Consider the following 72,089-nt stretch of genomic DNA (forward strand, 5'->3'; position numbering starts at 1 on the left):
TATTTTTGAATATAAAATACTATTTCAAAACCTATATTATTTTTATCTCTCATTTAAAATCATATTAATTAAGAAGTTAGTAAATCCACATTTAGGTTAGCTATGCTCCGACATTTTATTCTCTCTCAAATAAAAATTCCAACATTTTATCATAGAGTTTGTAGTATGACTGGAAAATTGTACCTTAAAAAAGTAAAATCTATGAGCATGATGCCAGCAAGGTTACCAATGGATAAACCAAAGTAGGTAATTATCAAATGGGAAAGATGAAGTTATATGAGATTTTGTATTTTTCTATTTTAGGGCAATGAGTCTTTCAGTATCTTAGTTATAAAGTGATTAGCCTCCTAGAGTCTTGGGCTATCACTACCATTGTTCAAGTTGAAAGTATGCTTTACAATATAATAGTGGAAGCTATAGTATATCTATCTTCCTCAATAAAATTTTCAGGAGAGAAATCACTTTCATTTATCTAGTTGATCTGTATCGTGTTTATATATTTGCTATTTTATGTCAAAACTATTGTGAATATAAATTCAGAAGCCTCGACGATTTGACCTTGATTCTGGCAAGGCATAACAATACCTCAAAATTTTATTTTTTTTTCAATATTTTTCGTTTCGCTCATCGTATCATATCTAATAATTGCCCTTTTTTTTTTTTACAATATGTTTATTTTTTTTTATTTGCCTCCACCACCACCACCAATTCATCTTCCCCAAACACATCTCCCACCAACGTAGCACCACTCACCACTTAATATAGCAAATTTAAACACACAAGTAAAGAACATCCGGTCTTATATCAAATCCAAATTGGTAACAGTTTTGGTTTCTCTGTGAAACATATTGGGTCAACCCATCTCTTTACCTGTACATCCAAATTGTTTAACTCGTTTGTCGCATTATCAATGATTTAATTTTAGTTCATCATATACATAATTACACAAGGATACTAATACATCTATGAAACATATGGACTGTACATCTTCCCTCTTACTTTGAACCATCATTATCCTCCTGGTCGCACTTTGGCGAACACACCACTATCACTCTATCACACTCTCAATTGGGTGTCATCCAGTTTTTTAGAATTATTTCTCAAGTGGTTTCAAAATTTGGTCATGTTCTATAATAAACAATTTCCTTTTTCCTTGTCATCTACTAAAATAATATTTCTGCTAAAGTTGATTTACACATACGTACAGGGACCATTTACTATTTGTTCTCAAAAATTTTATAAATATTATCATTTCATTTTTTGGATGCTTACAATAGATAAACTTGAGTCTTTCACATGACTTGCAAAAATGATGTTCTTTTCCATTTTATTCAATTTCAAAAATATGTTGAGCATTAATTCAATTTAATCATAAAGTGGTATTTCTAATCATATCTCATGTCTACACACTGTCCAACAAAGTGGTGTTGTTTAGCATAAATATCACCATTTAGTATAAATAAGTTTTGTTTTACTTACCCACGCCAATATTCCTCTTTATTTTTGGAATGATGCTTTTTAAAATTGCTTGTTATTTAATAAATTTCATTCTCATTCCCACACTTCAAAATACATATTCTTGTGAATTACTCTTTCACACTTTTCCTAATTATTCATTTTTCTGAGTTTTCAGTTATGCTTGTTTTTCATCCAAATTTATGTGAGTTTTCAATGTGTACATAAAAGTAACAAATGTATCCACATTAAAAAATGACCATGTTTATATCTCATGTGTTGTCCTATTTCAAGATTTTTTACCCTTTTCAACAAAAATCTCCATCATCCATATCAAATATTCAAACTTACTCCAACAATTCTCTCATTTTTGTACAGCCTATGGTATCTCATTTGGGTTCCAATATAACACTGTTCTATATTTTCTACTTTATGTATGTAAAGTAATTCAAAAGGGAACACGTCAAGAATGCACATAAAAGAATATTTAATTTATCTCTTATGGATAAAATACATTTTTATGTTTCTGTTTAGAATTAAGTTTAAAATACATGTTTATGTTTCTTTTCTTTTAAATAATTATATCAAAGAGTAAAAAATAACTTGCAAGTTGATGCTTTATTAGTCTGATGTTACTAAAAAAGTGTTTAAATTAAACAAAAAAAAAAAAAAAAAACCCAAAATGAGAGAGAAGGAGATGAATAGGTAAAACAAACCATATAAGGTGTACAAAATATGACTTGCCATGTGAAATTATAAATTCACACAGTTTAGAACAATTTGACAAACTTGCCTCATGGCAGGCACTAAAATCCCCAAAATGTCAAATGACAGATTCTTGAGTTAGTCTTACTTATATATTTTCTATAGATTCCTATCATAAATCTTATTTTCAAGCTAGACTTTAACTCTGTGACAAAATGTCTTTTTCTTAATGTACTTTCTTAGAGTGTATAAGATTATTTTGATATATATTTTATGGGAAACTAGTATATGAATATATATATATATATATATATATATATATATATCTAATTTTATGGTTTTATGGGAAACTAGTATATGAATATAGATATGAATATATCATTATATTGCAATTTCTTGATTAGATAACCAAAACGGTGACTTTGATATTATTAAAAAGAAGATCAATTGCTATAGACTAGTTCTACTACAACTAGTGACTTATTGCAATGTATTTATTTTCTCCAGCAATCTCTCTCTCCCTCTTTCTCTCTCTTTCTCTCTCTCATATTGTAATTCTTTTCTCATTATTTTATTTTTTTCAATTTTTTTCCAGGTTCCTCATTCTTGAAGAATCATATTTGCCATAAGATGGATTCCTCGCATTCTTCAATTCAACTTGATGGTGATGATTGTCAAATCTCAATTTTTTTTTCGGTTTGCATGGATTTAGAAAAATATTTATGATATTATCATCTTTTATTTTATTTTTCATCTTTGTAGAATTTTTTTCTTTACATATTAGATATCAAAAAATATTTTGTATTACTCAAATTTTGGTTCTAGCATAAACTTATCAATTCTTTTTCTATTAGTTACATATATTAAAACAAAAATGTGCACAAATATGGAATGAACAAAAAAAATTATTCAATTTATTTCATGTAACATACAAGTTTATGTTTATGTGTAACTGCATCCTCATGTTTATGTTGTTGACATAAAAATAAGGGTAAAATACTATTTTAGTTCCTAAACTTTACTAAGAATTTGTTTTTTTGTTCTTGATTTTAAAAAATTCATTTTTTATCCTTAAATATTGTAAAGAGTTTTTAATAGTTTAACTTTTCAATAGTTTAGGAACGAAAAATGATTTTAGGGTTTAGAAATAAAAATAAACTTTTGGTAAGATTTAGGGATCAAAATAGTATTTAACACTAAAATTAATTATTAACGATTAACCAAAATTTTTGGCTTCTTAATTATAGTTCAAAGGTAAAATGCAAATATTATTTTTTATTCTCCCTCCCATTAAAATAATATTTATTTCTTTTTTTTTGCTCTGTTCCTCTCATTCTCTTCACAATCTCACCTCTCTTTCTCCACTCTCACTGACACAAGCCTAGCTCCTATTCCTCCTTCTTCCTCACCCAAGCTCTCTCTTCAATCAGTCATCTTCATTCCTTCTCGTCGACCCAAGCCCCATCGTAGACTAAAACCCCTAGCCCCAATGTTGACCCCAGTCCCATCGCCAACCCATCTCTCTCCCAGTCGCCATCTTGCCCAAAACGCACAAGATGAATAGTCCAAAATAAGACAGAAAAAAGAAGTCAAAGTTGGTGTTCTATGGCCATAGTTGTTGTTGTTGTTTTTTTTTTTTTTTTTTTTTTTACAAGATAAAATTCTACTCTAATCTAATCTAAGTGTATATGTATGTGAAGTTCCGTCCTGGAGACTTGAACCCTGGCCTTTGCTTCCCATACCCCACAAGCACTTATACTTGTAGACTTGTGGAGTAACCATCGCAGCAAGGATGTGCGGTGATGGCCATAGTTTTAACTTGTAGTAAGTGGTGAGAAAAGACAGCGTCACTCACTTCAACACAACGATTCAAAGAAGAAAAGGTTTTCGTCTTTTCCGGAACTCTGCATGTTGATCTTTTTTATCAAGTTGCATTTGGATAGCTTATTTTTTGCCAACTTACTTTACCATTCAATTTATTTTTGCTACTATTCATGAGCTCTATTGCACATTTTGGTACTATTTATGGGTCTTGCTGTACTATTTCAACCATCTTTTACCTTTATCTACAGTGCTTTTAGTAAAAAAATTTCAGTTTCAGCAAAATAAACAGATCCCAAATAAACTCTCAGTGTGTGTTTTTCCTTTTCTTTTTAAATCACTAAAACAAATTTCAACTATTTTTATTTTCCTTTCGACCTTAAAAAGAAAAACTAAATTAATGTTTGACACATTATTTACACTTTTGTGGTTTGGGGTTCTAGGCAGTTGTTCTTGGCTTTCTAGTTGTTGTTGGGTGGTTGAGGGTGGTTGTTCTGGTTGGCAGTGGTTGTGGTTTGTGTCATTGATTGGTTTGTGTGGTGTTTTTTGGCAGTGGGTTTTCCATGGTGGCAATCGGTGGTTGTTGGGTGTGATTGGGTTTGGGGTGCGGTGGTTGTTGGTAGTTTGTTTATTGTAGTGGTTGTTGTTTATTGCAATGAATATATTATTTTATTGTGTTAAAAGCTAAAGTAAAACTACTGATGTTGGGTATTTTATAAAGTGAAAAGGTAAAATAGATAAAATATCTTTTGGTGGAGCCAAATAGTTAAAATTATGGCTCCACTAATGTAGATGTTCTAATACATGCCCACTGCATCATAATACAACAGCATAGTAATGTCCACAGAAGGATTATCAAAAAAGCAAAATCTTGGTTTGTCTCCAAGTTCCTGGTGGCTAAGGCATCAGCATATTTATTGGCCTCCAATAGCAATGGTTTATCTTCACCTGAGAAATATGATTGATGCCTTACCCACCAAAAGAGAATTAATTAATATTTATCAATCTTATTTAACTTTGGTTTCGTTTCTCCCCCCACCCCCCCCCCCCCCAAAAAAAAAAAAAAAAAAAAAAAAAACCTCTGGTTTAGTAAAAATTCTAACTCATGAACATGTCATTCAAGGTGCTATACACTCAAAAAGCTAGAAACCAATAGGAGAAATTGCTATTAGGAATTATTTTGAAATTGAGCTAAATTTGGTGTATTATATTAAAAATAACAATCATGATTCATGAGTTAAAAGCCAATTACATACTAAATTAAACTAATAAATACATTATTTTAGTTTAAACTTTATGCAATAGTCTTAAAAATTATTTGTCAAAATACCTAGACACCAAATTGATGGAAAGCTACGCAAGAGTCCTAGAAAGCCTCAACCTAATCCTAAATACCTGGCTATTCTTGGAGATAAGAATAACAAGAGTCCTACTGCTGTGTAGGAGGAGCTGATGCAGAAATCTTAGGAGTCTGAATTCAAATTGCTTCTTATCTTTATCTTTAATTTATCTTATCCTTAGTTTGAATGTTGAAGTAGTTGATTATTTAAATAAACGATGTAGGCAGTAGGCTGATCATTGATGAATTTAGAATTGTCTTATGGTTTGTCTTCCACCCAAAGGAAGTCATTTATCAATTTCATCTTTGTTTCCATCAACTTGGTATCAGAGCATGGCCACCAACAAGGATCGAATTGAAAAACTGGAGTCAAACATGCAAGAGCTGGAGAGTGTGCAGAAGATGACGACTGAGTCTCAAGATCTGGGCTCATCTATACGTGAACTCAAGGAGCTATTGTCTTAATCTTGAGACAAATCAGCTTCTCATTCATCTTCGAAGCCAGAGGAACCAGAGTCGTCAACACACAGTGGGGAAAGACTTTCCCAAACATCTGGGGTTAGAAGTGCAATGAATGATCAACCTTGGCCTACCAAGCTAGACTTTCCACGATACTCAGGAGATGATCCAACAGTATGGCTCGATCGCGTGATGCAATATTTTGACTACCAAGGAACACGAGAAGAACGTAAAGTGGTCTTGGCTACTTTTCATTTGGAAGGGGAAGCAAATCAATGGTGGCAGTGGCTAAAGAAAGTGTACCGTGAGGAGAATAAGGTGGTTACTTAGGAAAAATTCAAAAAAGAGTTGTTGGTCCGATTTGGGCCAACGAGGCAGATGACTTTGATGAAGCTTTGTCCCGAATATGTCAAAATGGGACACTTAGGGAGTACCAACGGAAGTTTGAAAGGCTTGCTAATCGTGTTGATGGTTGGCCACAAAAGGCATTGGTGGGGGCATTTATGGGTGGATTGAAGGAAGACATTGCTTTAGAAATTCGAATGGTGAAACCAAAAACACTCTCTGAGGCCATAGAGTTGGCTAGAATCAAGGATGGGAGCATGAACAAGCAACGACGACAAAACAAGGTTGGCAACTCACAAACAAGCTCAACAACCAAGTCAGTACAGAAGACCATTTCTTCTAACATAATTGTATCAGCAGGACGACCAACTGGGATTAGAGGTACTGGATTTGGAGGCACCAGAAAAATTTCTTGGGAAGAAATGCAAAAACGAAAAGAGAAAGGGCTATGCTTTAGTTGCAATGAGAAATACACACTGGGGCATCGCTATGTAGCCTCACAAGCTCTCCTTATTGAAGTCTGTCGACAACAAGAATTCATAGAGGAGTCCTTTAACAAGCTGGAGGAAGGAGTTATGGAGGATCATGAGGACTGTAATGAAAAAGCTATGCTCATTTCCCTACATGCAATTGCAGGTTGCTCAAGCCCTCGAACCATGCGAGTTAAGGCCAAGATCGAGAAGAGAGAGATGGTTGTCCTTATTGACAGTGGGTCAACTCTTAACTTCATGGATCAAAAGCTGACCCATTCACTTGGATTGGCTGTCACGCCCATTATAGAGTTCAATGTGAAGGCTGCAAATGGAGAAAGCCTAGTCTGCAAAGAAAGGTATGAGCAAGTTTCCATTACTATCCAAGGATTTAAATTTTCCACTACTTTGTATTCTTTACCACTCAATGGACCAGATTTGGTATTGGGTATACAATGGTTGGAGTTGTTAGGACCAGTAGAGTGTGATTGGAAGAAAATGACGATGAAATTCCTATGGGAGGGCGTGTCATATGTCATCAAATCCTCCTCTGTTAACCCCATTCAGGAGGTGGCAATGCAAAGGTTGGAAGGAGATGTGCAAGGTGGTGGGGAGTTATTTGCTATCATGCAAAAGGGTGAAGATCATGTTGGAGGTTCTACTGTTCCAACAAAGATATAGCCCTTACTTCAAGAATTTCATCAAGTGTTGTAAGAACCTAGAACACTACCTCCTTCTAGAGAATTTGACCATCGGATTCCATTAAGAGAAGGGACTGCACCAGTTAATGTGAGACCTTACCACTATGCTCATTTCCAAAAGAATGAAATTGAGCGGCAAGTGAAGGAAATGTTAGCCACAGGATTGATCCGTCCAAGCAACCGTCCATTTTCTTCACCCATCTTATTAGTAAAGAAGAAAGAGGGGTCCTGGCGGTTTTGTACTGATTATAGTGCTCTAAATATAGTGACAATCAAAGATCGATTTCCAATTCCGACAGTGGATGATATGTTGGATGAGCTTCATGGTGCAACGTATTTTACAAAGTTGGACCTTCGTGCAGGTTACCATCAGATTCGTGTTCATCCCAAAGACATTCATAATACAGCCTTCCGCACTCACAGTGGTCATTATGAATATCTGGTGATACCTTTTGGGCTTTGTAATGCCCTATCCACTTTTCAAGCTGCTATGAATTCCATATTCCAACCATACTTACGGAAGTTCTTTCTGGTTTTCTTTGATGACATATTGATTTATAGCAAAGGGTGGGAGGAGCATGTAGCACAACTTTGGAAGGTTCTTGAGGTCCTCAACAGCCATCAATTCTTTATTAAGCCATCCAAATGTGTATTTAGAGCTCGTGAAGTTGAATATTTGGGTCATGTGATCTCACAAGAGGATGTGCACGTGGACAATCAGAAAATTGAAGCCATGCAAAGCTGGCCCAGGCCACGAAATGTCACAGAGCTACGTGGGTTTCTTGGTCTTACCGAGTATTACCGCAAGTTCGTACGACATTATGGACTTACTGTAGCACCATTGGCTGACTTGTTGAAGAAAGGGGACTTTGATTGGAATTCAAAGGCAGATGAGGCATTTGAAAAACTCTAACGTGCCATGGTGACTACTCCGGTGTTGGCTTTACCAGATTTCGCTGATGTTTTTATTGTTGAAACAGATGCCTATAACTATGGGATTGGGGCTGTGTTAAGTCAAAAGGGACGACCCATTGCTTATTTGAGCAAGGTATTGGGTCCATCTAAACGGGCATGGTCAATTTATTGTAAGGAGATGCTGGCAATTATGGAAGCAGTCAAGTTGTGGTAACCTTACTTGTTGGGGAGAAAATTTCAAATATGAACTAATCAAAAAAGCTTGATGTTCCTATTGGAACAGAGAGTGGTTACACCAGAACAACAGAAATGGGTAGCAAAGTTAGTGGGATTCAACTATGAAATTAAGTATCGGCCCGGTATAACCAACGCAGCAGCAAATTCATTATCAAGGTTGACCGATGGACCGCTACTTGCTGCTATTATTGAGTGCTATGGAGCAAGCCAGCCACAGTTTGATATTTGGGAGGAAATCAAGCAAGCCAACACTAAAGAACCATACATAATAAAACAACTTCATATGTTGCAAGAAGCACCAGAGACCATGCCGCACCACAAGCAGCAAGCGGGAATCTTATTCTGCAAAAACCGAGCAGTGATTGCACCAACATCTTCACTAAAACAAGTGCTCTTAAAGGAATTTCACGATTCAAAAATGGCGGGTCATTCTAGAGTGTTAAGAACCTATAGAAGATTGTCACAAAATTTCTATTGGGAAGCCATGAAGCAGGATGTTCGGGTTTATATGGCAGCATGTGACATGTGCCAAAGAAACAAGAGTGATTCACATTCGCCCGCCGGCCTACTCCATCCCTTGCCAATTCCATCTCAGGTATGGGAAGATATCAGTATGGACTTCATTAATGGCCTACCTGTTTCTGCAAGAAAAACTTCCATTATGGTGGTAGTTGATCGCCTAACAAAGTACACTCATTTCTTTGCTCTAAGCCATCCCTATTCAGCGAGTAAGATAGCTTATGTGTTTGTCTCCGAGGTGGTGAAGTTACATGGAATTCCTCGATCTATTGTTAGTGACAGAGATCCCATTTTTCTGAGTTCTTTCTGGTGAGAGTTCTTTAAGCTGCAAGGTACAAAGTTGAAAACTAGCTCAGTTTATCACCCCCAGACCGATGGGCAAACTGAAGTGATAAACCGCTGCCTTAAGCAATACCTCCAGTGTTATGTGAGTCAAAGTCCAAAGAAGTGGGAGCAGTTTTTAACTTGGGCAGAGTATTGGTACAATACAACTTATCATCACTCTACCGGTACCACTCCCTTTCAAGCACTCTATGGTCGACCCCCACCAATATTGGTCAATTATTTAGTTGAATCATCTCCAGTGAATGAGGTTGATCGAAGTTTGATTGACCGAGACCAGCTGTTGAAGGATCAAAGGGGAATTTGCAACAAGCAAATAATAGGATGAAGCAATATGCAGATGCCAAGCGTAGGGAAGAACAATTCCTAGTTGGTGATTGGGTGTACCTTAAGCTTCAACCGTATCGGCAGCATAGTATTTTTCGAAGAGCACATCAGAAGCTGGCAAGCAAGTATTTTGGGCCATTTCAAGTCATGGCTAAGGTAGGAGTTGCAGCATATCGTTTAGCACTACCTGTGGACTCTAAGATCCATCCAGTGTTTCATGTGTCATTATTGAAGAGGAAGGTGGGTGATACCAACAATGTCACCAGCATTTTGCCTCCATACTCTAAGGAGCATGTGCCTATGTTAGAACCTCTATGCATTTTGGACTACAAGTAGGTGAAGCGAGGAACTAAGCTGTACACAGAAGCATTGGTGCAATGGAAAAATATGGCAACTGAAGATGCAACTTGGGAGGATGTTGAACAACTCCAACAGCAATTTCCAGCTATTAACCTTGGGAACAAGGTTCCACTTCAAGGGGGGGCGAGTGATGGAAAGCTACGCAAGAGTCCTAGAAAGCCTCAACCTAATCCTAAATACCTGGCTATTCTTGGAGATAAGAATAACAAGAGTCCTACTGCTGTGTAGGAGGAGCTGATGCAGAAATCTTAGGAGTTTGAATTCAAATTGCTTCTTATCTTTATCTTTAATTTATCTTATCCTTAGTTTGAATGTTGAAGTAGTTGATTATTTAAATAAACGATGTAGGCAGTAGGCTGATCATTGATGAATTTAGAATTGTCTTGTGGTTTGTCTTCCACCCAAAGGAAGTCATTTATCAATTCCATCTTTGTTTCCATCACAAATGATATTGTTTTCAATGGCCAACGGCAGTAGCAAATAACTCCAAGCATGTGAATATAAGTGGAATCAAATAAAAACTTGGAACTAATATGAGTCAAGTGGAACCACGATTCGGAGGCTTTTAGTAAATTTGTTCTATAAAGTTACACTTTGCTCTAAAAAAGTCAATTTCAGACCATACCGGCCGGAATGGCCAGTATTTACCATTCTAGCACGAACACCGGTACAGGCACACTGGTGTTTCATGCTGATTCAAATACTAGTTGTACCGAACTCGTTTTGGCTGTACCAGGTTATATACCAAATTTTAGCCAGAAAATGAAAATTGGCTAGTAACTAAAATTTAAACAAATAAAAAATATATATAAATAGAAAAGAAAATAAAAATAACCCACACATCGTCGTCGCCACTAATTTTCTAACACTGGTCCCATTTCGCCATCGTCCTTGTCTACTCTTCTTCTTCATCTTCTTCTTGCACTTCTCTCCGACTCTTGCACTTCTTTTAAATGTATTCTGAGACTTTTTTTTGCTTTTATAAAAAGCAAAGTACCTTTTTTTTTGAGTGGTGGTGTGCCCTAACACCCACTCATGTGAACTAAGTACTAACATTTTAAAGTTACAACTTCCAAAGAGCTATTTTTTTTTTTTTTTTCTTTTAAAACTCGGGTTTCAAAAAAATATAGTGGGAAATTTATTAATTTTTTTTATATACATGTGATCTGCCAGTGACTATCAAATCTACATCATCATCGTCTTTTTTCTTTTTGTTGAATTACATCATCATCATCTAAGTAGATTGCATATTATTTTAATTAACTAACATTTCAATTAGGGGTTAACATATTAAATAAGACATAGATTTATAATTTTAAATATTTTTAAGAAAGTATATATATATATATATATATATATATATATTTACAATTAAACATATAAATATTTATATTTATTAATTTTATATATAAATATATCAAATTAGTGATAATCCTGAAACGGTATACCGGTATCAATCGGTACCGAAATATTTCATTTCCCTAACCAAACTGAAACAGCTTCCGGTACGATATTGACTCCCTTGCCTAGCTCCCTTTAATAATATCGTTAATTTTTTTAAAAGTAATGCTATTGGTACAAACTTTTTTAAAACATTTTTACAAGCTATTGAGGTAGCAAATTCATATTGGTTTGCACTTGACCCACTACTTTTTTACTTACCAATAACCACTCACTGTATCAACAATTTATAAAAAAGTTTGTAACTTTAGAATTCCTCCTTATAAAGACCATTAAAAAACAATCTATAATTCTAAAATTTAAAACAAAATATACAAGCCCAAAATTTTAGCACAACAACAAAAAATACCAATAACTAATCTAAAACAAATTAAACCCAATCAACCAATTTTATCCAAAGAAAAACAACTCGGCTTCTTAAAAAAATTTAAATGAAATTATTTTGTCTTTACCCAGTAGTAGCATCAAAGTCACACACACCAAAAAAAAAAAAAATCTCTCAGGCAGCTAAGTAGTAGTAGAGCCAGAGATTCGAGCTGCTACATATAGCCAACAACAAAGCCACCCCTTAACTTCAAGTCCTGGCTCCATTGAGAGTGTTACGGCAGTTTGGGATTGATCAACTGTATTTGATTCGCCAACCTCAATCTTTCCATTCGCAGATGAGTGGAGCTGCTAGATGTATCTCACTTTAAAAAAATTATTTTGCAAAATAAATTAACACCATTCATTAAGTTCAATTCACCTTAAAATTTATTTTGCTTCGGTTAGGTCCACAAAGAGAGATTATTTGGCTGTCCAGATTATCATGCCCTTATAATTCTAATAAATTTCACTTGATCCCTTCAATTTTTTTTTTTTCTAGGTTTAGGCTAAAACATAAAAGTAACAAATGTTTCCACATTAAAAAATGACCATGTTCATATCTCATGTTTTATCATATTTCAAGATTTTTTTTTTTTTTTTTTTTTTTGCCCTTTTCAACGAAAATCTCCCTCATCCATGTTAAACCTTCAGACTTACTCCAACAATTATGTCATTTTTGTGCATCTCATTTTGGGTTCCAACATAACACAGTTCAAAATTTCTATTCTATGTGTGTAGAGTACAACAAAAAGGTGCACATCTAGAATGTACGTATTTTTTAGACAGGTTTTGCGACGATACATGACCCCAGATGTGCCACTTTGACTTAGGTCTACAGGAAATGTTCTTCACAGAGATGTCATATAACAATTGGTGAGGCACTAGAGGCAACTGCTCTTTCATTCGGTGACAAACCTATTGAACAAGGTGACGCTATTGCAATACAAGCTGCTGAGATGAGAGCCACTAGGACTAACGAAATAACACCTAGTGGAGTGACTTCCATGGCACAATCTGCTGCTAATGAGAATAAGACTACTCTCTGTGATATCCTAGCAGTAATTAATTTTTGTTCACTATTGATTTGTCTCATCATGATGACCAGCTCACATGGGTGATGCTAGTTATAAGTGTATTTTGACTAGGAAAATGTTACTATAATAGTTTTTATTTCAAAATGTTTAGGGATTGTCATGGGTGCAACTGCAACATTAATCAAATAAATAAAATTTTAACTACTTTTTCTTTTCTTTGTTTTAAAATTAAAACTAAAGGTAATTGTGGGAGGCCCAAGACATTAGACCCCCTGGGCCTTATTTGAAGAGTCTAAAAGCCCAATGTGTCTACCCATTAGGTTTTAGATGGGCCCTAGAACTACCAAAAATAAGAAAGAGGCCGAAGAGTCATTCTGTCTAAAGAAGGCGACTGGATGAGGACAACTCGTGGGAAGGAAGTAATTTTTACGAGGCCGAGGGTCATCATCTGAGGAAGGTAGCAATACACACTACACAGACTAGACCAAGAATAAGGGAAAACTTTCCAGAAAAGTATCAATCACCTCCGCATCAAATGCACTATACCAACCATGCTAGCCATATTAATGACTGAATGACACAGTGCCAAAACAGCTTGTAACATTCTCAGCATGACCTGAAAAGAAAGGATGTGACAAGTATCCTAAAGGAAAATCAACAGCCCTCCATGTGGAGGGACAGGATCAGATATGAAGTACTATAAAAGAGAGGAAAATTCCTATGAAAAGGGATCAGATCCTTAAAGAATCAGAGAGAATACTTATCCCTACATCCTACCAAGTGTAAAAGGTTCATCAGCCATTTTGAGGAAGATAAATCAAATACATATATAAGTCAAACCTTACTTTTTATCCCACTATCTCTGTTTCTTTTTTTTTTTTTCTTTTTTTTGCTTTGTTTAAGATCTGTCGTTTAAGAGCCATCATGTTGGTCCGAAGACCCATCTCTATAAATTAGTTGTAGTGGGTCTTGACCCAAGCCCAATCACCATTTTGGGCCTTGGATTTTTGCCCCATACAATAATATATAATTTATAGTATGTTAATATCATTATTTTGTACAAAATCACATGGTAATAATCGGTATTACTTCAATAATATAATAATTAAATTTTTTATATTTTTCAAAAATAGACTCTATTACTATAGTAAATCTGTAGTAAATATACTTTACTAAATTTTAAAATGGTATGATGAATATTACAAATTTTATAAATATATGTAATTAATAAATAAATAAATTAGTTAGGATATTTATTTATGATTTTATTAAAGTATTATAATCATAATTATACATACTTTCTTTGTATGTGTTTTTTTTAATTAAAATTGGTAGTAGATTTTATATTCTTCATATATATATATATATATATATATACATACATATATTATATAAATGAAATTATTAAATTCTTAGTTACTATTTCAAGCCCTATATTCTTTTTATCTCTCATTTCATATTAAAAGGTTAGAAAATCCACATTTAAGTTAATTACATTCCAACGTTTTATCTTAAAGTTTACAGTGCATGTGATTGGAAAATTGTAACTCAAAAAAATATTGTTTGAGCAGGATGTCACTGCAAGGCTGCTAGTTGATAAATCAGTGACGAGAAGATGCTGAAAGGGTGATTAATTGGTGCAAAAATAAGAAAGAGGCTTGACATGAGCACTACTCTTGGTGGAATTGCCACCTCTATTGCGGCAGTGGCTAGGCATAACCAGGCAAGTAATATCATATGGGAAAGAAGTAATTTCGTGAGGTTTTGTGTTTTGGGGCAATGACTCTTTTAGTATAAAAGTTATAAAGAGATGAGCATAGAGTCTAGGGCTATCACTAGATTCACTACTCTTTTCCGTTTTTTAATCATGCTTTTAGTTCTAAAAGTGGAGCTATAGTACTTTTATCTTCTTCTCCATATTGGATCTGTCTCTATAAAAACATAGAATTTTTTTATTAATCCAATTTTTTTTTTTTTGAGAAACTAATCCAAAATTTTAATGTTTTCAATATATCAAATGATCTTTTTAATAAAAAAAAATACAATGATAACAATAAAACTAACCTAAATAGCGACAATTAAAGATAACGTTTTCCAATTCTAGACTTATTGGAAAACCTTATTTAATGAAGAGCATCCTTCCTATTGGCTGGCCTTGGTACAAAATATGTCTCCTTCGTTACTTCTATTAAAACACGTACAGGTGGATCATCTCTCATTTGAAGACTTAAAAAATGGCTACCACCTTTTTTATAATTCATATCAAAGAGAATAATGAATATGCTCCCTCATATATAAATTGGTATCCAGACTCTATTGCTACTCTGCACCTCACTTCTGATATAGCAAACCTAGTGCTGCTACTCTTCACCTCACTACTTATAAGCATGTGTAAGTTGCTTAATTTTCTAAGCAACTTCCACCTTGGTCCATAATGTGCAAAAACCATGTCTTGGGCAACATAGGCTAAATGAGTTGCACCAGCATTTGGGGGCCTGTTAGAGAAATTCATGTGTAGGGCTTGAGAAATGCTCATGCTAGCTGCAATATCTGGTGTAGATGCCACGTATGATATGTCACAAGTGCCCATTTTTATATAGGTACATGACAGGTCCATATTGCTTTGCCATTTTAGTAAGGGCTAGCATATGAGGCATTGTCCCTAGAAGTGGAGTTTACTAGAATGGTTTTTGAGTAGCGACGAATGGAATAGCGTGTGATGAAAAAGAGGATAATGCAGCAACAAGTTCTCTAAGAAGGAACTACGTAGTACGTACAATAGTACTAGGATTAGGTTATATATCATATATGTGATATAAAGTGATACCTTGTTGGATTAAACATGTAGGTGGTGTTATTAATGGATTTGGATCAGGTGCAACGCAGTACCCCCTGAATCCTTTACAAAAAATTTCAAATTTTTCATCTTTTTCCTCTTCTAATTTTTAACTATTTTTTTACTTTTTAAACTTTCTTTGATTCAATGGCTGATATTTTAAAAGTAATATTCCTAATTTTTGTCACAGCCATTTAAAAGGAATTTTTTATCTCAATCCGGTTTTAATGATGTTATAGCAGCCAATTAATGCATGTGGTTAGGTGATGAATTACATGTGACCAACATCGTGAATTCTCAACTAATACTACTCTCTCTAAAGAATCTAGGTTGGGACAAAGACCCACGTGCTACTTTTAATACTTGACTCATTTTCAAAATAAAACTAAATAAACAAATTTGAATTTTTAATACTCGGCTTAGCTTGTTTATAGCCTACGTTTGATGGAGTAAAAGTTGAAAAATACTACTTTTAATACTTGGCTCATTTTCAAAATAAAACTAAATAAACAAATTTGAATTTTTAATACTCGGCTTGACTTGTTTATAGCCTACGTTTGATGGAGTAAAAGTTGAAAAATTGTTAATTGTGAGAGAGAGAGAGAGAGAGAGAGAGAGAGAGAGAGAGAGAGAGAGAGAGAGAGAGAGAGAGAGAGAGAGAGAGAGAGAGAGAGAGAGAGAGAGAGAGAGAGAGAGAGAGAGAGAGAGAGAGAGAGAGAGAGAGAGAGAGAATTAAAAAAAAAAAAAAGGATCCAACATATGGCATCATAGGAGACTGGGTGGATTAATTGTAGATACTTCCATTTTTATATATAGTACTGATAATTTCAATTATTTACTGTTGTAATATTTGTTATCAATTGTGTTGTGACCATCTTCTCAAAAAAAAAAAAAAATTGTTGTGACCATCTAGGCTTATTCTTAAAAATAAAAAATATAAACTTACACGTGTTTTTGGTTCAAAATTTTCACATTGTTTGTGACTTAAAAGCTCTTTGAACATACACAATCAGAGTGAAAAAATAAACAAATCTACACATGCTCAAATTTTAAAACAACAAAACAAAAAAACAAAAACAAAAAAAAAAAAAAAACAAAAACAAAAACAAAAACAAAACAAAGACATACACAATTTACTAGATCCAATCTTATTATTAAAAATAAAATAAGTAGGTTGGGCGGGTCTGAGTTTGGATATCCACGGGTAAAAATTCCAAAAGGGATCAAGTATGGCGTATTTACTATTTATTGGGTTTTAGAGATGGATATCCAATAATAAAATTTTGAGTCGGGTTAGGATTACCCTACCTAAACCCAAACCCGATCCATGGCTATTCCTGTCCAAGAAAACCTAAAAATTTATTATTTTTAGAAACATTTTATTGGGAGAATGATAAAACAATAAATGTTATCAGTTTTTTATATATTCCAATAAAATAGTGTCAAAATTATTCTATTATAAGGACATCCGTTAACATGACCAAAAAAAAATGCCATTACTTTATATCCAATAGTTAAAAATTGAAACAACAAGAACACTAGGCTAGAATCTCAACTGAAGCATGTGAAGTGAATGGGTATTACATTCAAAATAATACTAGGCTTAGTGTATGAATATATGGGCAATAAGGCGTGACCCTAATGTGTGGAAAAACCCATTGGATTTCACATCTGAAAGGTTTCAGAGTGGGAAAATGCAAAAATTGATCCAAGAGGAAATGATTTTGAATTAATTCCATTTTTGATAGGACTAGGATGGGAATCATGCTAGTTGAGTACATTCTTCGCACATCCGTGCATTCATTTGATTGGAAATTGCCAAATAGGGTTGTTGAGCTAAATATGGACGAGTCCTTTGGACTTACATTGCAAAATGCAATGCCCCTCTCGACTATAGTTTGTTTAGGTTAGGTTAAAATTTGTAGAATTATAGGGTTTCTTCCTCAGGATGTGCATACATGTTCATCCTTGTGTACATAGCTTTAGTCATGCATACGTGGTCTCTCCAAGAAACCTAGATTTTTTCTTTTTTTTATTGTTCTTTACTTTACATGCTGTTTATTTTATTCCTTACCTTCTATAACATGCTAGTAACATTTTTAGGATGTGAATAACATGCTAGAAACAAGAATATGTAAATTTTAAAGCATGATAAGAATTTATTTAGCTAACTAGTTTCGTAAAATTGCCTTGATTAGTCCAATTTCCTACTCAATATCATGTTGTCACTATGCCTTGTTGTATCTGAATTTGTTTCTTTTTTTTCTTTTTTCTTTTTTTTTTGCTCTATGTTATATATGAATTTGTTACAATGTAATTTATATATCTTAGTTGGAGAAACAATTCTTCTTGATTAGGTAGCAAAAGTTCTCTTGAGCTTGAATTGGTCAACGTTCGTTGACCAAAGGGATCTTGACCAATACAATCTCAAGATTGTATACAATTTTGTTTTTTTTTTTTTTTTAAGTGCATATGGATCATTACATTTGTAGAGTGTATTGTATGCTTACCTACTCTTAATATATATATATATATATATATATATATAGCAGTAGTAGTTACAAGATTTCAACAGTACAAGACTTGAAACTAGTTCTAGTTATAGGCTTTGTAGGAAACATGTAGTAGTGGGAATTCTAGAGAGGAATTCTAAAGGAGAGAAGTATGCCTAAAGAAAATTCTGGCTCTAGAGAATTATGAGTTTAACATAAGGAACATCCCCTTTAAATAGGCCTAAAAAGCGTAGTGAACAGTAACCATGAACGATAAAAAGTGAACAATAATGGTAAAAAGTAAAAATATATATATAAACAACATATAAGTCTCCAACTCAATAAACTGTTTTGGAAAGAGGGGGATGGTACTAATTCAATCCTCACATTCTTCTTTATTACCATTATATTTGTATTGCCATGCAGAGGAAAAGGAAGATTCTGACTTACATCAATTGCTGTATTAGGCCTTAATTTTTTAAGAGCGTAGACCATTCATTTTCAATCTTGTACCATCCTGCTAAATTTTGAGTTCTGGCCTGTAAATTTACAGATGACACATGCTCATCAATTAATGAAGCATACATAGCTTCAGTCTCTCTTTAATTTAATTTATTTTTCTAAAAATTCTGTAATCTAAGTGTGCTACATATGCTATTTACTATTTGATTTAAGTGTGCTACATAAGCAAGAGAAGTTCTTCAGATGCAGCAAAATAAAGAAATGAAATCTTAAAATAACAAAATTAGAAACAGTAATATTAGAGTTCCATTTAATGTACATTCAAAGATATATTCACATACATTTCACCCAGTGCGGTGATGCTAGTGGCATGTTCTCATTTATTTTTCTTTTATACAAACTCAAGGCCATATAGTAATATTAGAGTTCCATTCAATGTACATTCAAAGATATATTCACATACATTTCACCCAGTGTGGTGATGCTAGTGGCATGTTCTCATTTATTTTTCTTTTATACAAACTCAAGGCCATATATACTTGAGTATCATGTATTCTTTACCCTCTAGGTGATAAGAAAGTAAAAGGACTATAAAAATGATAGAAAGAGCAATTTAATCTGTGGATTTAAATCGCTTTACTGGAGCTCGGTGTGAAGACAGGTACTCAGCATCTGCCTTGTCAATTCCATTAAATAGATAAGCGAAAGGTGGCATTTCTACATACTTTCCAGAACCAGGAACAACCTTCAGCTCATCATTTTCCCAAACAATTCTTCCTCCAGCGATTGTCACTTCAACCTTTCCCTAAGAGAACATAAATGAACTTATAAAAACCTTACATAAAATGACAAAGTTTAGGAGAGTGCATGCTCTCACAGGGAGAGAGAGAGGTCTCAAAAAATTACAAATTCAAGCAAATACAGACAAGTTAATCATGACCAGAGCGAGGTTCATGATGGGGAAGCAAAATATAGAATTATGAGAGGAAAAGATGGTCTATAAGAATTAATAACAAAGTTTAAGAGTAGTTAAAGATTATGGATGACAAGTCTAAAAACTAGATTGAGTTTCTTAAACTTTAATTTCATTTATGATAGTTTTTTGTTGAACATTGCAATGGCATGGCTTTGCGGTCATGTTTCTGCAATATGAAGTAAAAACAAAAGACGAATGGATATGCTTATAAACCACCAAAAAGCAAAGATTACATCAGTATCAATGAAAAATACTAAAATATGAATCTAGAAACATCAATCAACTAAGCTTAACTAAAATTACATTCATCTATTCTTTCTAGAAGCCATTTTTCTTATCCAATGGGACATTTTTGGGCAAAGAATCAGATGGTAAGATTACTTGCAAAGGTTTCAGAAACACGATCTGTACATTAATACAGCCATCTAATGAAAGCGTCGCAAGAACAAGCAACATCTTAAAAATAGCAGAGGATGCTATATGGACTATATCTACAGATAGTTATAAATATAGAGTTAGATATCACTAGCTATGCTTTATACTATATGAAAATTGGCAAGTTATGCACCTGAGGAATGAAACCCATGTCCATTCTCTGTCAGATATTCCATTTGACACTTAAACAGAAGATTTCACCTTCATTTCCGCAATGTACAAGTGCAGATATAAAAGGGTGTTCCTCATTTGTTTTCTAAGAAAGCTATAGAGCTTTTATTTTCTCAAGTATTTTAGGAAGAAAGCTAAAGAGCTTTTTTTCTCAAGTGTTTTAGGACATGGCATTTTTTTTTTGCATACAAACAAACACTTAAACATGCATTAAACTATAAGCCTACTATTATTAAGTCATCAAGACATATATATAGCCCTATCCCTCTATCTATATTGTTGAAAGTTACCATGCCATGACAAAAAAATTGTGTCCTTGTGTCACGCCCCAAACCCCAAAGGGTCCAAAGCATGAGAGAGACGTCTCAAGTACCTGTAAATTTTTCCTTTTTGACAATTCAATCCACCAAATTTTTATCAAGTGCCAACAACAAGAATTATCATAATAATCCCATAGAATATACTTTCAGAGTAAGTCAGAGCTCTAAGCATTAATTACAAAGACCATAGGCCACAAAAAAATAGAGGCCTGAATAAAACTATTACATAACAACAGCTTGTCCCATCAGTGGAAATACAGTCATAACCACTATAATATACAAAAGAATGAGTCAAGCCTAGTCTAAGATGTACACCATCTAATATATCCATTACAAAAATTCAGCCTCCATCAGTAGTTAGTCTAACTACTATTAGCCACCAAAAAAGCTATCTCAAAAGATTGTTGCCTACTCTGAAAAGTTTATAAAAATAATGGAATGAGACAAAACCCAGTAAGTAGCACAATAATGGGGGTGGGGGAAATGTAAGTTTCATCTTCAATTATAATAATATGACAAAAATGATTACATAATGAAGCACAAAGTTTTTCAAAGTAAATACCTTGAAACTATATACCATAATCTATGAGTATCAACAATATAATTTCTAAAACCATAATATCTAACAAAAGATAAATTATCACAAATCTACCACACTACCACGTAGACCGGTCAGGGGATCCACCCATTCACAACTGACATGATATTATCCTCTCTGGTATGCAGACTCTTGGCCCCATGGACAGCAGCCTCACCCATACCCTCAAGGTTTTTCTCTCCCCCCATGGGCAGCAGAGAGAGCGCATCAAATAGGACCTCTCTTGCATGTGGTCTCTTGGCCCCATGGACAGCAGCCTCACCCACACACAATCAAGGAACCTCTTCCCCCCATGGACAGCAGAGAAGAACGCGTCATCCAAAGTGAAAAGACACTGACCTAAATTTGATTCCATTGTCACAAAGACTACGGAAATCAAATCGGGTGATCACCGGGAAATCACACATGGCATAGGGCTAAAATCACATAAACTCACAGGTTACCTTACTTTGAAACACATAGTTCATATCCAAATAGTTTCAGAAAACCTTAAATAATCTAACTTCTACAAAGTTTGTAAGGTTTTCAAACTTCATTCTTGTCAAAAGATTTTCTAACAATTTCTCAAATAATACAAGACAAGATAAGCATCTTTAACTTTTCAATACACCATAAAATCAATGATTTTCTTATCAAAGATTAATTAAAAGATGCTCATATTTCCATATAACAATTCATGCATTTCCCCAAATGTAATATCAAATATGATGCATTTTTCATATATAGTAAGGGTCACAACACAATACTTTTAAGAAAGCATATATCCATATATATCATTTTCCAAATGTGTTTGACTCAAAAACAATATTTATAAGATATGGTTATTTTCCAAAAATACCCATTAAAAAGCTACTTACCTCGCAACCGCAAAATCCTAATTCTCCAAGCTCCAAGGGGAGATTAGCTAGAACCTAAACAATGTCAAGCAAATCTATCACAATGAGCACAAAGCTTGAAATTGTATCTAACTACAAATTAGGAATTGCCAAGTAAGAACTCAATTAGGCAAGTCTAGTATTCAACCTCACATGTAATGTATTCTACTTCCAAAATTTCTCAAAACACTTTAATTTGCAAGGCATAGACTCCCATTTATACTCATAAATCTTTCAAGGTGTCATATCTAACATCAAAACCTCCACACTTTACAAGTGCTTCCCACAAGATTTTTATAACATCATCAAGTGACCCATGACACCAAAATCATAATTTTCTCCAAGACAAACAATTTAAATCTTTAACTAGCTCCAAATTATCAATACAAATTATATTCATCATCTATCACATATTATAACTCAAAACCTCTAAATTTTCACCACAACAAGCCTTAGATAACCATCATTTTAAAAGTCATGAACTCACTCATCAAATACATCCACCAAGACCAAAATCCATACATATAAACACATGAATATCATTTCCAAAGCTCTTAAATCACATGAATAACATTATTAAAGCTTGAGTAAAATAACCTCAAACAAGAACATAATACTCATCAAAAAAAAAAAAAAAAGATTTGAACTTTTACCTCAAATAAAATAATGAAGATGCTTTGGAGTTCCTAAGTATTTTTCCGGTGATCTTGCCGGAAAAATGATGGTGAGATAGTGTATTTTGGAGTGGAGGTTGGCGGGTGAGTGTGTATGTGTTTCAGCAAAATGAAAAGAAAAGAGAGAAAATGAAAGAAAGAAAGAAAGGAGAGAGCCGGCCAAAAGAGAGTGGCGATGTGGGTGAAATTGAGTGGATGAGAATGATGGGTAGTGGGGTTAGGTGGGGGCACTTGTGGTCCACAAAATTCTGACTTACTTTCTTCTTCTTTTTTTTTTTTTTTTTTTAAAAAAAAAAAAAAAACTCACGGGATGTTACACCTTGTCCACAAATTATAGCTCACAGGCCTTGCCTTGTAAGCGCACACCTATTATTGAAGGATGATTCTAAAATTGAAACTTTGATGTGACATTCGTGTCCAAAGGTTCCTAGCACTCATTTATAAACTCAAGAATTTCAGAGCAACATTTGTTTCATAGTGATAAATTACCAATTGTTCCAAAAGTTTAAACTGTTAGAAAGTGGTGAATTTAATCATTTAACTAATATTCTTACACTCCCCTTCATGTGTGGGCTCAGACTCCCCCCTTATTAAGTGGGGCCTAACCCATGGGATTTTTAACTTTTTAGATGGTAGGAAGAGCAAAGTCAAAGTTCGAACGCAAGACTACCTTCTCTAATACATTGATAAATTACTGATTGTCCTAAAAGTTTAAACAATAGAAACTAGTAAATTTAATCATTTAACCAATACTCTAACACATAGTTCAACAAAATTATGAGTGTGTTATGTGTTTTGTCAAGTAACTTTACACAATTATTACTTCCATTCATAAATTTAAAAAAATATTTTTCAATTGTAATTCTTTAGGCTACTTTATGTTTTTCTTCATAAAGTAATCTCTTTTCAATAAAGTTATTCTTACCTATAAAAATAAAAACTTTACACAATTATTACTTTCATGACTGTTAATCATTTATTCTTCTTTTGCACACAAAAATATATTTCAAAATGTAATAAGACATGTTCAATATTATCAAGTTACAAAGACACGTATGGCTGCTTACTTGTGTGTGAATTTTTGTGAGTTGCTGTCTCTACAAATGATAGGTGCAAACAAAATACTTCCTCCGTCCCAAATTGTTTGGCTTGTATTCCATTTTGGGATCTCCTAAAATTATGTCATGTTTGCAAAGTCAAACACCATTAATTTATTAACATTCCCTTTATGTTCTTAATTTATTTGTGGGAGCATTTTTTTAATTAAAAAAAATTAAAAACCTAAATTTTGAAATCCACTAAAGCTATTGTTTTGCCACTAGTAGAGTTTCCAATCTATCGTATTAAAATTTGATTTAAAGATAAAGATTGAATTTGGATTAGGCTTGGTGGCTAAAGAATTCGGATTTGAAAATAGGTTTGCAAATTGTAAGAGTAGTACACTAATAGAATTTGAAATCTACAATAACTTTGAAAATTGCTTGGCAGTTGGCGCCAATACTAGAAATGTTTTTTTTTTCTTAAATAATTTTTTGATAAATTTGTTTAAGGGTAATTTAGGAAATTTTTAACTTTTTTTTAAAGAGATAAGGTAGTTAATGATGTTTCCCTAAATAATTGGGTTTTTTCTGACTAAGCCAAACAATTTGGGACGGAGGGAGTATAATCTAATTGATTTTATATCCTTCTCACATTACAATGGCTAGTCTATTTTATAATGCATTGGTAATCAACAGATCAACTACATTATTGATACAAACATTACCTTTCCTCTCCTTCCCTCATAAACGTTTGTATCTGATCTAGAGTGGTGGGACTTCGCAGTTATTTCAAAGCTTGAGTTTGGGTTGAATTGATTATATCTGCATCAGATCCAGGAAGAATCGCTCCTTTTCTTGGATATATATTGAAGATTCTAGCACTGGAAAAATTGCTGATGGTGAGATAACTTCAACATATGTCAGATAGCTTAGTGGGGATCAGATCATAAAACGCATAATCCCACACTTTCTCATTCAGTTATTATTTTATTTCTTATTTTTTATAAGATTCTCATTTAGTTTTTTACATTACCAAAATAGTCAGATTAATAGCATACCATTCTGTGCTTGTTATCCGAACATAATCAGTGACAGAAATTTGGCCAGATTCCTGCATGAATACATAAATCTGAGAAAAAGGAGCAAGTTCTAGGATAGATTCTAACTCAAGCTGATTATTTTGAAGGAATGAGCAAGAAATCCATTGCAGCTTACCACCATTATATCCCATACCAAATGCATTCTCTCCTCAATACCTAAAGATTACCAATTGCCACAGAGAAGTATTAGAAAGTGTAACACAGTATTGGCCCGAAATAATTAGTCAGAACAATGTCATTTCAGAAATAGCAGGGACTAAAACTTGTGATTACCATTAACACCATTTGGAATATTTCGGAAATCATCAATCCCTAGAGCTTTCTGTGTAGAATTAAAGGAACAATGATCGGTTCCTACAAGCTGCAAAATGCAAAAGTTTCCTGAGAAACAAGTTCAAGGATCTCCATAAAACCAATATATTAAAGGTCACGTTGTAGGCAATCAGTCAAAAGAAAATATTCTGAATTTAAGGTTATATGGTTTGCTAGCACATGGTTATAAGCTAAAATTTTGGAGAGTACTTGTATAGACAATTGTTTATTAAATTCATGTCATGGATAATGAGAACACGAATGTTTTTTTCTTTACTTATCAATAAAAATAAATTTTTTTCTTGTGTCTTTAAGGTCCCAGCTGTTATGATTGCACTATCTTCTCTAATGATGAGGTAGGAACCTGCAGAATTCCTGTTGAAAGGGCAGCTTGAAGGGCCTTATCATGTCCAGATGCCCTAATAGGGGGACTCATGACAAACCTAAAACATGAAGATGATACTGTTTGTAAAAGTTGACAGAATATATCTAAATATAAAGATACAAATAAATAAAAATGAAAAATGAAAAGTAATGCAGGATCTTACTTTGCTGCAGTGACGAAGTCAGGATCCCAAACCCCAGATTCATCAAGGGCTAACCCAGAAACTACTGGTTCTCCAATAACCCTCTGCCCTGCAATTTAAAGACGAGTTCTTTATCTTCCTGAAACAATAAATCATCTAAAAAAAAAAGAAATCCGGAGATCAGCATACATGAGTTCTAGAACTGAAGGCCAACGACTTGAAGATGACACTTAAACCAAATCAATCAGCTAGGATGGGGGAAAATAAAATTCTTGGGATCTTAATAACCCGCGTACATATTTATTGGGTGTTTGAGTGCGTGTCTATATCACTGTCTGTGTGTCGAGTTCATAACCTTTAAAGCCATGTGAAAAGCATTTTAAACTTATGGCCACATCCTATGAAAATCATTTTCATGTCTTAGATTAATATTTTGTTAAGGAAGTTTGCAAAGAATGTTCCCCCAAAAGAAGTGAAAGCCCAATTTCAAATGTAAAGATGCAACTTTTACTATTAATAAAATGATTCTCCATAATTGTAGATTAATGCTGCCATCAAATAAACTTTATTAAATCAAACAGAATTTGTAAGATTAGAGAATTGAAGACCTTTTCTCCGAGCTGTAGCTATTTCTTCCATAGCATCAATGCTCATTACATGAACTACATAGAGAGGAGTATTCACAAAACCTGCCAAACGAATTGCTCGAGCAGTTGCCTCTGCTTCCAGCTGTACAGGTATTATTATATTAAAAGGTTAGAAAATCTACATTTAAGTTAATTACATTCCAACGTTTTATCTTAAAGTTTACAGTGTGATTGGAAAATTGTAACTCAAAAAAATATTGTTTGAGCAGGATGTCACTGCAAGGCTGCTAGTTGATAAATCAGTGACGAGAAGATGCTGAAAGGGTGATTAATTGGTGCAAAAATAAGAAAGAGGCTTGACATGAGCACTACTCTTTGGTGGAATTGCCACCTCTATTGCGGCAGTGGCTAGGCATAACCAGGCAAGTAATATCATATGGGAAAGAAGTAGTTTCATGAGGTTTTGTGTTTTGGGGCAATGACTCTTTTAGTATAAAAGTTATAAAGAGATAAGCATAGAGTCTAGGGCTAGCTATCACTAGATTCACTACTCTTTTCCGTTTTTTAATCATGCTTTTAATTCTAATAGTAGTGGAGCTATAGTACTTTTATCTTCTTCTCCATATTGGATCTGTCTCTATAAAAACATAGAATTTTTTTTTATTAATCCAAAATTTTAATTTTTTCAATATATTAAATGATCTTTTTAATAAAAAAAAAAAATACAATGATAAACAATAAAACTAACCTAAATAGCGACAATTAAAGATAAGGTTTTCCAATTCTAGAATTGGAAAACCTTATTTAATGAAGAGCATCATAAGCATTCCTTCCTATTGGCTGGCCTTGGTACAAAATATGACTCCTTCTTCACTTCTATTACAACACGTACAGGTGGATCATCTCTCATTTGAAGACTTAAAAATGGCTACAACCTTTTTTATAATTCCTATCAAAGAGAATATGCTCCCTCATATATAAATTGGTATCCAGACTCTATTGCTATTCTGCACCTCACTGCTGATATAGCAAACCTAGTGCTGCTCTTCACCTCACTGCTTATAGGCATGTGTAAGTTGCTTAATTTTCTAAGCAGCTTCCACCTTGGTCCATAATGTGCAAAAACCATGTCTTGGGCAACATAGGCTAAGTGCATCTGGTGTAGATGCCACGTACGGGCATGTCACAAGTGCCCATTTTTATATAGGTACATGACAGGTCCATATTGCTTTGCCATTTTAGTAAGGGCTATATGTGGCATTGTCCTTAGAATTGGAGTTTAATAGAATGGTTTTTGAGGAGTGACGAATGGAATAGCGTGTGATGAAAAAGAGGATAATGCAGCAACAAGTTCTCCAAGAAGGAACTACGTACAATCGTACTAGGATAAGGTTATATATGTGATATAAAGTGATACCTTGTCGCATTAAACATATAGGTGGTGTTATTAATGGATCTGGATCTGGTGCAATGCAGTACCTCCTAAATCCTTTACAAAAAATTTCAACTTTTTCATCTTTTACCTCTTCTAATTTTTAACTATTTTTTTACTTTTTAAACTTTCTTTGATTCAATGGCTGATATTAAAACTAATATTCCTAATTTTTTATCACAGCCATTTGAAAGGAATTTTTGATCTCAATCCGTTTTTAATGATCTTATAGCAGCCAATGCATGTGGTTAGGGGATGAATTACATGTGACCAAACAGTGTGAATTCTCAACTAATACTACTCTCTCTATCTTCTCAAAAAAAAAAAAAATACCACTCTCTCTAAAGAATCTAGGTTGGAACAAAGATCCATGTGCTATTTTAATACTTGGCTCATGTTCGAAATAAAACTAAATAAATAAATTTGAATTTTTAATACTGCTTATTTATAGCCTAGGTTTGGAGTAAAAGTTGAGAGAGAGAGAGAGAGAGAGAGAGAGAGAGAGAAGAAGAAGAAGAAGAAGAAGAAGAAGAAGAAGAAGAAATTAAAAAAAAAAAAAAAAAAGGATCCAACGTGGCATCATAGGAGACTAGGTGGATTAATTGCAGATACTTCCATTTTTATATATAGTACTGATAATATTTGTTATCAATTGTTGTAATATTTGTTATCAATTGTGTTGTGACCATCTTCTCAAAAACAAAAAAAAAACAAAAAAATTGTTGTGACCATTTAGGCTTATTCTTAAAAATAAAAAATATAAACTTACACGTGTGGAAAGCCCAGCCCATATTTGTTATTCATTCCTTATATATGCTTTGTTTGAGCATGGATCTCGTGCTTTTGGTTCAAAATTTTCAAATTGTTTGTGATTGAAAAGCTCTTTGAACACACACAATCAGAGTGAAAAAATAAACAAATCTACACATGCTCAAATATTTAAAAAAAAAAACAAAACAAAGACATACACAGTTTACTAGATCCAATTTTATTTTTGAAAATAAAATAAGTGGGTTAGGGCGGATCTTAGTTTGGATATCCACGGGTAAAAATTCCAAAAAGAATCAAGTATGGGTATTTACTATTTATTGGGTTTTAGAGATGGATATCCATGGATAAAATTTTGAGTCGGGTTAGGATATACCCTACCTAAACCCAAATCCTATCCATGGCTATCCTTGTCCAATAAAACCTAAAAATTTATTATTTTTAGAAATATTTTATTGAGAGAATAATAAAACAATAAATGTTATTGTCAGTTTTTTATATTTTCCATAAAAATAATATCAAAATTATTCTATTATGATTTATTAATAATTGCTCTAAGGGTATTCGTTAACAAGACCAAAAAATAAATAAATAAATAAAAGTTGAAACAACAAGAACACTAGGCTAGAATCTCAACTGAAGCATGTGAAGTAAATGGGTATTATACTTGGTTTTAAAAATCAGTATAGTGAAAGAACCGGAAAAGGAGCTCATTACCAATTTTATGGTCGGACCGGGATCCGACCGATGGTCGAACCAATGATGTCATAAATAATTTAATTATTATTTATTTAAATTATATAAATAATTAATAATTTTTTAATATACTAAAACTAACAAACCAATAGTAATTAATATGTTTCATTAAAAAAAATACAAGTATATAAGTATATAACATCTTTTTAAAGAATTTAACATAATAATATTACAAAACAATCATCCTTAACATAACAAACTTTCAACAAAACCAAATAAATAAGTTCATTAGTCGTTACATTTACATCCAAATGGCAAATAACAAATAAGTTCCTTACATCCAAAGAGCAAATAAGTTTTAAAGTTCAAACAAACAACTACTAAATTTTAAGACCCAAGCCTCATTTGTTATGAAGAAAATTGAAATCAATATCATCATGTGAACCAAATGCTCCACCACTGGCATCATTATCATCATCCTCATTCTCATCTTCTTCATCTTCAACTTGAAAAAACAGAACCGAGAAAAGAAAATGATCAAAATCAAAATCAAAAGAAAAGAACGTTACCTGATGAAGCTAAGAAGTAGAGAGCAGAGCACTTCAGAGAGCAAGAGCAAGAACAAGAAGGAAAAAAGAATAAAAAAACCCAGCACTTTAGAGGTCCATGATCACAACCATACCAAGCAAATTGCAACCTTTAGCTCTAAGGTCCAGAAATTTCTCCTGCAAATGAGAATTGAAGCATGGAAATGAGAATGAAGTGAAAAAAGAAAAGAAAAATGAAAAGAAAGGGAATGCAATAATACCTTGATCGGGCGAAGAGATGATCGTGGGCGGAGCGAGAAGACGTTGGCGCCGTTATGCTTGAGGGTGTGATCGTGGGCGTGGCGGCGTGCGTGATATTCAGGGAGGCAGAGAGAGTGAGCGGCAGAGAGGGCGAGGCAGAGAGACGTGAGAGGGCAAGGCAGAGTTACAGAGAGGTGTGACTCACGTGAGAGGGCGAGGCAGAGAGGGCGAGGCGTGCGACGGTGAGACTTGAGAGTTGAGAGGAAAGAGAGTGAACACTGAGAGTGAGACTAGGAAGTGAGAAGAACTGAGAGTTGAGAGTTGAGAGGAAAGAGAGAGAACACTGAGAGTGAGACTGGGTAGTGAGAAGAACTGAGATCAGATGAGAGTGTGAGAGTGTTAGGGTTAGTTTTTAGGGTTAAAAACTTAAATGACGTAGTTTTAGGTGGGAAAGGACAAATCGTTCAGTACCCGGTTCAACCGCGCCGATTTTCGGTTCTAAGGTTGAACTAGTCGGTTTTTACTATTTATCGGTTTTTAGGCCATTTCTGATTTTATGCCATAACTGGACCGGATTGAAGGCCGGTTCCCAATTGAACTGATCGGACCGACTGGTTCGGTCCGGTTTTTAAAACTATGGTATTATATTCAAAAGAACACTAGGCTCAGTGTGAACATATGGGCAATAAGGTGTGACCCTAATGTGTGGGAAAACCCATTGGATTTCACATCTGAAAGGTTTCAGAGTGGGAAAAATGCAAAAATTGATCCAAGAGGAAATGATTCTGAATTAATTCCATTTTTGATAAGACTAGGAAGGGAATCGTGCTAGTTGAGTACATTCTTGGCACATTAGTGCATTCATTTGATTGGAAATTGCCAAATAGGGTTGTTGAGCTAAATACGGACGAGTCCTTTGGACTTACATTGCAAAATGCAATGCCCCTTTCGACTATAGTTAGCCCACAGCTGTTTAGGTTAGGTTAAAATTTGTAATATTATAGGGTTTCTGCCTCTGGACGTGCATGCATGTTCATCCTTGTGTACATAGCTTTAGTCATGCATACGTAGTCTCTCCAAAAAACCTAGATTTTTTTTTTTTTTTTAATTTATTGTTCTTTACTTTACATGCTATTTATTTTATTCCTTACCTTCTATAACATGCTAGTAGCATTTTTAGGATGTGAATAACATGCTAGAAACAAGAATATGTAAATTATAAAGCATGATAAGAATATATTTATTAGCTAACTAGTTTTGTAAAATTGCCGTGATTAGTCCAATTTCCTACTCAATATCATGTTGTCACTATGACTTGTTGTATCTGAATTTGTTTCTTATTTTTTTGCTCAATGTTGTATATGAATTTGTTACTATGTAATTTATAAATCTTAGTTGGAGAAACAATTCTTCTTGATTAGGTTAGCAAAAGTTCTCTTGAGCTTGAATCGGTCAACGTTCGTTGACCAAAGGGATGTTGACCAATACAATCTCAAGATTGTATACAATTTTTTTTTTTAAGTGCATATGGATCATTACATCTCCACCACCAACTATGTACCAGTTTTCATCAATGGTTATACCAGCATGACCTGCTCTGGCAGTCACTAAATCACCCTGAAGAAGTGGTTGATACCATTCCATCTGCAAATACATGACAGCTTATCACACTAACATAGTGGGAATAAACAATAAGAGAAGGGAAAGAAAAAAGACTAAAAGAAATATCAAAACTGTAGGTAAGCACAAATAATATTATGATTTCAGTAAATGATTCAAACACACTTTTTTACATCCCTTTACCTTTTTGTAGGTGTGAGCTTGGCCTCAGAAGCACCAAAGACAAGCTAAGGAGACAACACCTAAGTTGGTGTGAACAACTATTGAGGTAAGAATCCTTGGAAATGAGGGATTGGATTTCAGGGATTCTACTCCAAGAATTTATCATCAATTTGAATTTTTTTAATCACCTCCGAATGCTATGATATTTGATTAATCCCAAGACTATTTGATGCCCACTCTTTAGAACGATGACATTGACGTCAAAGGCATGCACAATCTGAAAACCCTAGGCTTAGTTTCATAGCTTACAGTGTAAGAATCCGAGAGTTCCTTGTAACCAACACAATAGTAACTCACTCCTCAATTGCATCAACAGTTGGAGCCATTTGTGAAAAAGTGTATATTCCCCCTTTGACAAACATTGTATGGTGTTGACTATATCCATGATGAATAGTGACAGCAAGCGTAATTGCATCAGAGTCCACTAAGGTGGAAAAAACCCAAGAGAAAGCACTACAGACATTTGCACTATATTCTAAGGAAGGACTAATCTAGTCAGAATTGAGACTTTTTATAATTGTTTGTAAAGCCTAAATTGATCTATTATATGGTTGATCTGGGACTTAGCACACACCCATACAACATACACTTAACTAATTTGATTCAATATCCAATTATTTTAGAGGAATAGCTATCCCCTCCAGTTAAATTTTTTATGTCCTCATTAGAGCCCATTTTGTTTTGACCATTATTTGAAGTCTTTGATCCTAACAAGGAAGAACTACTATTACGATTGATAATGAACAACTCGATTCTAGACTAAGAAACCCCTAAAAAATCCTAAGAATTTTGCTTAAGTAGCAATTGGTGGGAGGCAACAGTGCCAAAGACACAAGTGGCTTTTCAACAATGGGTGGGTTTGGCCATGGCTGGTGGTTATGGCAGCATGATATTTCTATTGGGGTTCAAATTGTTTTTGTTTGGGTATCTTCATTTTTTTTTAATAAAAAAAACCCTATTATTTTTATTTTTTTTTCACCGAAAACAAAACCCTATTTGTTTGGCAAGGAAATGTGGGAAATAATTAATTAAATGGTATTATCGTTTTGAAATTGGTCCTAATGGTAGAGACTAGAGAATGGTTTTCTTTTCTTTCTTTTTTTGAGTGAAAAGTGTTAGGTTACGGGGGGTTTTGATTTTTGAGTTTGTGTGGAATATTTGCTTTGTGGTAAAATTTGTTAAAATGATAGGATTTGAATTCAGGATTAAGGTTGTAAATCACATTAATGTAAAATGGACAAAGACCGGGCATTAAAATTATTTAAGAGAAATGGGATTTTAATTGACAATTAAAGAAAAAGACAAAAAAAAACCTAATTTCAAATAAGGATATTAATCGGTTTTTTTGTTTTGTTTAATTTTTTTAAAATAAAGAAAATCCCCAAAAGAATTGTAGAGATTCGATTGGGCTTTTAAGCAGAAAGTTTGCTAAAACGTCATTTCAACAAAACGCAAATGAAGCCTATTGATGGCACTGCACTAGTTCTTATTAAGGCCCAGTAGCTTCATTACATTTTTTAGCCTTATTATGTATCCAATTTAAGCATGTATTTGTAGTTTATCAAATATCAAATTTTGTGCCTAAAGTGCCTTTGCTTAATTTGATACATGCCATATTGATATTGCCATACTTTTCCAATGAATTTAAATTAAACAACCAAGACAAAGAATAATTATAAAAACAAATCAAAGAGTACCTAAATTCCTGAAATGTATCTTTAAGAACAGCTATCTTTACATTCATATTCCATCTTTTTTATAACCATAATCAACCTATAGACCCTAAACCCCTCTTCCATTAATTGCTAACAGGTGACTGAGGAGGTGTTAAGAAACAGCATAACAGGTAGGGATGGCAATTTTCCCCCGCCCCGCTTAACCCGCCCCTTCCCGCTACGCCCCGCACGGGTTTTCCCCACCCCGCAAAGGCGGTGGGGCAGGGATGGGGCAAGATTTTAGCCCCGCACCATAGGGCGGGGCGGGGATGGGTTTAGGCTTTTTAGACCCACCCCACCCCGCCCCTCCTTGTCCCCGCCCCGCCCCGCTTTACTAAAGATTATAATTGTAAAATTTTCATACCTGAAACCCTACTATTTAAACAAACATATTAATATTAGCATATTTTATTCTATTCAATGTGATTCTATGCCTTTATTTTGTTGTGTTATACTATGAGATTTTTTTTTTTTAAATTTTTTTTTAATGATTGTCTTGATAAACACTTGGATATATTATTCAATTTTTTCTAAAAATTGATTTGATTTGATGGGATAAATTTAGTTGTAATTTCAAGTATATTTTTATTAATGAAATAGGTTTCATTAAAAAAATTGTACTAGTTGTAGGGCAAATTAACAAAAATTAGAGTTTTACGGGGTGGGGCGGGGCTTCGTGAGGCCCCATGGGGCGGGGATGGGGTGAGAAAGCATTCCCCGTCATGCGGGGCGGGGTGGGGATGGGGTAAGATAAAACCATGCGGGGCGAGGACGAAGACCCCATCCTTCGGCCCCGCCCCGCCCCATTGTCATCCCTAATAACAGGTGACTTCCTGGAATTCATCTACAATCCTCAAAAACTCATACAAAATATTCAGTATAAAGTCAAAGATAATTTTAGCTTAGGCATTTAGCTTTTTCTCAGTAAATACCTGAATGCAATTAATATTTCCTAACGCTAAACATAATAACTATTTTATTCAAAAACCTCATACAACGCACAGTTCAAGACATCCATGCATTACAGGCCACTGATACCTACAAAATGAACACATTGGAAAGCATTACCTGAGTAATACTCAAAACAGCATCTACATGAATGTCAGGACCTTCTCTTCGGAAAACAGGATCTTCGCGAACCTGCAGAGAAGCAAATGATATTTTACAGTTTAGGGGTTGGGGGGAAGGCATCCAAGCAGTGAAGTAACCACTAAAAATAAACAAATGAGGAAGTGCGCAACAGATTTGAAGCCCAATTTTGATATCTGGAGGGTGGACAAAATTGAGCTTAGCCAATTCAACACTGAGAGAGGGAGGGAAGGTATGGTTGAGAAGATAGCCTTTTTATAAAGAGTACCAGTGGGAGGCCATCCTTTAGCTTGCCGGCACAAACTGCAGTTGCATTCCACGACAGGGAGGGCAAATCCAATTAGGGTTTTGCAGGGCTTCAAGTACGTGTTCCCCATATCTGTAGAAAAGAAAAGAGATAAAGCCAAAAAAAGGGGGGGGGGGGGGGGGGGGGGTGGCGGGCATCAAATTTTACATTACACAAAAAGTGATCAGGTATCTCAAAGACTCCATTTACAGCATGCAAATAACGCCCTTCACAGTGCTGAGAAATCAGAAGACCTTAATATGAAGGATAAATTTACGAGTAGGTCTACACAAGCCAAACATGTGAGCACAAGTGGGTCTATATCTACAAAAATTGGGATATTTTTATAGTGCTCAAGTGATTGAAGGGTGGCTGGGGGTTCAAGTAAGCAGACGTAATGATCTCCAATGTATTTTTCATTATATCTCTTGGTGATTGTTTAACATGGAAAGAATAAAAGCAGAATTTGAGAGGTTCTTCTAGCAATCACTGCTCACCAATCAACCTATGTATGTATGACAACAACAAACCTAGCTATGCTTATGAGTAGAATGGAGTTGTAGATGGACTTAAAAATGAATCTGCCAGCAAATGCTGAGAGTTGCCTTGTTAACTAGCTAACTATCTTGTTAACGAGCCCAAACATGTCAACTGTCTGAGTTTCATTATCAGGTTCAAGTGAACACCCCAGCCGATGCTCAGCATGGTTTGTTTGGACACCTATAATAAGAAACCTATATTACATTCTTAAAATAATCATAGCAGAATGAGCATGTAGCAATGCATATAAAGAGTCTAAGATGGGGAAACCAAAAAAAAAAAAAAAAAAAAAAAAACAGAAGAAAAGAAGAAGAAGAAGATTTATCAATTTAAATTACAGAAAGGTGCATAATTGGTAACCTAGTAAGTAGCGCCAGGAAGTGATAAATTTAGCAGAACTGATTGACAATGCTCGAAGATATTCTAAGACAAAAATAAAGGTAACAATAAGCAGGAAGGTGCCATAGAGAGATTGTGCCAGGTTTATGCAGTAATTGCTTATTAGGCTCTAACATTGTAAACATGTACAATAAAAACGTATTTCATACTATCAGGATTTAATTATGGTACATTTAAGCACATAAAAGAATGTTGAATAGAGCATACCTCATATACAAATAATCTCCACAGAACTGCCCTTGGACCATGTTGCATTTGCAACACTGAGTCCGATAGCCAAGAGTTTTCTGCCTGTAAAACCGCATTTCATCTTAAGAATAATTGAAACTACACTCAACTATTTCAGGCCAAGGATATAAACTTGATAAAAAACCATATAAAACAAGAACATAAAATGCAAGAGGAAATCCTAAAACTCGAATAGGGATTAAAAAAAAAAAAAAAAAAACTAAACTAAACTAAACTAAACTAAAATAAGTTACAAGAAGGATGTATAATATAAAATACACTTTTCTATATATTTTTTTATTTTAGCTGCTCTTGGTGTTTCTCCTAACTAATAGATTTATCGCCAGAAAGGATACTTCAGACACTAAGTGAAACAAGTCCTCCAGCTTTAAAGCATATTTTTGCCAAGCATAAAAAGCCAAGCACCCATCAATAAAACAGATTAATCTACCTTCTATATTACTATTATTATTTTGTTTGGTAAGAAGGGAAAGAGTTTTATTATAAATAAGTACCTTCTATATTATTATAAAGCATAACTTACACTTTCGTAAGTGAAAAAGTTTGTTGACAAACTTGTAATTTTGAAACGCTATTAAAGATTGTAAACTTTTCTTTTGCAAGTAATACAAAAGGTGTAAAAGTTGCTTTAGAGAATTAATAAGAAGAAAAATGGTAACCTCATTGGTGACACTATATCTACAGTAAACTCTATTAATCCATTTCAAGAAAAATTTAAATTAAATCCAATCTTTCCCTAGCCCAACATTTAGAAAGTCATCCCCAGCACATTGCTAAACAGTCTAATGCATCAGCCACCACATATCCCTCCAAAGAGCTAAATACCACTACCATATCCAGCACCTTGTCTGCAATAATTCCACTAGGCCACACCATCCCATTACTTTAGCCACTGTCTGTACATGAGTATATAAGCATTATTATTTTATTAAACTTAGGTCATTCTCCTTCCTGATTGATCTTGTTTAAATCCTTCTTCTTATACTGTGATTTATGAAGCATGGGTGCATTTCTGGATTCGGGTGCGGGTGCGGGTGTAGATGCGGGACTCGGCAATTTTTGAAAAAGTAAGGTGCAAGTGTGGTGATTAAAAAATTATTAAAAATATTTTTATATAGTGAATTTAATATTTTTTATATAAAAAAAATTCTAATAAAGGGTAGAATTTATTATTTAAAAAAAAATATTTACAATTTTTTTTTAATAAAATCAATATTTTTTATAATTGTAAACAAAAAACCACATTTCAAGAAGATCCCTTTACTTATTTTCCAATTCCCAAGCCCACCCACATGAAATAATTGACTTTTCCACCTACTTAATTTATATTCTTTTGTTACATACCTTTATTCTTCTTCCATCCATTTTTTTGTGTCTTCTCATCTTCTTCTTCCTTCTCTTTTTTTTTTTTTTTTCCCTCTCACAAGGCCACATGAAGCAGAAGAATGGTAGCTGCTGCCCATTTTGGCTTGTTTTGGTGGCTGTTTTGGCTGGAATCGGCCGTATCGACCTATTTCGATGGCCGTTTCAGCAAGAATCAGCCGTATCAGCATGTTTTGGTGGCTATTTCGGCCGTATCAATTCTCGTTTCCGCCGGAATCAGCCCGTTTTGGCCCAAATCAGTGTGAATCAAAAAAAGAAAAATGGGAGAATCAGCGCGTCAGACGCTGGACGTCACATCAGCCACGTTGGAGTCTAGTATGGCGACCTTGGAGCCGCATCGGTGCTTTCTAGATTGTGATTGCCCAAATTTTCTAAATCATGTTTGATTTGATTGTATGAGTGTGTGTTAATAAATCACACATAGAATGTGTACTATGTAACTGGACTAGGCTACAAAATCAATTACGAGGACTCCCAATTATAACTTGACTAGTCCTATCGGGATATGGAGCATATGTGACTAATGTTTTCTCAAGTTGTGACATACATCTGCTCTCCTAATTTATTAGTTTTTTGCTCTCATAATTTATTAGTTTTCATTATATTAATAAAAGTTTTAGAACTTTCTTAGGCTAAAATTTATCAATATCAAAAAAGATAGGAGGCATTCAAAATGTGTTTGTGGTATTATCCTATTAACTATTAGCAATTTTGGTGAGCAAAGTCTTTTACTTCACATATTATAAGCTTAAATTTCAGCTACCTAAAAGCCAGACCAAAATTGTAATTTGTAAGACAAAAAAATACAGCAGCTATTGAGAGAACCACCGGACCTGCATTGATGGCAAGTCTTTCCCCTAACTTGGTCATAAATTCTCTTTCCATCCTTGCCATAACCATCCACAAATAATGTCCAGCTCTTCTCAGTGTTGCCCAACCGCTTCTCATACTCTTCAGTGTAAACCTCTGGCTTTGAACCCTCTTCCAACAATACACCATCATCTTGCAAAGCCTTACGCTTCTTCACGATTTCCGTTTCTGCAAAGCTAACTGGTGTCCCATTCTTCAACCTAAATCTCCACAATTAAAAATAAAATAAAATCAGAAAATGTCCCATCAAAAACAGAATTAAATTCATTAAAAAATCAAATCATATTCTTGTAAAAAAAAAAAAAAAAATTAGACCCATTTAGCATTCAGAATCACAAACACATAACAGCCTATCAAAATTTGGCATCCTTCTTTAAGTCCCATAGTTTAGAGGCGGTTTCAAATTAAATTTAAACCCACACTTTTAAAAGTTTCAAATTAAACAATGCACTTCAAAAAAAGTTTCAATTCAAATTTTCAAACTATAAAGCCAATACGCATGAAGCCATTAATTGAAAAATGCTTTAAAAAGACAAACATTGAAACATCATGTAACTTGAAGTGAAATAATGTTCATAACTTCATATATAATCAGCACATAGTATTTAAGTAACTACACGGCATCATTTTGTTTAAGACATCACCTTGTTTAAGCATTATCTAGTACAACAATATATATATATATATATATATATATTTATGGTTTGAATCGAAAAGTTTATAGAAGTATTGGGTTTTAATATATAATTTTTCCTACAAAAGACTTAAACTTTTCGTATTTCATTGTGTCTCAGCTTCTAAATTTAAGCCAAAAGTTAAAAAAAAAAATATATATATATATATATATATATATATTTTTTTTTATACATACATATATATATATATATATATATATATACAAATATGTTCTTAAACAATGCAAGCTAAGAGCAACCTTTAGAGTTGTCAAAAATCACTAACCCTCAACTAAAATCTCCTTGAGAAGCGATTCAGTTCCAGTATTCGGATACTTGAGCTTCCTGGCCTCCAATTCCGCCATCCCAAACTACTTTATCGCACTTGCCGACCGTCTATTCACATTGCCCCAATCCCAAACAATCACTCACCCAACAAACAAAACAAAAACTCCAACCACATAAACTAAAACACTTTGAAATTTCTCACTTACTTTGGGGTTTTCTCAGAAGAAGCCCCTTCTGGTTTCCCCAAAAAAAAAAAAAAAAAAAAAAAAAAAAAAGAACCAAACAAATCGTTTCCCCAAAACCAACACATACATTCATAGAAATTGAGAGAATCCGAAATTACCGAGTTGGGAGGCTAGAGAGGTTGGTGGCGATGGGCGGGCGATGCTTGGAGACGAGAGGTTCCCATGCTATGACAAAAAAATTGTGTCCTTTTCCACAAATTATAGCTCACAGGCCTTGCCTTGTAAGAGCATCAACAGTGGGGCTTGTATATGCCAAATGTTAGGAACATTTGGCATTTAAGCCCCAAAACTGCTCAACAATGGGAAGGCCAAATTTATTTTGAGATATAGCTACAGTACCATCTCAAATGTAAGATGATACTGTAGCTGAATTGCATAAAAAAAATATTTTTTTAATACTCTCATTTCTCTCTCCTCTCTCATTTTTTCTCTTTCTTTTCTCTCTCTTCCTTCTCTCTTTTCTCTCTTTCTTTCTGCTTTCTCTTCTTCTTGCTCTCTGATTCTTCTCAATATCTTCACTCTCTCCAGCAACTCTCTAGATCGGCATTGGATTTCTAGATCAGTGGTGGGTCTCTAGATCGATGGTGGGTGGGTCTCCGCTTTTTTCCTTCTTCGGCAACTCTCTCCCTCTTTCATTTTTCCTTTTCCGCGTGGGTCAACAAAATCAACTTCCTTCAAGCTTCCCAACGGCGAATCCGCTTCCTTCGAGCTTTGGCGGTGGTGGGTCTGGTTTTTGACTGTGGGTTGCTGTTTTTTTTTTTTTTTTTTTTTTTTTTTTTTTTGGTGGTGTTGATGGGCAGAGAGGGTGGTGGTGGTGGTGTTGACTATTTTTTGACCGTGGGTTTCAAGGTTTGGTTTTGACTGTTTGGTGTGTGAGACAAAAATATTGTGGGTTTTTTTTGTTTCTGTTTTGGTTTGGGTGTTGGGGGAAATTCTTGACATAAACGAAAATTTGTGTGAATTAATGTGAAAGTTGATTGATTTAGATTTGAGGGAATGAACCCAATTTTTGAGAATCGTTTGTGTGTGTGTGTTGGCTCAATTGATTTGGAAATGGAGTCCGATTTTTTTTGAATCAATGTGGATCGTGGTGGGTTGTGGTGGATCAGGGGGTTTGGAGTTCTGGGTTAATCTATGGGTTTGGTTTTGATTTTAATTTTGTTAATCTATGGGTTTCTAGGTTTCGATGGCCATGATTTTGTGGCTGGTGTTTCTGGGGTTTCAAGAAAACAACATTTGGGTATGTTCTTCGTGGTGGTGGTAGCAGTAGGTGGTTGCAGAGGTTATTTGGGTATTGGGTTTTTGTTTTTATTTGGGTTTTAGGATATATTATTTTATTGTGTAAAAATATTATTTTAATAAGTAGAATAGGAAAATAAAAGTTGGGATGTTGGGTGTATTGAAAAATGGTATGGTATAAGTGATAAAATAGATTTTTGGGATGGTAAAATAAGGTGAAATATGAGATCCGGATGTGGATGCTTTAAGCGCACACCTGTTATTGAAGGATAATTCTAAAATTGAAACTTTGATGTGACATTCATGTCCAAAGGTGCCTGGCACTCATTCATAAATTCAAGAATTTCAAAGCAACATTTGTTTCATAGTAATAAATTACTAATTGTTCCAAAAGCTTAAATGGTTAGAAATTGGTGAATTTAATTATTTAACTAATATTCTTACACTCCCCTTCATGTGCGGGCCCAAACTGCCCCCTTATTAAGTGGGGCCTAACCCATGGGATTTTTAACCTTTTAGATGGTAGGAAGAGCAAAGTCAGAGTTAGAATACAAGACTACCTTCTCTAATACATTGATAAATTACCGATTGTCCTAAAAGTTTAAAGAATAAGAACTAGTAAATTTAATCATTTAACCAATACTCTAATACATAGTTCAACAAAATTATGAGTGTGTTATGTGTTTTGTCAAGTAACTTTACACAATTATTACTTCCATTCATAAATTTAAAGAAATATTTTTCAATTGTAATTCTTTAGGCTACTTTATGTTTTTCTTCATAAAGTAATCTCTTTTCAATAAAGTTATTCTTATTTATATAAATAAAAAAATAAAAAATAAAAAACTTTACACAATTATTACTTTCATGACTGTTAATCATTTATTCTTCTTTTACACAAAAAATATATTTCAAAATGTAATAAGACATGTTCAATACTATCAAGTTACAAAGACACATATGGCTTTTTACTTGTGTGTGAATTTTTGTGAGTTGCTGTCTCTACAAATGATAGGTGCAAACAAAATGCTCCCTCCGTCCCAAATTGTTTGGCTTGTATTCCATTTTGAGATGTCCTAAAATTATATCTTGTTTAAAAAGTCAAACACCATTAATTTATTAACATTCTCTTTCTGCCCTTAATTTATTTGTGGGAGTTTTTTTTTTAATTAAAAAAAATTAAAAACCTAAATTTTGAAATCCACTAAAGCTATTGTTTTGCCACCAGTAGAGTTTCGAATCTACTGTATTAAAGATAAAGATTGAATTTGGATTAGGCTTGGTGGCTATAGAATTCAGATTTGAATATAGGTTTGCAAATGGTAAGAGTAGTACACTAATAGAATTTGAAATCTACAATAACTTCGAAAATTGCTTGCCAGTTGGCACCAATACTAGAAATGTTTTTTTTTTCTTAAATAATTTTTTGATAAATTTGTTTAAGGGTAATTTAGGAAATTTTTAACTTTTTTTAAAGAGATAAGGCAGTTAATGATGTTTCCCTAAATAATTGAGTTTTTCTAACTATGCCAAACAATTTGGGATGGAGGGAGTAAAATCTAATTGATATTATATCCTTCTCACATTGCAATGGCTAGCCTATTTTATAATGCATTGGTAATCAACAGATCAACTACATTATTGATACAAACATTACCTTTCCTCTCCTTCCCTCATAAACGTTTGTATCTGATCTAGACTGGTGGGACTTCGCAGTTATTTCAAAGCTTGAGTTTGGGTTGAATATGATTATATCTGCATCAGATCCAGGAAGAATCGCTCCTTTTCTTGGATATAAATTGAAGATTCTAGCACTGAAAAAATTGCTGATGGTGAGATAACTTCAACATATGTCAGACAGCTTTAGTGGGGATCAGATCATAAAACACATAATCCCACACTTTCTCATTCAGTTATTATTTTATTTCTTATTTTTTTATAAGATTCTCATTTAGTTTTTTACGTTACCAAAATAGTCAGAGTAATAGCATACCATTCTGTGCTTGTTATCCGAACATAATCAGTGACAGAAATTTGGCCAGATTCCTGCATGAATACATAAATCTGAGAAAAAGGAGCAAGTTCTAGGATAGATTCTAACTCAAGCTGATTATTTTGAAGGAATGAGCAAGAAATCCATTGCAGCTTACCACCATTATATCCCATACCAAATGCATTCTCTCCTCAATACCTAAAGATTACCAATTGCCACAGAGAAGTATTAGAAAGTGTAACACAGTATTGGCCCGAAATAATTAGTCAGAAAAATGTCATTTCAGAAATAGCAGGGACTAAAACTTGTGATTACCATTAACACCATTTTGAATATTTCGGAAATCATCAATCCCTAGAGCTTTCTGTGTAGAATTAAAGGAACAATGATCGGTTCCTACAAGCTGCAAAATGCAAAAGTTTCCTGAGAAACAAGTTCAAAGATCTCCATAAAACCAATATATTAAAGGTCACGTTGTAGGCAATCAGTCAAAAGAAAATATTCTGAATTTAAGGTTATACGGTTTGCTAGCACATAGTTATAAGCTAAAATTTTGGGAAAGTATAGACAATTGTTTATTAAATTCATGTCACGGATAATAAGAACACCAATGTTTTTTTTTTTCTTGTGTCTTTAAGGTCCCAGCTGTTATGATTGCACTATCTTCTCTAATGATGAGGTAGGAACCTGCAGAATTCCTGTTGAAAGGGCAGCTTGAAGGACTTATCATGTCCAGATGCCCTAATAGGGGGACTCATGACAAACCTGAAACATGAAGATGATACTGTTTGTAAAAGTTGACAGAATATATCTAAATATAAAGATACAAATAAATAAAAATGAAAAATGAAAAGTAATGCAAGATCTTACTTTGCTGCAGTGGCGAAGTCAGGATCCCAAACCCCAGATTCATCAAGGGCTAACCCAGAAACTACTTGTTCTCCAATAACCCTCTGCCCTGCAATTTAAAGACAAGTTCTTTATCTTCCTTAAACAATATGTCATCTAAAAAAAAAGAAATCTGGAGATCGGCATACATGAGTTCTAGAACTGAAGGCCAACGACTTGAAGATGACACTTAAACCAAATCAATCAGCTAGGATGGGGAAAATAAAATTCTTGGGATCTTAATCACCCGCGTACATATTTATTGGGTGTTTGAGTGCGTGTCTATATCAGTGTCTGTGTGTCTAGTTCATAACCTTTAGAGCCATATGAAAAGCATTTTAAACTTATGGCCACATCCTATGAAAATCATTTGCATGTCTTAGATTAATATTTTGTTAAGGAAGTTTGCAAAGAATGTTCTGTAGGGAATTACACCGAATTCCCAACTTGTGAGAAACAAAAATAGAGAAAAACACACGCTAAAGAAAAACAATCACACGCACAAGACAATATTTACGTGGTTCGGCAATTTGCCTACGTCTACGGAGTTGCAGGGATTTCACTATTTTCAGGGAAGAATACAATACAACATGCGGCTACAATATTTTCTCTATATATGAAACACGATAACCGATTCCACACTAAAAGACCCTAATTACAAAAGGCGCCTCCGCTCCATGGACTACGCCTCAGTAAATCTCCCATTAAAAACCACGTAATATTATTCAGGTCGGGTCGGGTCGTCAAACCAGATCAAACAAAACTAAGCTCCACAAAGCCCAACATATTCCCCCAAAAGAAGTGAAAGCCCAATTTCAAATGTAAAGATGCAACTTTTACTATTAATAAAATGATTCTCCATAATTGTAGATTAATGCTGCCATCAAATAAACTTTATTAAATCAAACAGAATTTGTAAGATTAGAGAATTGAAGACCTTTTCTCCGAGCTGTAGAAATAGCATCAATGCTCATTACATGAACTACATAGAGAGGAGTGATCACAAAACCTGCCAAACGAATTGCTCGAGCAGTTGCCTCTGCTTCCAGCTGTACAGGTATTATTATAGTCAAATCATACAAGGAGAATTTTTCCAAAGATATTCATGGAATAAATTTTTAAGGAAACAACCATGATAAATAAAACAGATCAACTGCTTTATTCATTAGTCTGACCACAGCATATGTAGGAATCACAGACAGAGGGAAAAGCCCAGTGTGTCCGTGTTCATGGAGTGTAGCAAGAACAATTTTTTTTCATTTTTGCCATGGTCAAGAGAAGGCTGGGACACGGTTGCAACACGGTCCCAGCTGTGTCTTGAATGAGAATACAGGAACATAGAGCAGATTCACTTCTAAGATGAATCTAGATGCATTGGTTTCATCTTGGAGTATCATTGTTACCTTACCATCAGACATCTCAGCCTTCACTGATCTCTCCTAACTAGGTCTTGAATATGAAAGCAGGAATATCAAGATCCAACTCTCAACCTGAACTTGATCACCACCTTCACCAAGAAATACTCACTAACCACTTCCAAATAGGATGCTTGCTCAATGTTTCCAAGCGAAAAAAATAAAGGTTGATCTTCCCTTAATTTAAAATCAAGGTTGTTTTCACTCACTATCCTCTATCGGATAATTTCCTTCCCACATTTTGAGTGTTGTCTACAGTATGGGGCACAACCACATGTATCGTATGCTCCTCACTAATTTATAATTAATTGTCCTCCTAATGCATTAATGTAATTGGTGAAACAGTGTAAAATCCCTACAAAGCTCGAGCGCACATAACTGAATCATTACGGTTACCAGAATGTATACTCTTTATGAAAGACGAGGCCATTCAAACAGTAATCATAGTCCATCATCATAGGACTACCAAATTTGCAGAGGGTCAAACTATGATTGATATATAGAATGGAGTAGTCTGAAGGAACAACCATATACATACATAAGTACATACATACATATTTACATAATTCTAAAAGTTACCAATGAAGGTCTCGAAAGAGCATGTCCCTCTGGACCAAAAATACCAAGTTCTATCATTCTTTTCTGTCCTTCATACACCGCATCTCCATTTTCTGCATGGACCATAGCCAAAGCACCAAGGGACTTGCACTTCTTAAACCCTTCTAATAGAAGCTCATCATTAATCATAAGTGCCCCCTTGTAGGCCAGGAAGAACTTGAAAGAGTTTATACCTATAAGATGGCATATACATGTAAAGAGGAAATCAAAGAAGCGTTCGCAAAGGTCCAAATAAGAAGAAATCTGGATAGTAAAAACAGAAAATATAAGAAAACTAACCTTTCTCCTTAACCATGATTTCCACTTCTTTTGAAACAACTTCATCCCATTTTGTAATTGCCATATGGAAACCATAATCCATGCAAGATTTCTTTGCTTTCTATTCGTAGGCTTCAAAACCTGCTGTTAAACTCCCACTAACTGGAATAACAAAGTCAATGTGCATTGTTGTTCCACCAGCTAAGGTTGCAGCCTGACCACAGAAGAAGTCAAAAACTGTCTCGGTACCCATAAACTCAAAAGCTAGGTGTGTGTGAGGATCAATTCCACCTGTTGAGGTAACAAATGTAGTCACAGTGTACATCAGGATCAGATCTACGTAATTACAAATTGGTGTTGGAAACAGAAAAGAACTAAGCTATTAAACTCAGATAAAATTAACAGACCTATCAAAAATGAAATAAAATAAACTGAAAACCCAACTGACAGCTTGTGGTTATTAATAATAAATCTTGTCTTTGAGAGGATGAGTGCAGACAGGCTGAAGAATAAAAATAGGAGATATTGCCAACATGCAAGAAAGACTGCAACTCAACTTGATGGATCCCACCATGGTGGCACGCCATGCAAGACCAGAAACTATTCATCCAACTTCATAAGATATGGCAAAAGGGACATTGTGGATCTGGAAGCCTTTTGAGTATGAAATTTTCCATCCCATTTCATATATGAGGTTCAAAATAAATACAACAAAGAAGAAATAATCTATCTCTTCCATTTAGATTGTAGAGTGTATGCTGTATTCTGAAACTGTGAATGTCATTGAAAAGTATTACATTATAGTACACTTAGGTTCCAAATGCTCCCACAATACTCAAAAGAGTGAAGTCACTTACAGACTTATAGTGATCTAACCTGTAATTATTTTTTATAATATGAAAAAATAACCTGGCATGACAAGCACGGTAACATCATCACCAACCTGCAAAAGGCCATCAGACAAGTCAGACATAAATCAAACAATAGAAAGCATAGAATAAAAGATTTTTTTAATAAAATTAAAAAAAAAAAAAAAAAAAAAAAAAAAGAGAGAGAGAGAGAGAAAGGAAACATAAAGGTAAACAACCAACTAGGCAAGAAAAGGGTATATATGCATGAAAGAAAATTTATAACAGGGTAATTATTGCCTAAAAAACACATTTGTGAATGGAAAAGGCATGTGTTGATAATGCATAGTAGCTTAAAATCTTAATCTGCCAGTAGCCTAGAGCTACAATGAGCTATAAATTGTTTCTTTTGGTATTTCAGTGCCCTATGACAGATGAGTTATTTATTTCGTTTTTTTTTTTTCATAAGAATGAACTCATTATTGTATAGTACACCAAAAGTGTGGATCTTAAAGGGCTATTTTCAAATGTCTCCGCATGGCTGGCTGAAATAGCCAATAGCATGAAATATATCATCCACCTTTTTCAACATTAGTTACTCTAAGAGAAGGGAGACGGAAAACATTCAAGGAAGCCATCCATCCCAAGACCAAACAAGAGCTGAGCATGTCCAAAGGAGCTCAACACCCTCAAACATGTTATTACTATTTTTTCTACCACCAAGATACCACAAAAGTATCAATGTATAGCTTTAAAACTTCACAAAACCTCATGCGCTTGAACCCTATTTCCAACTAGCTGGAATATAAACCATCATTAAGAATACATTAACCAGAAGCTCCTGAAAATAATGAGACCACATCTCCGAGCTACAAAACAATGTACCAGAATACAACTATCATCCCTTTGCTACACTTAAATGCAATACCAAATGATAGTGAACTGTCTTTGGTAAACAAAATTCTCCACCATAAGAATCTTTTCCAAACTAGCCAGCATCTCAACTACCACCCTCAGAGTTACCCAAGAGATCCTAGAAAATGAAATTGTAGAGAATAAATCTCCCTTACAAATAATAAAAGAACAATAGCAGAAGATGATCCATCCTCTCTCCATTGTGCTTACATATTACACACTCTTCTAGATTCTCCATAATAAGAATCCTTCAGAAAACAACTATCCATGCAAAAAGAGTCACTTATAGGGAATGTCAACACAATTATACTCTTCCATAGCCACACACACACAAAACACCCTGGAATGCCCCCTTTGGAGTCACTTGTATACTTTAGCTTGCTATCCTGTACCACTCTAGCTCAAATGTCTAGAAAAGCTGCTTTAAGTAAAGCCTCCCCATACAAAAATCATGCCAAAATTGGAATTTCCTACCATCAACTACATCTTACACAAGAATCTTATGGACTTCCTAGCCACTCTTAACACCATCATAAGGATATCCTACAAGAACTTTCCATAAAAGCAGTCCATCGATCCAGCTCTTCCCACATTACAAACCCACAACATGCCTCCAAAGTGTATGTCTCACTTTTACAAACCACTATAAGAGTTTCCCTAAGAGAGTTTGGTTGTGTAGTGTAAGGTAAGTTCTATAGTACCCAAGTTTCTTAATTGAATAAGGGAAAAAACTTTCTTCCAATTCGCCAATTGGTTTTTAACTCAATTTCACTAACCATCCAAAAGACATTTATTCTTAGACTTTTCTAGTCTGTCAGCCAACAAATATATGCATCAGGAAACAGACTAAAAGTAAGTGGGAGAGCTCAATATTATTTATTCCATACAGCCAACATCTTTGTTATCCCCTCTAATGCCAAATTACATTAGCGTAGGACATAAACATAGGGCCCTGAGGCTAAGTCCAATATAACATACAAGACCAACACCATTCAATGTTCAAGAGTCCTTTACCAATATAATATGACATGATCCAATCCCACCATTGATAACATCAGTCTCTCATCAATTAACAATACAACACACAATTTATACCAATTCAAAACAAAGCACTTAGTAGATTTACATAACTACAACATTTTAAAAGAAAAGATAGTACCTTGATATTAGGCTTCACAGCAACAATGATCCCATCCTTCACATAAACATCAGCAACCACCTCTCTATGAGCATTCACAACAGTTCACCCTTTAATTAATATCTTCAACGATGAAGCCGAAACTCCACATGACGATTCACCATACTCAATCCCAGCATCACAAAACTGAAACATTTTTTTTTTTCAAAAATAATAAAAATTACATAACATAATACTCCAGTTTGGTTAAAAGAGAAAAACCCATAAAGTAAAAATGGAACATAGTCATAGTTTTGTTTCTGTTTTCTAATTGTTGATTGAATTATGAATATAAGTGAGTTACATGTTCAGCCTTATTTCTTTATGACATAAAGAATAGTTGACTCTAGCAGAACTTCACTTTGAAGAAACTAAAACAAGTAAACCACAACCCAAAAAAAAAAAAAAAAAAGCCCCCATAAATATCAAAAGGGGCCGAGTTTTGTCTTTTCTTCTATGTTCCATGGTTTTCTCAACAACCCAGAAGTTTTTTTTTTTGCCGAAGAAAAAGAAAAGTTGAAATGAGACTGAGTATGGAGATGAGAGTTGAAGAAAAAGTACCTGGTTTGATTCAGTAAAAAAAGAGAAGGTGAAGAGAAGAAGGAGAAGGGGGAGGAGTGGTTGGGTTTTGAAACTGGACTCCATTTCTAATTGAGTGTGAGATTGAGACTCAGCTCTCTACAAGAGCAACCGGATGACTTTTGGATCACACGAGTATATATAGAGGAAGATGATCATATGATCATATCCATATAAAAGATTCTTTATTTGACTTTAAGGGCCTGGCCAAAATGACCAAATACCATCAATTTCAGAAATTTTTTGTAAAAAAACACTGGGAAATACCACTTTTTATGATATTCAAGTTTCTTAAACTTGAGTTCCTAGAAGTTTTGCCACCGTGGCACTAGTGAGGTGGAAATTGGGCAATTAAAAAAAAATTATGTGGTACTCAAGCATGGTAAACTCAAGTACCATGCAACACAATACTCAAGTATAATAGGCTCGACTACCATTTTATAATAAAATGCTGTTTTTTTTTTTTTTTTTTTGTAAGGTACTCGAGCTCATCATGCTCGAGTACCTTCTAAATTATTATTATTATTTATTTTTTGGATTATTGGCAAATTAACATAAACATAAAATGGGGTTTATTTTATTTATAGAGTACTTGAGCTCGCCAATCTCGAGTACCTAGTAAATTTTTTTTTTTTTTTTGGGATTATCGACAAATAAACATAAACAAAAAAATAAGTAGCTTTTTTACGTTTTTATTTATTTAGATAGAAGCATTGTAAATATAGATATTTTAATTTCAAAATATGAATTTAATTTCTACATTAAGTAAAACTGTTCACTGTTTTCTCACAAAAATTGTTCACTGTTTTCTGCATAAACTATTTCTAGCATTTTGCATAAAATTATTTTCTGTTCAGCATTATTTAAAAAATTGTTCACTCTCTTTTCTGCGTAAATTATTTTCTGTTCACTATTTAAAAAATCATTCACTGTTTTCTCATAAAACACCTAGTGAAATCATTTTTTCTAAATCTAAACGTCAAATTTGAATGTTTTTTCATGTTTGAATTTCACAATAATTGAATCTATTTTTCTACATTGATAAAATCTGTTTCTATATTAATAAAATTTGCACTCTGCCCATCATGTTTACTGTATATTCGAATCTGCTTACTGCATTCATAAAATCTGTTTTTTCCATTAAGTAAAACTGTTCACTGTTTTCTCATAAAAATTGTTCACTGTTTTCTGCATAAACTATTTCTAGCATTCTACATAAAATTATTTTCTGTTCAGCATTATTTAAAAAATTGTTCACTCTCTTTTCTAAGTAAATTATTTTCTGTTCACTATTTAAAAAATTATTCCTTGTTTTCTCATAAAACACCTAGTGAAATCTTGTTCTCTAATTTTAAAAGCCAAATCCGAATGCTTTTTCATGTTTAAATTTCAAAATGAACGAATTTGTTTTTCTGCATTGATAAAATCTATTTCTACATTAATAAAATTTGCTCTCTGTACATCATGTTTACTGTATATTCGAATCTGCTTACTACATTTAGAAAATCTGTTTTTTTGCATTAAGTAAAATTGTTCACTGTTTTCTCATAAAAATTGTTCATTGTTTTCTACATAAACTATTTCTAGCATTTTGCATAAAATTATTTTCTATTCAGCATTGTTTAAAAAATTGCTCTCTCTTTTTTGTGTAAATTATTTTCTGTTCACTATTTTCTCATAAAACACCTAGTGAAATCGTTTTTTTTAAATCTAAATGCCAAATATGAATGCTTTTTCATGTTTTAATTTCACAATAATCAAATCTATTTTTCTGCATTGATAAAATCTGTTTCTACATTAATAAAATTTGCTCTCTACACATCATGTTTACTGTATATTCAAATCTGCTTACTGCATTCATAAAATCTGTTTTTTGCATTAATTAAAACTGTTCACTGTTTTCTCATAAAAAATTTTCATTGTTTTCTGCATAAACTGTTTTTAGCATTGGCGCAGTTATTGCACTTAAATGGTTTTTGTGTTTTTTTAAATATGTAACCATATGAATAATGGACAAACTCCATGAAAGAAAAATGAATGATTCAAATAAATCACCTAATGGTAAATGCCTCGAATAATTCGAATTTGTAAAAAAGTTCGAATTAGTTGAATGTAGAAATTTGGAAAAAATCGATGAAAAATCAATGAACGTACCAAATCGTGAAGGTGTACATAAGATGTACAGATAGTCTAGACTTGTTGAGAAATTTGACTTCGTTGAAAGTACAAAATAATGAAAATTCAATGGAAAAGTATGTACGTTAGATGTAGAAATCGTATGAATTTGTTTAAAAAATTGAATTCATTAAATGTACAGAACCGTGAAAACTCAAGGAAAAATAGTGTACATTAGATGTACAGAAAGTATGAATTTGTTGAAATATTCAAATTCGTTGAGTGTGTAAAATCGTGAAAATTCAAATGAAAATTGAAGAACATACCAAATTGAGTAAACTCAATGGAAAATTTATTACATTAGATGTACAAATTGTCCAAATTTGTTTCCAAATTTGAAGTCGTCAAATGTACAAAATTGTGAAAATTCAATTTAAAACTGTGTACTAATGTACTAATCATTCTGATTTGATGAAAATTTCAAAATTGTTGAATGAACAAAATCGTGTAAACTCAATGGAAAATCAAAGAACGTACCAAATCGTTGAGTAGCACATGCAGCACTGCGAACATCAGTGTAGCAATGGTGAAAAACTCACCCCCAAAATTGATGCATAAACTTTCCAAAGATGCTCTACATCCTTGAAAATGGTGCATTACAAAGGGTTCCATATTTGTGTATTCACGTGAGTGTGGATGGGTACTTCTGGTCAGGGCTCAACAGTGTCGAGCTGTTGAGCAGCACATGTAGAACTGTTTACTATCTTTGGTCATTTTCAAGGATGCTAGTCGAAACGCTCTTCCCTATAATCTGTGACTACTAGTTTGAAGTAATAGCACATGGGTACTTCTGGTCAGGGCTCAACAAGTAATGTACAATAAACCTAATTTGGGTAATAAGTGTTATGTGTGTAACATTTCAAATTACACAAACAAAATATTGGAAACATCAACATATCTAACTGGAGGCATTTCACTTCCTAAGGTGTTTCCTACATTACAAAGCAGAGGACATTGTCCAACCAAATCACAAGAATCATATGTAGCAACAAAGAACAGCAGGGAAAAAATGAGCAAGTGATTTCATATAAACTTAGCCAAAACTAATGAACAGTTGTTGAGGGCTATTTGTGGAAGCCCAGGCAGACAGAAAGAAAGCCCAATAATAAGGGCAACAAAGAATTGACAAAATAGATAGCAAAAAACCATTAGGCCCAAGCGGTAAGAATAATGGATCACAGGCCCAACAAATAAACAAATGGGTCTTGAAGAGGCAAGCGGGCTCAAAGAAGCCAGGAAAGAAAGAAATAGCATCCCATGGGCAGTGTATGAGGTAGAAAAGCGAGAAAGGGCCGCCGCAGGCCCAAGGCAATGCAAACAAAGAGAGTAAGGGGTTTATGGCAGGCCCATGAACCCTAAGGATAAGAATAAGGTTATTAGGCCGGGGAAGCCCAATGAAGTTAGTAAAAAGCCCATGGGAGTGTGGAATTAAGCAAACGGGCCGAGGAAGCCCAAAGAAAGCGATCGAGCTGTGGATGCCCAAAGGAAAGCCCAAAGGGACATAGGAGCCCATAAGTAAAAGGAAAACAATGCCCATGACAAGCCACTAAGAAAAAGAATAAACGGCTGGCCCAAAAGAGGTCTAGCAGGATTAAGTTATTACGGCAAGAATAACAGTTCAACGTTATAAGAAATAAAGAAAATCAAAGAGTGGACCAAAGAAATGTAAGGCCCATCATCAAACAAAGCCCAGCTCTTGAATGGAGCGGGAAACCAAAGAAAAGCTCATATAAAAGGTCAGAAAACATAGATGAAGAGTCTCCAGATCATGGCAGACCCATGAGCAGCAGGCAGACTCTTGGACATATCTGAAAGGAAAGCACGCGCAAGGCCCAAGCACCACCAGCCTGTACCCAGCCAATATAGGACGTGGTGGAGCCATAGGCCAGAGGTAAGAGGTAAAGGGGGTATGGTTTGGTGGTGGGGAGAGGGGAAAAGATCTATTTCGCGGCTCCTGCCCAAGCCCTTTTGGGAGGTACGTCCTGCTGGGATGACAAACCACCCAAAAGAGGCGAGGTTGAGGGGGGAACCGTTGGGTGCATGCCTTGAGGGAAAGAGAGAGAAAGCATTTATGCCGTGGTAGGTAAGAGTGCTACGGTGGACTGCGGAACGAAACAAACCTGCCTTTGTCTAGCAAGGGTGAATGTCGCACAAACTTGGTGGTCGGCAAGTACGCCCAGACCAGACAAAGGCGATTAAGGGGCAAAGTGGTAAAACATTGGTCACAACAGGCACTATAAAAGGGCCCTTGCCGTGCCCTGAAGGAGGGACCAAAAAACAGAGTATTCACGGAGTAAAAAATAAAAACAGAGTAAAAAGAAAGAAAAAAAGATAAGAAAGAAAAACAGAGAAGAAAAAGAGGAAATTGAGGAAAAAAGAGAGATAGCTCAATGGGCATGTACCAGTAGGTCGGTTTCCCTCTCTCCCCCTTTAAATCCTGCTCTCTCCCAAAACGTAACAAGGACTCCTTTTGGGCAATAGCCATTCAGGTCCGACTCCCTCAAAGCCATTAATCCCCATGGCAGGATCTTTTCCTGGGAGATTATTTGCATTGAGAAGAGGCGTTCTCCCCTCTTTGGCTTTGCTTCAGCAGACCAAACTTAAAACTTGATTTATACCCATTCTTGATTAGTTTATATTATTTTATTTCTCCTTTGCTTTCTCTGTGAATGATATTATCACGACTGTAATCATGTTCAATAAGTAGGGATTACTTAGCCATTTATTTAAATAGTTAGAATACTCTGTTTTGGTTATTACTATTATATGTGCCTGTCGTAACTCATCTAAAACAGTTCTGCTTGCCGTAAGCCTACTCCTGGCAGACAAGGCATAAGTTTGTGCACAAATCGGCCCAAGTTGAGTTCCAATTGGACCGGCCCCAACTCCCTTACTCAAAAACATTCGAGCCCATTACAGCAGGAGGCAGCCCAGCCCAACGCACAATACGTACAAAAGGCCCCTACATTAAATTGGCAACTTCTCTGGGGAGTTGGGAAGCAGACAGGGGTAAAGGAAAAGAAAAGAAAACAGAGCCCCTCGTAAACAATGCCACCAAAGTCCAGGACGACACGGAATATGAGTGTCGTACCCTCACAAGCAAAATCCAGGCCAACAACGACTCACCAACAGCAACTTAACCAAATAGAAGGTGCCAACAAAACAGGGGCTGATCCTCAGCCTCAGACAAGAGTCCCCGCAGACAATTCAACACCTTCATCGAAGTATTGCAATCATTACAGCACTCGCAGCAACAAATAATGGAAGAGATCCGTCAACTGAAGGCAGACAAAACAAAAGAAAAAGGTAGCTAGCATGACCCAGATCATGCGGCAGACAGAGAAGAGACACTGGCAGGAGGTGTCCCACGGAACGCAGAACAACGTTTCACCATGGCTGAAGTAGCGGCTCTCTTGGAGCAAGAGAGAGCCAGAACACCAAAGGAGAGGTTTTACGCACGAAGACCTCCTTATCCTCTAAAAGTACTCAGCAAACCATACCCCGAGAGGTATGAACCAAAGGCCTTTGCCCAGTACGATGGCGGAAAGGGAAGTGCAGTAGAGCACGTGAGCAAATTTATTGACACCCTTGATCCTTACGCAGTAGACGAGGACTTATGTTTGTGGGAGTTTTCAAAGTCACTGTGCGACCGGGCATACACCTGGTACATTGGCTTAAAACCAAGATCAATCCCAACTTGGGATGACATGGTGGATGTATTTTGTACTAAATACTTTCACGGGGAAGAAACGGTAACGCTTGCAACTCTGCAAGCGACCAAGCAAAGGAATGGAGAGGATCTGATGGAATACATCAAACGGTTCAGGGACATAGCACTTGATTGTTACGACCACTGTGAAGAAGGGACGTTAGTAGAAATGTGCATGACCAATATGATTCGGGAATTCAAAGCTGTCCTGGAAAATCTGGAGATTTCCCAATTTGCACAGCTATTGCAGAAAGCTAGAAAGACGGCTCAGTCTGTAAAACCTAGTTCAGACAAGAGAAACGCCCCGCAGGCTATGGCGGTGTCCACTGGAAATCAGAGAAGGAAAACAGAGGGGAGGAAGTATGATACGCCCCCACCCTTACCATGGACTCCTAAGGAGCTGGATGTGCTACTTGAAAAATGGATAGTGGATGGGATCTTTAAACCTAACCAGGTTTCTAGAGAGCCTACGGAGGAAGAAAGGAGGGATTCTCGCTTTTGCCGCTTGCACAACTATGTACAACATCCCACCGCAGAATGCTAGGCGCTTCGCAGGCTGGTGCACCGCAGGATTAAAGAAGGCACATTAGAGCTAACCCAACAGGAAGTCCAAAAAAACCCACTCCCAAACCACAAGGGAAAGGGTGTAGCAGCAGTGGTGATATGTGCAAACCCGGGAGAAGACGAGGAAGAAAACTTGGCCCTGCCTGCCGCGGCGATTACCACTCTTCAGCAGAGTGCCAAGTTCAAAAGCCTATTTGACCAATTGGGACTTACAGCAAAAGAAAGAAAAATAGCCACGGAGGCTTTGGTAAGCATCGCCTCCGGGGCAGAGGTGGAGTGCCTGTCGGCAGAAATACCAGAAGACAGGGCCCTCCTGTAGGAATCAACATAAATCACGTTTAGCAGTGAGGATATGGAGGTGGGGCACCCATATCATAGGAGGCCTCTCTATTTAGCAGCATCTATAAATCAAATCCCCATCAAGAGGGCCCTGGTGGATACGAGTGCTTCCGTAAACCTCATTCCGTTGAGCACCTTACAAGCCGCAGGAATTTAAGAGAAAAAGATCCAAGGATGCCCGATGGAAGTAACGAGGTTCGGTGGAAGAGGTGAGTACACCGCAGGCCACATTCAATTATGGTTGAAAGTAGGCCCTATAGCCTCTTTAACTCGTTTCCATGTGGTCAGAACGGAAGTATCTTACCATGTGCTTTTGGGAAGACCTTGGTTACACAAACACCGACTAGTCCCATCCACCTACCACCAATGTGTGAAAGGAAGATTGAATGGCAGGATGATACGCATAGCTACAAACCCCTCGCTATTCGAGCAGGCAGAAGCCCACTTGGTGGAAACCATGTTTTATGACCAATGGGCTCCATCTGGGGAAAATTCGGTTTCAAAGCCACGAGGCACCTTTGTGCCTAGGTAGGAAGATGTTCAAGATTACCCAGAACTCGATTTAAGAGAGCTACTAGCGCGAAAGAAGAAAAGAAAATAAGCGCCTGCCGCAGAGCCAGACGAAATACCTCAGTGCATCAGGGTCCGAGGCCTTGATGGCAGGATCGTGTATAAATTATGAAGGTGCGTGGGGCCCACGGGTGAGATGCAAGTGGGTCCCACCTAAAAAGAGCAACACAAGAGTTTGGTGTGTTACGTTGCTGAAGGAAGTTTACGAAAAGAAGAAGAGAAGGATGAGGCAATTGCGGCAGAAAAGGACATCCAGGTTATGGCAGAGGAAGAGTTGGAAGAAGTTGACTTAGGGTCTGATTCGCGAGAACCAAGGCCTATCTCAATTAGTGCAAGCCTGACAGGAAAGGAGAAGTCAGAACTCATACTGTTGTTGAAAGAATTCAAAGACGTTTTTGCTTTGGATTACAATGAAATGCCAGGGCTCGATCCCGGGCTTGTTGCGCATACATTGAATGTGGACCCAGAGGCCAAGCCGGTGGCCCAGCCTGCTAGGATATTTCACATAGAAATAGAAGGGCAAATAGTCAAAGAAGTGCAGAAGTTGCTAGCCACAGGATTCATCAAACCTATCCAGCATCCTCGCTGGCTATCCAACATAGTACCAGTAAAGAAGAACGGCCAGATAAGATGCTGTGTAGATTTCAAAAATCTCAATAAAGCTTGTCCAAAGGACGAATTCCCATTGTCGAACATGGATTTACTAATAGATTCCACTGCAGGAAGCACCATGTTCTCATTCATGGACGGTTTCAACGGGTACAGTCAGATCAAGATGGCACCATAAGATGCAGAGAAAACTGCTTTCAGAACACCCATGGGCAATTTCTACTATACTGTGATGCCCTTCGGATTAAAAAATGTGGGTGCAACTTATCAACGAGCAATGTCGGCCATATTTCACGACATGATGCACCAGGAGCTAGAAGACTATGTGGATGACATAGTGGTTAAGTCAAAAAGGAAAGGGGAACCATGCCATCATCAATGGAGTCCGGAAATGAGACTCTGATCTCCAAAACGACTAGGCCCACTAACGCCGGAAAGAAGGCGCTCACGACGACCCTCCAAATCCGCCACTTCTTTCTTCAAAAGCTCAATACGGGCATCTATGACATCAACGGCTGGCTGAACTCTCCTCATAAAAAGGGCTCGGGCAACCTCACGAAGATGATCAAGAACAAACTCCACGGCAAAACCCACACTGATGAGTTCTTGAATCACAGCCCTCCACTGTAGGATTCTCTCGGCAGAAACAGAGTCGATGAAGTTATGCTCAATATCGTTCAGCACGCACCCCAACATCTTCAAAAAATGCTCCCTAGCAGAACGGCCAAGATGAAACTCCTACATAAAGTTGCCATGATTGATATAGATCATCACCAAGTGAGAAACGCAATCCTCAGGGACTCGGAAGCCATAAAAGTCTACATAAGGAGGACCGGAAGCCCAGAAGTCTGCCGGACCAAGGTCGTTAACCTCCGACTGGTCAAAGCGGGCAAGAAGGTCACAGCATCATCTGAGACGGCAGTAGAACTACTACCCGCCTCGAACTGAGAAGGGATAGTAGGAAGTGGACCTATAAAAAAGAGGAAACGCAAGGCAAAATGAGAAGCCATGGCATGGGAAGAAAAGACTTACAGAAAAAGAGGATGAAATAAAAAGAAAAGGAAACTTGCCAAAGTTACCAGGAATGGGGGCTGCGGGTGTAGCAGAAACAAGTACTGTAGGCATAGCAGAAGCAGGAGTAGTAGGTACAGCCGAAACAGGTGCTGAAGGTGTGGCAAGAATAGGCGCTACGGGTGTGGCAGGAGCAGTCATTCCTACACCTGCTGCAAGTTCTGGCCCCTCAGAAGTCTCTGCAAGTGGGGAGATAGGTGTGCAAATGAAACGCAAATACAACACAAAAAAAAAAAGAAGGGGAGGAAAGATACATACCCATGAAGTCAGGCTCGGGCGAAGCACTCCCCTCTTCATCGAAATCGGAAATTCTCTTCTTCAAGATGGGTGCATCATCGGGATCCTCAAGAATGTCATCGGATCCCTCTGAGGATAAGTCCGTATTAGGACCACAGGTAGCGGAGCCGGGAACGGAGGAAGGAGTAACAACAAGGGAGGCACCGCCCTTTGCAGCCTGGGAGATAGCTACAAAAGGGCCACTAGTCGAAATAACGAGCGGCAGAACGGAAGGAGTGATTTTGGTTTGAACAGCGGTAGGAGGAATGGCACCCTCTAGAGGAGTGGGTCTCTCGGCAGGCAAAGGTGTAGTCTCACCAACCCCTTCGACATGAGTACCCTCTCTAGGTACTGGCTCAACGAAAGGGGTAGGAGTCTTGGCAGGAGCCTTGTGTGCAGCAGTAAAAGGAGCGGGCGTTGCAAATACTGCATCAGCCCCATCAAAAAATCCTTCCATGGGTACACCCATGGAGGTGGAAATCTCCTCGGCAGTGGGGCGATATATGGATAGAGGTTCAGGCTCCTCCTAAAAAAAAAAAAAAAATTATTAAGCAAAAAACAAAAGACATGTGGCAGAGGGAGTGCGTGCGAAAAAGGAAAAAAAAAAAAAGAGAAGTGAAAAAAAAAGGGGCTTACCTCAGATTCAGGCTCATCAAGCAAAATGGGGCGGGTAATTGACGAGTCTTCCTTATGCTTAGACTAAAAGGAAAGAGGCAGAGGAAATTAGCAAGTCAGCCGCAAGAAAGTTAAGAAGTTTTGTCAAAGAAGAAAAAATGGGGAGAAATAACTTACTTTCCGTTCAGCGGCAGATACAGGGTGAGGAGTAGTTTTCCTTTTGCTACCACGAGTTCTGCTAGCCAATGGAGTACCTGTAGGAGGTAGTGGGGTGGCAGGCTTGGTTTTGCCGGCGGACTTAGGTTTGGCAGGAGCTTTCTTGGTCAGTACAGAGATGTTTGTTACTTTAACTTTTTTCTCCCAACTAGGGGGATAATCACCAGCATGCCAGTACCATCCTTTCTTCTCTGCGTCCCACTCAAAGATGGCTGACCGGCTTTGTTTTCTAGCATATGCCAAAACAGACTTAGAAGGAAGCAGCAGGCGAGGGTTAACTGAGTGCTTGCTCACTCCCAAGTGTAGGAGATCGTAGCAATATATTTATCGGAGTACCGAGGTCGAACCACAAGGAGCAGGGTAGATTCAAAGACAATATAATTAAATAACAATTTGAGTGAAGAAGAAAAATACTTTTGTATGGTGATTGTTAACAAGAATAATAATAAAAACTTATTTTAATCAATAATGTAAATACTAGGGCATCGGGGTGTTTCCCTATATCGATATGAAATTCTTTGTAATCTAAGAAAATATCTATTTCATAATTGATTGTTCTTATACAATTAAAAACTTATGATTCGGTTGAACTGAGACAATTCAAGAACGCATGATAACCTCGATTAATAATGCGGTTAGAAAAGTTTTCAGAAAAACCCATTCACTTTAAATCCTGATTTCTATTTGAAACTATTAGAAATTCATTTAAACAATAAGAAAAACATGATTGAACTTATTGAAAGCATGGAAGAACTAATACATTAAAAGAAATCTAATTGAATAATCAAATATGTTGTAGATAAAATCCTAGAAAGAATCACATTGAATATTCATACCGTATAGAAGAAACATAACCCCTAGCCCTAGCAAAGAGTTTAGGCTGCCATTAGAGAAAGAAAAATACAAGGTTTTCTCTCCAAAATTCGTTCTACACAGCCTCCCTCAAAACCCTAATATCTAAGTGTCCAAAGAAAATAAAACATTTACTATTTTAATTTCCGTCCAGGTTTACAGTGGTAACTTGTGAGTTAATTTCGGCCATCAAAGATTGAGAATTTCGAAAAACTCAAAACTGAAAAGTTGTAGATATTTAAGTTACAGTTCCAAACCATCTGGTCTTGTGTCAATTGGATTTTTGTGGAGAGAGATACGTCCAAAATACTGATCAGTGCTCAAATCAGATTTTTCCTTTTCAGATTCTGCTTCTTTGATTTCTTTCCTTATTTGAAGCTTCCAATCATGGTAGACGATCCAAGCACTCCAGCTGAACCTCCTTAGACATTTAAGCATGATCCTTTAGCTCCACTTTAATTCTAGTTTGGCCTCCATTCTCTCACAAATTCCTGTAAACTCGTCTTTCTCACATAATTTCCTGAAAGTAGAAAATTACACACAATGAATAGCATTTTATTCAAGAAATTATGTAAAGATAAATAATAGGGACTAATGCAAATCATGGCTTAATTATACAAATTAAGCATAATAATAAGGAGATAACGCCCATATAAATATATAACAAGTATACATTTTAAGGCGTTATCACTGAGACAACCATACCTAGCCCATCAGGAGGAATAAGGGAGAAGCCACGACTACCCGCTAGCTCATCCACAAATGTAGCCTTCACTGTGTGCCAATAACCGTGCATGGGAAAAGTACAGACACCCTCCCTTAGTGAACCGGGAACTGTAATGGCGTTGAAACGCTACCTCCAAAACTCAAAGGCAGTGTGCCGCAAGAAAGGACGGACTGAAGTAGGAGATTCCATGAGGAAAGAAATGTCATCGGGGATATCTTGATCAAACCCAAACTGCCTTCTCACCCGGTTGGTAGGATAGTGAACAAACCTAATGCCTTCATCGGCTAGGTAAGGCAGCCATCCGGCATTGGTAGCAGCAAGATAGGTGATCCCTGTTTCATCAAAACTAACCAATGGGGTAGTGGTCCCAATGGTGTCAATAAACGAACCCATGGTAAAATCCACACAAGTGTAATCTGCACCCAAGTTTCTATAGGCTCTCCAAGAAAAACCGACACCCACATCAAAAGATTCAACCACAGAATAGCCAATCGGCTTCAAACCAAACCAACGAAAAGCAAGCGGAAAATCGGATTCAAACCTGCCACAAAAGTCAGTAATCACTTTCGGACATGTCTGGTACTTCTTTCTGGCAAACCGAGCAAATCTACACTTTGTCAAGTACTGAGCACAACGCTCAAACAACAGCTGCTGAAGTATGGTACAGTGAACGGAAGAGGTAACAATGTGGCAGGACCCAGCCTGACTCTCATCACTACGAAGAATGTCTAACTGAACATACAAGTGTCCCAAGAACATAGGGGCCAGCGGCAGGCTCACCCCGGCAGATATTTTAATAACCAAACGAAAGTACAAAGGCTTTATGGCATAGTGGGGGTGGGACCCAAAAACGAATTTGCAAAGCCAAAATGCAATAAAAGCCGCACGGCGAGCAGTAACAGAAAACTTAGAGGAAGAACTCACCCAGTATGATAACTTGGCGTTTCCGGCCATCCTTTTCCTCAATTCAGCCTCAATGGCCTCTTCCTCCGGAGAAAACTCTAGGGCGGCAGGATCGGCATCACAAAGAATGGGCAGGAGCAACTAGTTAGCCACATCTTCAAGGGTCACAGTGAGTTCGCCGCACGAGAAAAAGAAGTTGTGGGTGGTGGTACACCATCATCAGACCAAATGACGAAGGTTATAAAGGACCCAGAAATTCAACAAGCAGCGAGATGAGACTATAGCCTTCAAGACGCCGGCTCGTTGCAACAAACCCATAAAGCCCGTATCGGAAAACTCACTGTCAACCCATTCCTTCCAACCCGAGGCTGTGCCGGACCCAAATTCAAAATGAAGGGGTACGGGAAGCGAGGTACCTTGGCGAATGGACAGATCGGGGATCGAAGATGCTAAAGGAGCCCAAGAGACATCGGGGTTTCACCGAACAAGGGCAATCAATACACTGCCCGGCGGCGGCGGTACATAGTCACCAGGAACTTTTGGGAAGTGAGGATTGACTTCGTACCACGGGTCAATTAAAGGAGCGCATTCACTGTTGGGGTCACGCTGCGTCTCTTCCTTAGCGGACTGCTCTGAATCGGAACGTTCCATCTCTTCGCCCACATCAGTAACGACGGGAGAATCGGAAGCAATTGCCTTCCCTTTGCGGCGGGAAGAGCCTTGGCTTTTCATCGGCGACATGGTGAGGAGGCTAAGAGAAAATGGGTATGGGTGTTTGAAAAGAAAGAGGAGAGTAAGAGACAGAGAGTGTATGTTCTGGGAAAAGAAAGAGTTTGTGTTTAAAGTGCAGAAGGATTCTTCCTTAAATACCCAGGTCATTAATAATAGCACGAAAGAAGGTGACGGGTCAGCCATCAGAATGGGATGAAATTAATGAAGTGGCGGCTCTGTTTCGAAAATAACTGCCAAACTGGGAAATTCGAAGAAACAACCCTATTCGTGGCAGGAAGGAAAATATATATATGTATAAGAAGGGGTCCACAGCTTAAAAAAGACCCGCGAAAAAGAGAAGAACAAAAAAGATGAGAGAAGGGCAAAAACGCCTTTTCATTCACATATGAATCGCAAGAACGTTTCATATGTTCAGGGGGCTAAATGTTGATGGCCATTTGTGGAAGCCCAGGTAGACAGAAAGAAAGCCCAATAATAAGGGTAACAAAGAATTGACAAAATAGATAGCAAAAAACCATTAGGCCCAAGCGGCAGGAATAATGAATCACAAGCCCAGCAAATAAACAAATGGGTCTTGAAGAGGCAAGCGGGCTCAAAGAAGCCAAGAAAGAAAGAAATAGCATCCCATGGGCAGTGTATGAGGTAGAAAAGCGAGAAAGGGCCGCCGCAGGCCCAAGGCAATGCAAACTAAGAGAGTAAGGGGTTTATGGCAGGCCCATGAACCTAAGGATGAGAATAAGGTTATTGGGCTGGGGAAGCCCAATGAAGTTAGTAAAAAGCCCATGGGAGTGTGGAATTAAGCAAACAGGCCGAGGAAGCCCAAAGAAAGCGATCGGGCCGTGGATGCCCAAAGGGACATGGGAGCCCATAAGTAAAAGCAAAACAGTGCCCATGACAAGCCACTGAGAAAAGGAATAAACGGCTAGCCCAAAAGAGGTCCAGCAGGATTAAGTTATTACGGTAGGAATAACATCTCAACGTTGCAAGAAATAAAGAAAATCAAAGAATGGACCAAAGAAATGTAAGGCCCATCATCAGACAAAACCCAGCTCTTGAATGGAGCGGGAAACCAAAGAAAAGCTCATATAAAAGGTCAGAAAACACAGACGGAGAGTCTCCAAATCATGGCAGATGCATGAGTAGCAGGTAGACTCTTGGACATATCTGAAAGGAAAGCACGTGCAAGGCCCAGGCCCTACCAGCCTGTACCTAGCCAATATAGGACGTGGTGGAACCATAGGCCAGAGGTAAGAGGTAAAGGGGGTATGGTTTGGTGGTGGGGAGAGGCGAAAAGATCTATTTTGCGGCTCCTGCCCAAACCCTTTTGGGAGGTATGTCCTGCTGGGATAACAGTCCACCCAAAAGAGGCAAGGTTGAGGGGGGAACCGTTGGGTCCATGCCTTGAGGGAAAGAGAAAAAGCATTTATGCCGTGGCAGGTAAGAGTGTTACGGTGGATTGAGGAACGAAACAAACCTGCCTTTGTCTGGCAAGGGTGAATGTCGCACAAACTTGGTGGTCGGCAAGTACGCCCAGACCAGACAAAGGCGGTTAAGGGGCAAAGTGGTAAAACATTGGTCACGGCAGGCACTATAAAAGGGCCCTTGCCGTACCCTAAAGGAGGGACCAAAAAACAGAGTATTCACGGAGTTAAAAAGAAAAACAGAGTAAAAAGAAAGAAAAAAAGATAAGAAAGAAAAACAGAGAAGAAAAGAGAGGAAATTGAGGAAAAAATAGAGATAGTTCAATGGGCATGCACCAGTGGGTCGGTTTCCCTCTCTCCCCCTTTAAATCCTGCTCTCTCCCAAAACGTAACAAGGACTCCTTTTGGGCAATAGCCATTCAGGTCCGACTCCCTCAAAACCATTAATCCCCACGGTAGGATCTTTTCCTGGGAGATTATTTGCATTGAGAAGAGGCGTTCTCCCCTCTTTGGCTTTGCTTCAGCAAACCAAACTTAAAACTTGATTTATCCCCATTCTTGATTAGTTCATATTATTTTCTTTCTCCTTTGCTTTCTCTGTGAATGACATTATCACGACTGTAATCATGTTCTATAAGTAGGGATTACTTAGCCATTTATTTAAATAGTCAGAATACTCTATTTTAGTTATTACTATTACATCTGCCTGCCGTAACTCATCTGAAACAGTTCTGCTTGCCGTAAGCCTACTCCTGGCAGACAAGGCATAAGTTTGTGCATAAACCGGCCCAAGTTGAGTTCCAATTGGACTGGCCTCAACTCCCTTACTCAGAAACATCCGAGCCCATTACAGCACGAGGCAGCCCAGCCCAACGCACAATACATACAAAAGGCCCCTACAACAGTTAATCTTTAGATTTGCAAAAGTTAAATGTACATGATCATCAGTTGTCGAACATTAACAACAACATTTTGTATTGCACAGAATGTGTAGACATTAGCAACAGCGTCTAATGTTCGTAGATAGAAATTTTTGGAAATCATCATTACTTGAATCTGAGAAGTCTGAAATATCTCTTTCATCATCTAATGCAATAACTTCATTAATAGACTTGATGGCCCACTCTTGCGCCTTCCCCTTTAGGTGCTTCCCAGCTATTTGGATTGCATGAAAACCGTCTAGTCACCTTTGCATTTGATTGTTCTCTTGTTCAAGATGAGCAAGTATGTTGGCAGGTTCATCTCTAGGTAACTCGGCTGAGCGTGCCTTAGGAACTCGTAACCCATGCCACCGACAATACACCTCCAACTCACACCTCTTCTCGTATAGGGTTGACCATGGTGGTTCTGCTACGGCGAACTCTATTGCGGTGGTATCTGTACTTAGTTTTGTAGGTTTGTCGACCATAATGTGCCCGACGCTTCCAAGACTCTCATACATGTATATTGGCATATTAAAGAAATCTCTCTTCTTTCCAACCCATTTCCCTCCATAGTGGTTTGTGTATGTCTGTAGTTGTTGATCTACTGGAACTTGTGATAATACATTTGTTGAAGTAGATCCAAACTTGTTTCGCATTATACGATTTAATGTTGAGGTGTTGTGACTCATAGCTTAGTCAATCTATGAAGTTAGTGGGGTAGAAATAAGATCATTATTGTGGTGCATTTATAACCTCATTTCATGTTCCTAGCATTATAATTTCAGTTATTAGGGCTTGTCATGTCAATACAGGCTGGAAAAACACTACATGAACAGGATTTTAAATGTTCCCAATGTCACAGCGAGATTTGAAGATGTGGGCGGTAGTTGCAGTGTTCTTGAACAGAGCATCATATTTAATTAACACAGTGCTATGTCCCTGGCACTAGGGTATGATTATTCATATATTTAAGTATTCTCATGAATGTGGATGATATGACTGGACAGTGTGTGAAATCGTGCCAAGCTGTTAAGCAGCATATGTGAAACAGTGGCATCTGTTGGCGCATATGGTTCGTATGACTACAGTTGGTGCTATAGCAGTGGGTTGGTGACGTGTCTTCAAAAAACTACTCATGCCACAGTTGGTGCTACATCATGTTTACTGTATATTTAAATCTGCTTACTGCATTCATAAAATCTGTTTTCTGCTTTAATTAAAACTGTTCACTGTTTTCTCATAAAAATTGTTCACTGTTTTCTGCATAAACTATTTTTAGCATTCTGCATAAAATTATTTTTTGTTCAGCATTACTTGAAAAATTGTTCATTGTTTTTTCTGCATAAATTATTCACTGTTCATTAGGTGTTTTATGATCTGGATGCTCTAATACCAATGACTACCCAGGAGAGAGCACAGCAGTAATATGGAAGCATAAACAATGATAAAATAGATAATAAAGAAGTAAAATGGCAAAATAGATATATTCAAAATAAAATTGAAGTATGGAATATGAAAACAAAAACTAATAAAATCTTACTTGAATAAAAACTTCAATCTTTGATAAACTTGAAAACAAACTGCTGTCTTTGATACAAGCTTGAAAATAAAACTGTCTGAAGAGAAAGGTTACAAGATTACAAGATGGGGAGAGAGTACAAAAGTCTTTCTGAGGGAGAGGGAAGGCTATTACAAAAGGCTTTCTAAAACTTGGAACTTAAAAGCTTAGAAACTTAGAAACTTAGAAACTTGTCTTCTGTCTTCGTAGTCCGTCTCTTTTATAGGAGAAATGAACCATGGTAAAGTAACCTGAGTAGGTAAATTTAACTCAAGTTAATCTGTTGGTGGTATGGAAATTAGTACTGATGAGTTATAGTCTGTCTGCGTCTGTTTGGGAATCTTTCAGATCTCGGGAATCTATCAGATCTCTTTTTACGCATGCTAGTAAACAGTAGTATCTTTTGAACATCTATATATATATATATATATATATATATATATATATATATATATATATATCTGTCTGGACTGTCTTGATTTGTCTGGAAGCTATTCACGCATGCTGGTGAATAGTGATCTGTCGCTAGTGAAATAGTGATTTGTCGCCAATAAATAGTGATTTGTCGCTAGTGAATAGTTATCTATCGCCAGTAAATAGTGATCTATCTGTCTGTCTTTCAATCTGTATCATTCTAGGATCCTAACAATCTTTCTTTTCCCAAATCGCCTCCTTGTTGAAGGTATTGGACCATATACGGCTATCCTGTTTGTGTAACTATATAAGTAAAAGCCTCTGTCTAATTCTTTATGTATCTCATAAATCTTATTACTCATGAAATTAGACCATTCTTGAGCCAGAGCATCCGGATCATCAAGTGGTAAATAAGTATCTCCTGTATACCAGTTATATTCAAGGATACAACCCCAATCATGAATAAGAACCAAAATGTGTGTTGGCTGAGCTTCCATATAATAACTACTGTCCCAAGCTGGAAGAGTACTCTAGATAGTGATCTTCATATAATTAAGTCCTCCAATCTGTGCGGCTACTTCTTGGATGACTTTGGGAAATAAACTAATCTGAATTCCAGCTTGTCATGCAGACTTTATTGTGAAATTTCTAAAAAAATATTGTGTCCATAACTGGCATTAAGAGAGGTAATTAAAACATATATATTTATATATATCTTGTCTTTTTTGGTAATTTACAACTCAAACAGCCACTTTTATAAATATTAGCCAAACACTCAACTTTGTCAAGAAGTATTTTTTGATAGATTTTACCAAACATACTACTTAAAATAAAAAATAAAAAATAAACTCAATTTCATATTGCACTTTTTAAAACTTCCACTTTTTCCAAAGGAACTGTTTCAAAAAGCTGAACCAAACTCACCTTAATAGAACTAATAGATTTTGGTTTTTTAGTCCTTTGAGCCAACTTATTTATTTATTTATTTTGGGAATTACACTTTACCCACCTTTGATTTGTCTCAAATTTAACTTACCCACCCGTGGTTTCATTTTTGACACTTAACCCACTTGTGTTTCACTCTGTTACTATTCCGTAACCCACCTCCCTATCAAAATTTTAAAACTTATATACATTCACCAATAGTCTTGCCATAGAATCTCTCTTGGACCCCACATTTTTGTTTATTGGTTTTTTTTTTTAGTTGCAACTTACGCATATGCAAGTAACAATAATATGCAAGTATTATAAAAGATTTAGTTGCTTGAGTTAAAATCATCTCCTTCATTAATAAATAAGGAGTTATAAAAAAAAATAGAAAGGTTTTTATTGATAATCTTAATTACAGATATTATATATAAGGACAAATATACAAAATTATGCATGTTATATTATAATAATCATTCATTTAGTTAGAAAATATTTCTAAAATTATGTAATAATAACTCATTTAGTTATAATTTCTCAAAAATATATATAAAGAAAATTCAGGATTAAAGCCATGATATAAATATATATATATATATATATATATATATATATATATATATATATATATATATATATATATATATAATCATTCTATTACATTCCTTCCAAAATGGCAAAATGATAGATAGTTTGATAGCCATCCAAACGCATCACAAAAAAAATATCTTTTTTTATTTATTTTTTTTATGAAAAACAAAAATCCTGTAAATATCATAGGACATTTCACTTTTGTTATGTTTTGAGTTGATACCACTTCTATTTCTTGCAAAGTGACATTGTCTCCAAGTTCTTGTTCCACATGTAATAGACAGTTTATTTAATTCAGTGTTAACTGTAGCTATGTATCTTGTTAGACTTTGTTTCACAAAATTGCTAAAGAAACATAACTTTTTCTATACCTCTTGTTTCAAATTTAATTGACTTTCCTCTACTAATGGTTACGTTCTAATGTCAACTCGTACTTTTGATTGGAAGATTACTACATAAATTAAGCCTATGTGAGTGGACTCTAATTGGACCAGATATTGTGTATTGTTCCCCATTCAGCAATCAGCTAGAAAATCTTTAGGTTTCTAAAGCATGGAAGCAATAGGCAGTAGAAATCTAAAACAGACATTTAGCACTTGTGTTGCATTAAATTTTGTAGAAATACAATGTAGCTTAGTATGAAAATAATACACATGAAAAATACTTTAAAAAAAATTATGAGAATGGCATAATAATGAAATTAAAAATGTACAATTCCTAGTGTTTGTACAATGCAGTTGTGCAATACTAAAGATTAGGTACCCAGGCCATGAGTATGAAAGAAGTTGTTGCACAATCTGCAAGCTAGCGAGCTTTAAAAGACTACAATATGAGGTGAATGCATCCCTATAAAAGTAGATTTGTTCCTTGCAAAGCCTGAAGGTAGGCAAATAGACAGACACAATCATTCAGCTACTTCATGCTCTAGAAAGGTAGACTGTATCACTAAAAGTAGATTTTATCAATGCAGAAAAACAAATTCGATCATTGTAAAATTTAAACACGAAAAAGCATTCAAATTTGGCGTTCAAATTTTGAAAACACAATTTCACTAGGTGTTTTACGAGAAAACATGGAACAAATTTTTAAATAATGAACAGAAAATAATTCACGCAGAAAAGAGAGTGAACAATTTTTTAAATAATGTGGAATAGAAAATAATATTATACAGAATGCTAGAAATAGTTAATGCTAGAAAACAGTAAACAATTTTTATGAGAAAACAGTGAACAATTTTACTTAATGCAAAAAACAGATTTTATGAATGCAGTAAGCAGATTCGAATATACAGTAAACTTGATGTGCAGAGTGCAAATTTTATTAATGTAGAAACATATTTTATCAATGCAGAAAAATAGATTCGATTATTGTGAAATTCAAACATGAAAAAGCATTCAGATTTGGTGTTAAGATTTAGAAAAAACGATTTCACTAGGTATTTTATGAGAAAACAGTGAACAATTTTTTAAATAGTGAACAGAAAATAATTTACGCAGAAAAGATTGTGAACAATTTTTTAAATAATGCTAAACAGAAAATAATTTTATGCAAAATGCTAGAAATAGTTTATGCAGAAAACAGTGAACAATTTTTATGAGAAAATAGTGAACAGTTTTACTTAATGTAAAAAACATATTTTATAAATTCAGTAAGCATATTTAAATATACAGTGAACATGATGTACAGAGAGCAAATTTTATTAATGTAAAAATAGATTTTATCACTGCAAAAAAACAGATTCTTTCATTTTGAAATTTAAACATGAAAAAGCATTTAGATTTGGCTTTTAAAATTAGAAAACAAGATTTCACTAGGTGTTTTATTAGAAAACAGGGAACAATTTTTTTAAATAGTGAACAGAAAATAATTTACGCAAAAAAGAGAGTAAACAATTTTTTAAATAATTCTGAACAAAAAATAATTTTATGCAGAATGCTAGATATAGTTTATGCAGAAAACAATGAACAATTTTTAAGAGAAAAAAATGAACAGTTTTACTTAATACAAAAAACAGATTTTATGAATACAGTAAGCAGATTTGAATATACAGTAAACATGATGGGCAGAGTGCAAATTTTATTAATGTAGAAACAGATTTTATCAATGCCGAAAAATAGATTCGGTTATTGTGAAATTCAAACATGAAAAAGCATTAAGATTTGGTGTTTAGATTTTAGAAAAAATGATTTCACTAGGTGTTTTATGAGAAAACAGTGAATGATTTTTTTAAATAGTGAACAAAAATAATTTTGGCAGAAAAGAGAGTGAACAATTTTTTAAATGAAGTTGAACTAAAATAATTTTATGCAGAATGCTAGAAATAGTTTATATAAAAAACAGTGAACCATTTTTATGAGAAAATAGTGAACAATTTTACTTAATGCAAAAAACAGATTTTATGAATGTTGTAAGCAGATTCGAATATACAGTAAACATGATGGGCAGAGTGCAAAATTTATTAATGTAGAAATAGATTTTATAAATGCAGAAAAATAGATTCGATTATTGTGAAATTCAAACATGAAAAAGCATTCAGATTTGGCGTTTAGATTTAGAAAAAACGATTTCACTAGGTGTTTTATGAGAAAATAGTGAACGATTTTTTAAATAGTGAATAAAAAATAATTTACGCACAAAAGAGAGTGAACAATTTTTTAAATAATGCTGAATAGAAAATAATTTTATGTAGAATGCTAGAAATAGTTTATGCAAAAAACAGTGAATAATTTTTATGAGAAAACAGTGAACAGTTCTACTTAATGCAAAAAACAGATTTTATGAATGCAGTAATCAAATTCAAATATATAGTAAACATGATGGGCAGAATGCATATTTTATTAATGTAGAAACAAATTTTATCAATGCAGAAAAATATATTCGATTATTGTGAAATTCAAACATGAAAAAACATTCAAATTTGGCGTTTAGATTTAGAAAAAACGATTCCACTAGGTGTTTTATGAGAAAACAGTGAATGATTTTTTTAAATAGTGAACAGAAAATAATTTATGCAGAAAAGAGAGTGAACAATTTTTTAAATAATGTTGAACAGAAAATAATTTTATGCAGAATGCTAGAAATAGTTTATGCAGAAAACAGTGAACAATTTTTATGAGAAAACAATGAAGAGTCCTACTTAATGCAAAAAACAGATTTTATGAATGCGGTAAGCAGATTCAAATATACAATAAACATGATGGGCAGAGTGCAAATTTTATTAATGTAGAAACAGATTTTATCAAAGCAGAAAAATAGATTCGATTATTGTGAAATTCAAACATGAAAAAGCATTCAGATTTGGCAATTAAATTTTGAAAAAACGATTTCACTAGGTGTTTTATGAGAAAACAGTGAATGATTTTTTTAAACAGTGAACAGAAAATAATTTGCGCAGAAAAGAGAGTGAACAATTTTTTAAATAATGCTGAACAAAAAATAATTT

General features: G+C 35.5%; 2 long non-coding RNA genes and 1 pseudogene across 2 annotated transcripts; all 3 read right to left on the bottom strand.

Moving 5' to 3' along the window:
• Positions 1 to 18,976: 18,976 nt before the first annotated feature.
• Positions 18,977 to 46,224, bottom strand: LOC126725218 (dihydropyrimidinase-like; annotated as a pseudogene).
• Positions 20,640 to 22,877, bottom strand: LOC126725219 (uncharacterized). The gene is made up of 3 exons (XR_007655358.1): positions 22,675 to 22,877; positions 22,004 to 22,057; positions 20,640 to 20,961 (listed from the first exon to the last, which is right to left on the bottom strand). It is a non-coding gene; the product is annotated as an uncharacterized LOC126725219 (long non-coding RNA).
• Positions 46,225 to 46,854: 630 nt separating the features above from the next.
• LOC126725220 (uncharacterized) lies at positions 46,855 to 49,561 on the bottom strand. Its single transcript, XR_007655359.1, has 3 exons — positions 49,438 to 49,561; positions 48,859 to 49,023; positions 46,855 to 46,879 (listed from the first exon to the last, which is right to left on the bottom strand). It is a non-coding gene; the product is annotated as an uncharacterized LOC126725220 (long non-coding RNA).
• Between the last annotated feature and the right edge of the window lie 22,528 nt (positions 49,562 to 72,089).

This window comes from Quercus robur, chromosome 5 (genome assembly GCF_932294415.1).
Source record: "Quercus robur chromosome 5, dhQueRobu3.1, whole genome shotgun sequence".
In the NCBI taxonomy this organism is placed as follows: Eukaryota; Viridiplantae; Streptophyta; class Magnoliopsida; order Fagales; family Fagaceae; genus Quercus; species Quercus robur.